The sequence below is a fragment of the Phocoena phocoena genome, chromosome 16, assembly GCF_963924675.1.
Source record: "Phocoena phocoena chromosome 16, mPhoPho1.1, whole genome shotgun sequence".
Classification (NCBI taxonomy): domain Eukaryota; kingdom Metazoa; phylum Chordata; class Mammalia; order Artiodactyla; family Phocoenidae; genus Phocoena; species Phocoena phocoena.
The window spans coordinates 67,833,909-67,905,997 of record NC_089234.1 but is presented as its reverse complement, the minus strand read 5'-3'; positions in this window follow the sequence as shown (position 1 = coordinate 67,905,997).

The following is a 72,089-nucleotide window of genomic DNA, read 5'->3' as shown; positions in this document are numbered from 1 at the left end:
GCAGGCTCAGCGGCCATGGCTCACGGGCCGCCCAGCCGCTCCGCGGCATCCCAGACCGGGGCACGAACCCGTGTCCCCTACATCGGCAGGCGGACTCCCAACCACTGCGCCACCAGGGAAGCCCCAATTTTTTATTTCTTTGTTTTATTGTACTGTTACTTAAGTATGCATTGAAAATGTATGTTTACATTTCAGAAATATAGCACATTTAAAAAGCCCTCTGTAATCATAATCCCTTTTCAATATATTTTCCTGCTTTGTTTTGAATAAAATAGCTTAATAATAAATAAAAAATAAATAACTTAGTCTGAAAATCATAATGCAACTATTAACATTTGTTCTATTACATTGGGAGAGACAATTTAAGGCAATTATAATATGCTGCTTTCCACATCATGGCCTAAAACTAGATACAAAAGTTGCCCTATATTAAGGACTTGACAAAAAATTATTTTATGATTCTATAAATATCAATATAACATTTTTACTTTTTTATTATCAATAAATTGACATATTAACATCACAAATTAATATTTTTTCCCAACCTGTCAAGTATGGACTGTCCATAGTAGTTGATGAAATTGCTGTGTGTTTTAAAAAAAAATCACTTGGTCAAGACTAGATTTTGAAAGCAATAGCAGAGAAAACTGATCTTTAAAAATCATTAAGCCTTATTAAAGCTGCATCAATATATCTACACACCAAAAAAAGCTACTAAATAGTGAAAGCTTGTGTAATTAAGTTTTAAAAGTCTAAAATTCAAGAAAAAATGAAACCAAATTGAATCCATATTAGTATTATGAAAACCCTTGCATCAGGTCTATTAGAGAAACAGAATCAATACTATTCTAACTTTTCTGAAACTTAATTTGAACCTAGATAAAGCTTAATTTGAACTAGATAAAGCTTTTAGGGTGCAAATAACATCGCACAAAAATGATCTTAGAAAGGTATAGTTATAATTCTGGATATTGGGACATTTAACTATTTAGTCTTTATTTAATGACTGGAAGTCCTTGTTCCTTGAGAAAATATTAAGACATTTATAAATGAAAGACATCTCTTGTCTAATGATGTATTAGAGAACCACTTAATACATTCCTTAGATAAGGAATGTATTCATTCATTCATTCATTAGATAAGCACTCTAATTATTTTACTTCATTCAAATAGAAAAAAATCTGCATGTTGGTCATGTTTCATTGCACACATTATTCTCTTAAACCTTCAATTAAAGGGTATAAATTATAGAAAGCAAAGCATAACATTCTCAACTAGTATTCCAAATTTATTTAAACGATTCAAACTGTACGTAAGTAATTATTTTTAAAATCTAAGTTATCAAAAGTATATTTTTTTAAAACAAAACATAATCTGATTCACGTTAACTACCAGCTTATACTTAAGAAACAAGATTTTTTAGTTACAAAAGCAAATTACAATTTTTCCCCTGCTCTTAGAAAAAATTTGTGATGTACATAATGAATCTAAGTCAGCATTCACAAAGGCTATCTGAAATTCTATCATCTTTCAGCCCAATGTGAGATAAAACCATAATTATGCATAAACAATTAAAAATTAGAGCTTACAATGGAAATGTCAACAAGTTATAACTTAGATATCACTAATGCTGGGTTCTGCTAAGCTTCCCATCAGATACAACAGATGGCAAAATATGACAGAGTTTCCAGAAAACTAAAACTATCAGAGCTAGAAATAAGGAATGCATTATATACTGGAACATAGCAAGGCCAAAGCATTAATGCTGTTAAAAAGGGAATAGGATATGAAGTAAATGTCTCTAAAATATAAAACATAAGCAGACCACAAACCAAAACATATGTCACTTTACATTTATTTATAAATTTATGTTTTTAATAATGATTTTTTTTTTTTTTTTTTTTTTTGCGTTATGCGGGCCTCTCACTGTTGTGGCCTCTCCCATTGCGGAGCACAGGCTCCAGACGCGCAGGCTCATCGGCCCAGCCGCTCCACATGTGGGATCCTCCCGGACCGGGGCACGAACCCGCGTCCCCTGCATCGGCAGGCAGACTCTCAACCACTGCGCCACCAGGGAAGCCCTTTAATAATGATTTTTATATAGAAAACATTTATTTCTACGCTGTGGCAGGCAATGATTTTTCTTCTGCCCCCATGACTACCGTGCAATCTTTTAATCTTTTTCCTGGCTGGCATTATCTCATCAAGATTTCTCCCTGAAGTCAGTTTGTCATATTTTCAGCAGGTTTTTGTGTTTTGATGGTCTTACAGAGTTCCTTCGTCTTCTTCCCAACTCAGGGCTTCTGCTAGCCTGTCCCTATCCTCAGGGTCTTGTCCTCCAATGGATGAAGCAGGGCGAGGTCATGCCTGACTTTCTGCATTGCTGGTTTTCCACCAACCATGGGCAGGGCATGATGGGGCTCTTTCTGCAGATGCTAGACCACTGCTTCTAAGCCACACAAAGCTAATGGAGTTCCCCCTGTCTTACAGCTTCCCGCTGCCTATTCCCAGAGGAGGCAGCCACTAGCCCCACGGTTCTCAGCCTAGCCTGACTCTATCTGGATGTTTCTATCACCTCCCCACACAGATTCCACCACACAAGGGGTAAAGTGTGGGCACCAGCATCCAACTTCCTTTTCCTAATCTCTCCCCTCCCTAAACTGAAACTATCCCTGAATTTCCCTTCTTGGCTGGAAGGCTCTGTTCTTACATCATATCCTACTTCTGGGCAAGGTGACCTTTGCCCTTTCCCTTCCCTGGGGCCATAACGGTAGAAAGGCTGCAGAGGAACACAGTTTGTGTGAGGAATAAAAAAAATATATACATCAATGCAGTATTTTCTAGCTAATCCTCATTATGCTATGGTAAATGGTATCCAACGCTGCTAACTTTACAGTTTTCAAAGCACTTTCTTATCTGTTATCTCATTATCATCATGTTACAACAGGATGGTTGGATTCCCCTAAAACAGACTCTAAGAGAGAAATTTGCATGCAAGAAGTTTCTGGGGGGCGAGGAACAGCATCTGCAAGGGATTGAAGGAAACAAGACTGGGCAGATAGGGAGGCTGGACTGCAATATGTAGAACAACGGGCTCAGCCAATCTCATAAGGAGCTCTGGAGTTGGGATAGCACTTCATATTTTTACCACATTGAGGGAAGAGGGCCTGTCCTTTACAGCCCTGAAATGATAGTCATTGGATATGAGCTGCTTCCTGCGAAGAGGACGTGTCCTTGGCTAGGGCAGTTGCTTTCAGCTGCAAGCAATTTTCTAGAGGGCCTAAGATGCAAATTGTTAGCCAACAAGCCCCAGGCGGCTGGGGAATGAGTGCTGCAGTCACGAAGGGGGGCTTGGGGACATATCACAGCACCCACTGTATTTTACCAAAAGTGAACCTGCTTCCTGCCCCTTCTCCATATTTTATGCATGGGAACTTGGGACAGGGGGAGAGTAACTAGATCAAGTTCCCAGAGCCAATGAGTGACTTACATATTTTATTTCATTTGGCCATTCTATCAGGTGTATCTTGTTAACCCTCCTTTTATGTACAAGGCCACTGAGATTGGGAACGTTTAAATGATTCCTTCAAGTATTCAAGGGCAGCATATCTTAAAACAATGATCCAGATGATCTAACTCCATGTCTGTGCTTTCTGTAGCTCACATACGGACTTGGTCACAGCAAAGTTGCTTGGAATAAAAGAATTTTAGGACTGGAAGAGACTTCAGAAAGCAGTCCAACCCACTCATTTCTCAGAGAGGTAAAGTAATTTGGTAAATTGTTCAACTAAATGAGGCTGGTGAATAACCTCTCCGGGCCTGTTTTCTTATCTGTTAAATGGAATGAGCTGCCCACCTACAGAGTGGTTTTAAGATTCAAATAAGATAATGGGTGCAAAAGAAACTAGAAACTGATTAAAATGGTAGGGGAGTGTCAGCATTTAGCCACTTAAACACTATGTTGTGGGAAAGTACATCTAGCTGTTAACAGCAGAGCCAGGCCAGTACAGAAGAGTGTAACATTTTAAGTTTGGGGGATGTTTGGATGAGTTTAAGACTTAATAAATTCTATTAGCTCAGATTCCTGTTAAAGGTGGACAAGTTTCCAGAAAAACAAAAACAAAAACATTTACTTTCTGGCAGGTTTTAATTAGAAGGGACATCCTAGGAAGTATTTGTTGTGAATAATTCTGACCAATATTCAGAATTCAAAATCGCCAAACTTCCTATTCTCAGATAAATAAAATAGCACAGCTTGGTTTGCTTTGGTGTAAAGGAAACACCAGAGTTCCTTCCTCTGAACTTTGGAACTGTTTGTGACATAAAAACAAAAGATCCAAAATATTTTTGTGCCTTTTTTGTCATGCAGGCTGAGTTCCTAAAACACCACAATTTAACAAATTTAGGTTATTCTTTATCCACGAATAATCACAACTTCTGCTGTGTTGGTTCTTAGCATGGAGCTTGGAATTTAAGAGAGTCTGTGTGTTGATTGTTAGGCTTTTTCTTTTCTGGAAAAGTTACAGGTGAATTTATTTTCCATGTTTTTAACATCACAAAATAGCAAGTTCTAGTCATAATGTTGCTCATAACGACAGTGCTATCTTTTTAAAGGACGAATTGGATGTTATCTGTTGCTGCATAACAAGTCACCCCAAAACTTAACATAATAATTGTGTGTTATCTTTCACAGTTTCTCTATAGGTCAGGGATTCTGGAACAGTTTAGATAGGTGGTTCTGGCTTGGGGTAACTCTCAAGAGATTGTAGTGAGATGCTGAAGCTTTATGAAGGCTTGACAGAGGATGGAGGATCCAGTTCCAAGTGGCTGGTGAGGTGGTGCTTGCTGTTGGAGGGACACCTCAGTTCCTTTCCCTGTGAACTCTCCAGGGCCACTTGAGTGTTCTTAGAGTTTGGCAACTGGCTTCCCCCAGAGTGAACAACCCAAGAGAACACGGTGGAAGCTTCAGTGCCATTATGACCTAGCTTTAGAAGTCACTCATCTTCACCTATCGGTAACTCTGAGCGGCCCTCAGCCCTGATCCAGTGTGGGAGGAGACTACCCAAAGACATAGATACAAGGAGGTGAGGCTCACTGGGGATGATCTTGGAGAAGTTGTTGTCTGATGTGTGAATTCCAGTCATTTAAATTGTCATGAATCAAACATGTGCAGTGAGAGAGGCCTGACGGCTCTCCTCACCTTTCTCCAGAGGAAGAGAAATGCCGTGATAGCTGAAAGAGATTCAATATGGAAAATCCAAATCCTCCAAGGTCATTTAAACTCAGAGCCTCAATCAGAGAAACCTGAACCATCCATCTAGTTGCCTCCTCCACCCTCTGAAACGGGGCTGATCCACCCTCAGAATTCCAAGTCAAGTGTTAAAGTGGTTGTGTGATTTAAGGGCAAGTAGGCTCAGCCAGCAATAGGATATATCAACTGTGGTGTCTATACTTCAAGCACTCATGTGTGAGAAAGGGTTCTCTCCTGATATTTCAACTCTGCCAGATCCATCTTACCATGGGTACCTCTTGTGTCAAAGGCTTTGGGTGCTAAGAGGGCTACATGCTCAAAATATGTGACTCCCCAGACCCAAATTCCAACTCTAATCTCCAGTTGGAAGGCTAATAGGTATCTTAAATATGTCATGTGTAAAACAGAACTCTTTATTTCCACCCCTCTAATACTCAAAGCCTGTTCCTCCCATCTTAATAAATACTACTCACCACCACCATCCACCCAGCAGCTCAGGCAAATAACCTAAAGAAAGTCCTTGAACTCTCCTTTTCCTCAGCCCCTAAATCTAATTCATCAGTACATTTTATCAGTTCTCCTCCAAAAATCTATCTCAAGTTCTTCCACTTTTTTCCATCTCCACCATGACCACCATGATCACCACAACTCTCAACAAAGTCATCTCTACTTGAACAAACCAAGAGTCTTCTAACTGGGGACCTCATTCTCACTCTTGGAGTTCTCTCCTTTCCATTTTCCATTCAACAAGCTGTGCAGTATCCCAGGAAGCCAGCAGACAGCACCATGTCACTGAGCATCTGAGGTGTGAGTACCAGAGAGAGCCCACCTCCTTCCCAGTTTTAACCAAAGGGCCCTGAATAATGTGCCACCAATATCTACATCATCTTTTTCCTTGCACTCTCATTTAGATTTGGAAATGGGCGTAGACTCATTCTGTTTAGTTCAGATCACTATAAGGAAAACCTGTGATCTTAGAACATTGAAGTAGGTTTAATTACAGTTTACGCATTACAATATTCATCTTGGTTTTTTGTTGCCCTACGGTCAATGGTGATTGGTGAGAAGACATGTATGGATATGTTTTGCAGGGCATTAACCTTTTAAACAAGCCAAACCTTAATCGCCCAGGGGATAGAAACCATTGGTAGAACGATGGATGTGAGTCAGGGTAGGAATCAATCTGTAGCATTATAAGTAAAAAAAGAAAGACAAGTTCTGAGTGTGTACGATAAACAAAGAAACAACATGAAAATGATGGTAGATGTAGATCTTTCGTCAAACATGAACAGTGTGTTATTTTTAAAAAAGATTTAAGGGCATATGACTTTATGCTTATTGTTTTGGGGGCTGCAGGGCCAGAAGGTCATCTTGACCAAAAAGAAAGTTATATGAGTCATGAAGAGCTCAACAAGTATGTCCACATTACAGAGAAAATGACATGTATAGTAACTGAGAGAGGAACCTAAGAGCTTTTGGTAAAATATGAATTTCTCAGGCCTTTCTTATCTCACTCTTTATTTTGAGTGAGATAAGATGGTTGAATTGATGGTTGAGTTCTCTCTCCAGGGATTATATATACAATTAGGGGTTATAGTTTTCTTATAACTAAAAATATGAGGAATATGCTTTATAAACAGAAAAGGTCTGAAGCTAGGACCAGCTCTTTTGACCATATTAATAATGGAACTTCCCTTAGGTGGAATAAATGTAAACCAAATCTACACTAAATGAGTCATAGGTTTGCTCTTACATTTTTCCTTCCGAATTTTGAATTTCCTAATTTGAGTGTTAAGAAAGTTCATTAAAGTTGTTACCGAAGACCGATCCAAATCAGAGTATGATTCAGCGTTGCTGAAATTACTATTTTTCCCCCCTGTTTGTGGTCCTTATTTATCCACTGACCTAAGTAAAACGTGTAGTATAGTTTACTTTTTAATTGCCCTTAAAAATTTTTTTTTTTTTGGCTTAACAACGATTTATTATTTCTAACATTTATATGGGCAAGGCTTGCTCATGTGGCTTCATTCAGCACAGGCTGGCTGAGCAGGGAGGTCCAGGGTGGCCTTATTCACGCCCTTGGCAGCTGGTGCTGGCTGGCTGCTGGGGCACCTCTGTTCAGGCCTAGCCTTGGAAGTAGCACTTCGGCCACATTCTGTTGGCCAAAGCACCAGCAAAGGCAGCCCAGAGTTAAGGGGTGGAGAAACGGACCCCACCTCTTGATGAGAGGAGCTCAAAGAATTTGTGGTCATCTTTTTCAGTCTTCGACAGAAATCAGTCTCTCCTTCAGCTTAGAATAGAAAAATAGAAAACATCAAGACTTGGATCTTGGAATAAGAAGCATCCAGTGTTCACAATTTCTTTTTTTTTTTTTTTTTTTTTTCTGCGGTACGCGGGCCTCTCACTGTTGTGGCCTCTCCCGTTACGGAGCACAGGCTCCGGATGCGCAGGCTCAGCGGCCATGGCTCACGGGCCCAGCCGCTCTGCAGCATGTGGGATCTTCCTGGACCGGGGCACGAACCCACGTCCCCTGCATTGGCAGGCCGACTCTCAACCACTGCGCCACCAGGGAAGCCCAGTGTTCACAATTTGATGATGTCGGTACCATAACCAGGCTCCATATAATGCTAAAGACACAGTGGCTCATTTATTTACTCTTACCCTTTTGATTGAAGTCACTCTGAGTAATTAGTCTTTCTTGGATTATGCAGGTGGGAATGGATTCTGTACCGAGTTAGTCCCAGTAGGAATTTTCCTAGTTATCATTAAAAATAGCCACGCAATTCTGTTGCCCTTTGCTTGTATTACATCTTTCTAAATTCCATTTCTCTGAAATCTGAGGTGGTACAATTTCCCCCCCGCCTAATTTCCTACCTATTCATTCTCCCTGCTCTGAGACTTCCATCCTATGGTTATTCTTACCCCTCTCCTACTTCTTCAGCTAAATTGCCTTTTAAATTTAATGTATATTCTGCTATAACAAAATGAAGGGATGATTATTTACCATAAGCCAGTAGCAATGACATGCTTCAATGCCAATCCCCAAAGCTAAATCAACATCAGGGATTTTTCCATCCTAGTTTCAAAACACTGTGAATACTATCTCGAACTACTTCCCAATATATTATAAAATTCTAAAACAAAATATTAAAAAAAGAAGACTTCTCACTAATTTGATTTTAGTTCAATCTCGGAGTGCTTTAACACACTTTTGGAAGGAGGAAGAGTCTTTACTAAAATAAATAATAACATTATTTGAACTTGTCAAAACATTTGGGCATCACAGAGCCATGTTGTGAAAAGGGCAGAAATCCCATGTATTGCTCTTTGGCCTCGGTTGATACAGCTGGGAGATTTAAAAAAGGCCAAAAGACTGAAAAGACCAGGTTCCTGCCCGCCCTAGTTTTGCTACTTTCCCACCAGGTGCCCTATATATATTACAATACACTGACCACCTCTGAGTTTCATTTTGTCTTTTCAAAACGGAAACGATACCACCGACCTCCCACAGTTGCTTTAAGACTTAAGCAAGCTAATGAATGTGAAAGCACACTGTAATGTACAAATATAAGCCATCGTTAAACTCTTCATGTGAGGATGAGTATTTTGGGGTGGGTGCTGCCTGTTAAATAGAATATATCACTATATTTTTAAGAGCAAATACATACTCGAACATACCTTTTCAGCCTTTAAGTTTTAAGCTGAGTGTTTGGGTAGATGAAGTCTTTTTGAAGAATTATAAAAGGAAAACATAATCTAAAAATTCAAGGAAAAGAGCCATTTTAGGACAGATTAATTTATTAGCAAATATAATGAAACTTGAGTTTCAAAATGGAAATCTAAGAAGTGTCTGAGCATTCCATGAATTGGTACATCTTGAAATGTCTTATTAGATGAAAGGAAAACTGACTAGTACTTTATATTGACCTGATTTTTAGGAGCTTTGGGATTATCTTTATATTTTGATTAATACTTATGATATGGGTAGGACCGTCTGAAAATATCCTGAGTGCTTTCCTCACTAATACAGGCAACAGATCACCTTGACTTAATATATGTAAAGAGAGAGCTCCACTACAGACCTGGGTGGCCACTGCTTCCAGGTGTTTTTTGCTCTCTGCAGCTTTCGCTCTACCTCATCCAATACAATGACTTTGCTAGAAGTGAGCCATATTTTGCACACTGGTCCAAGCCAGGTTTTTATTTCTCCCCCTCAATGCACTTTCCTCTCATTCCAGCAATGTTTCACATGTGTTTGATGTGTTATTATAGGTGTGGTTTATGCTGACAGACAATATAAACTGATAAAGATCATCAAAGGATCTGTGTTCCCAGTCTTGCATTTACTTAGAAGATTGGTAAATGAATGCACATGCGTATGTTTTAAGTTAAAATAAAATGTTTAATGGGTGTATCTTTTGAAAACATGACCCTTTGCTTCAAATGATTTTTTATTGTTAACTTAGCCACTACCAGTCCCAATTGTGTCAAAAGAGAAGGCTGCTGTGTGTTTCTCTAAAGGACAGATCTAGGGCCAATGATCTCAATCATAGAGAAACAGATGCTGGCTACTATACATAAGGAATTTCCAACGGTCAAAACTGTCCCCTAAAAATGCTTCCTTTGTTGATAATCCTGAGATTGGAAGGTTTTCATCAGAGGCTGATAAATATTTCTTAGGGGTGTTCATCATCCACTCACCAGTTCATTGACCAAAAAATGTATCGAGCGTCCACTATGCCTTCAATATCTATTTGATACAATGGAGGATCCCTAGTGAGATCCACAAGGAGATACAAGCTCATGGAGCTTAACCTAAAGGACTCAGGGTTGGACAGTGGAGGGGATGTGACAAAGAGGGGCGGAACACAATAGCTTGATTTTGTACTCACAGTATAAATGTCCACTTGGGAGCTTGTTAGAAGTACAAAATTTCATGTCCCACTTTAATCACAATGTCCATTTTAACAAGAGCTCTGGGTGATTTTTGTTTGAAAAACACCACTCTAAGTTTCTTTCTAACCCTGAGGTAATATGTTTCTGTGACCCTACAGCCTTCCGTGCCAATAATGAAAGATCCTTGGAAGAGTGACTTCATCAGGTTTGGAGCCATGGAGTGGCTTTCCAATGTGGCACCAAGCTTTAATGGTGTCACCTCAGTCTAGATGTATGTTTCCAGGCCAGTCTGGAAAAGATCTAGGTCCAAGTGTCTTTTTCCTAGATTGTTCTAGTGGCAGCCTCTGTGCTACATCTCTGTTCTCCTTTGATAGCATAGCATCTGCCTGACTTTGGGATTCCACAAATAGTTAAGGATTAAATCAGGCAAGAAAGAAATCTTATTTACATTTGAGTCACACCAATTTTGATAACCCTCTGATATTTGACACTTATTGTAGGAAACCTGGATTTTTCTTAGTTAAAGATGAAATCAAGTATACACACACACACACACACACACACACTAAACACATCAGAAAGTATCATCTTCTGCTTAAACACCTCTGATGTCTGTCATTAGGAAAAAAATTCAAACGCCTTACCACCAAGGGCTCTAAATGTGACATACCTCTGCTATTCCTCAGTTTTCTTGCCACTGTCTTCCTTGCTCCTTCATGCTAGTCATCTGTCCTTCTGTCAGTTACTAAAGCTATTTTCTGCATTAGGATCTTGGCGTGTATAGTTCTTTCTGCATAAATAACTCTTTCCTTGGTTTTCTTTCTTTCTTTCTTTTTTTTTTTTTTATTACGGTACGCGGGCCTCTCACTGTGTGGCCTCTCCCGTTGTGGAGCACAGGCTCCGGACACGCAGGCTCAGCGGCCATGGCTCACGGGCCCAGCCGCTCCGTGGGATCTTCCTGGACCAGGGCACGAACCCGCGTCCCCTGCATTGGCAGGCGGACCCTCAACCACTGCACCACCAGGGAAGCCCTCTTTCCTTGGTTTTCAATGAGACTTGCTGCTCATCACTTAGGTTTCAGCTAAGGTGTCACATTTTCAAAAGGTACTTACCTGATGCGTCCATCTAGAGCAGGTCCCTCCATTATTCTCTCTCAAAGTCCATGTTTACTTTCTTCATTGTATTTCATTAATAATCTCTGTTTTTTATTGGGTTTTTGACTTTTTTTCTTTTTTTGGCCATGCTACGTGGCTTGTAGGATCCTAGTTCCCCGACCAGGGATGAACCTGCTCCTTCAGCAGTGAAAGCACAGAGTCCTAACCACTGGGCCACCAGGGCATTCTCCGATTTGTTTATTGTCCCTTTCTCCCACTTTTTTATTTGAAAGTTTCATCCGCCTCAAATGAAGTTGTAAGCAGTTATAACCATTTGCAGAAATTTTTCACAAACATGAAATAGAATAGCTTCAAACTTTGATCACAAAAGTAAGGTAATTAAGGGAAGAATAAGTCGATGAATTTTCTTTTTTTGGCTGGAATACTGTATCTGTTTTGTCATCTGTAACCTTGATATTACTCCAGGTATGTTATAGTGTAGTTTTTTTTCTGTAAGTAGATGACATCATTTTAGTACAATTCTTTTCTTTTTAAATCTCTGACAGTGTTATTAATCAAACACAAAGCCTATAAAAGGAGCCCAGTGTCATCTTGTCCTTTGCTGGTTTCCTGATTGTAATGTTCACTCTTGGCCCATGAGCACACTCATTTGTCAGAAAATCAGTTTATTTGTTGGGTAAGGGCATCAAAATATTTCTTTTCCTGGTTAAATTAATTGCCCTTCCTCAGAGATACAGTGTAAATGGAACTGATGTGTCAAATAAACCTATTGATGGTATTTCTACGAATTCTCCAAATGCTGCCTAGTTCATGTCTGAGCGATAGAGTAGGTAGCATGGAGGAGACTAGCATCAAATACCAGCTCAATGAGTTGATCAGCCTGATACTTCACTTGGCTGGCAGGGCTCATCTTCTTTCCCTTCCTCTTCACTAAGTTATACATTTTTTGAGGATAAAGATGTTGTCCTCTTCCTTGGCAATTTTGCACACATACATGCCGACTGCCTGATTGATTTATAATATTACTAATTATGCACACGATGTGGTTTGGACTCCATGGAAGCATGTTCCACATAATACAAACTATTTAGGATGCAAACACAATTTACATTCCCCTTAAAACAAAAAACTTCTGTCTGCTTCATTGAGCAACACTAAGTAATGCATAATCATTGCAACTAATGTGCTATTGTTGAGTGCATACCATATGCTAAGCATTGCTGTATATGATTCACATATATTACCTTATTTAATACCCTATTATAGCATGCCAGCCATTGAAATGTATGTGAAAGATCAAATGTAGAGAATGGGCCATTGTAAAGAACTTTATTGTTTGTTTTTTCCCTCAGCTTTATTGAGATATCATTGACATTATAACATTGCATAAGTTTAAAGTGTACAATGTGATGAGTTGATACACACATATATTGGGAAGTGTTTACCACAATAAGGTTATTTAACACATGCTTTACCTCACATACTTAACATTTTGTTGTTGTTATGGTGAGAACATTAAAGCTTCACTCTCAAAGCAATTTTCAAATATATGACACATATCATTAATTATAGTCATCATTCTATATATTAGATCCCTGGAAATTATTCACACTGAAAGTTTGTACCCTTTGACCAACATCTCCATATTTTTCCCATCCCTCAGCCCCTGGCAACCACCATTCTACTCTGTTTCTGAGTTTGATGCTTTTAGAATCCACATATAAGTGATATCATACAGTACTAGTCTTCCTCTGACTTGTTTTTGTTTCTTGTCTCTGCCCTCAAGGTCCATCCATGTTGTCGCAAATGGCAGGATTGTCTTCTTTTTTATGGCTGAATAATATTCCACTGTCTATATAGACCACATTTTCTTTATCCATTCATCCATCAGGTAAGTTGTTTTCATGTCTTGGCTGTTGTAAATAATGCTGCAATGATCACAGGAGTGCAGATACCTCTTTGAGATAATGACTTTATCTTATTTGGAGATATACCCAGAAGAGGGATTGTTGAATCACAAGGTAGTTCTATTTTTTTTTTTTTTTTTAATTTGGCTGCACCAGGTCTTAGTTGCGGCAGGCAGGATCTTCATTGCAGCATGCGGGATCTTTAGTTGCAGCATGTGGGATCTTTAGTTGCAGCTTGTGGGCTTTTAGTTGCAGCATGCAGGATCTAGTTCCCTGACGAGGGATGGGACCCGGGCCCCCTACGTTGGGATCACAGCGTCTTAACCACTGGACCACCAGGGAAGTCCTGGCAGTTCTATTTTTAGTATTTTGAGGAACCTCCATGCTGTCTTCCATAGTGGCTGCACCAATTTACATTCCCACCAACGATGCACCAGGGCTCACTTTTCTCCACATTCTCCTCAGCATTTGTTATCTTTTCGTCTTTTTGAAAATAGCCATTCTGACAGATGTGAGGTGATAACTCATTATGGCTTTGATTTGCATTTCCCTGATGATTAGTGATGCTGAGCACTTTTTCATGTACCTGTTGGCCATTTGCATGTCTTATTTGGAAAAATGTCCATTCAGGTCCTCTGCCCATTTTTTAACCGAATATTTTTTGGCAATTGAGTTGTATAATTTCCTTATATATTTTGGATACTAACCCCCTCATCAGATATGCATATGGTTTGACTTTATTGTTTTTTTGTTGTTTGTTTTTTATTTATTTTTGGCTGCGTTGGGTCTTCCTCGCTATGCGTGGGCTTTCTCTATTTGCAATGAGCAAGGGCTACTCTTCGTTGCGGTGTGCAGGCTCTAGGTATGCAGCTTCAGTAGTCGTGGCTCATGGGTCTAGTTGCTCCGTGGCATGTGGGATCTTCCTGGACCAGGGATCGAACCCATGTCCCCTGCATTGGCAGACAGATTCTCAGCCGCTGTGCCACCAGGGAAGTCCCTGACTTTATTTTTTTATTTTTATTTTTTTTGGCCGCGTTGGGTCTTCATTGCTGCACACGGGCTTTCTTTAGTTGCGGCGAGTGGAAGCTACCCTTCGTTACGGCGCGCAGGCTTCTCATCGCAGTGGCTTCTCTTGTTGCAGAGCACGGGCTCTAGGCGTGTGGGCTTCAGTAGTTGTGGCACACGGGCTTAGTTGCTCCAAGGATGTGGGATCTTCCTGGACCAGGGTTCAAACCCGTGTCCCCTAGCATTGGCAGTTGGATTCTTAACCACTGCGCCACCAGGGAAGTCCAGATATTGCTACTTCTTGATGTTTCTGTTTCAAGCACTAGTATTGACCTCCCATTGCTAGCCCTCTTTTCCAACCCCTCTTTCACCCCATCCCTACTTCCCATCCTCCTATCCTTCCAATATTATATCATAACTCTGGCCGGATCTGTGTTTCGTGTTTCCATGTTATGATTATGCAAATGCTCTTCACAGTTGAGCCATGTGGATTGTTAGAGGTGTTTTTCTTTTTCTCCTTTTTTTTTTTTTTTAATTAATTAATTAATTAATTAATTTTTGACTGTGTTGGGTCTTTGTTTCTGTGCGAGGGCTTTCTCTGGTTGCGGCAAGCAGGGGCCACTCTTCATCGCGGTGCGTGGGCCTCTCACTATCGCGGCCTCTCTTGTTGTGGAGCACAGGCTCCAGACGCGCAGGCTCAGTACCTGACTTTATTGTTTATTAATACATTTAACAGAGAGTCTGGTTTCACCCTCCTTTCCTTAAGTCTTGGGGTTGGAAAACAACTAATGCTATGTGAGCAGGAGAGAAACTTGCCTTTATCTGTTTTCTACCTCATGCTATTATATTATCATGTCCTTACTTTCCTGATGAGGAAGTTGAGGTTCAGAAGTGTTTAGGTCTCTCAGGTGGTAAATGTTAAAGTAAGGCTTAGGCTGTGGTTTATCTAAACTGCCTCTACTGTTTATTTACATTTCTGATAATTGATTGTGGTTTCTTTTATTATTCCCCAAAAGTAATGTTTACTTTCTAAAATATAAAATCAAGGAAATATCTGAAAGAACATTAGGGTGAGAATCTAGGGACATGCGTTCTAACCAGCACCTATCATAAATGAGATGAACCTTGAGAAGCCACCTAACTTTGATCCTTAATATGGTATTTGGATAGAAAATTCTATGATTCCATTCCAAGGCACTTACAAACAACTTCAATGAAAAATGAAAAGGTCAACTTGTGGTTCATCTATATCTCATCCATACATATACCTATATTTCTTACTTGTTGTAAATACTATGTAGATGATATTTTATGTTTGCTAAGTAATTGTAATTTTCTAAACCAATAAGTTCAGAGAATGGTGACTTAGAATAAATTATCATAAAGGAAATATTTTACAAATGTACCGGTCACTCTTTATTGCTTATATCAATTATAAACAATAGTTCAGTATCATAAACAGCTAGACAAGTAATCTAGATCAGGAGTTTTTAACCTGATTGCACATTAGAAATACCTGAATAGGGAATGAGGGGTGGGAGTAGTTTTGAAAATATATGATATTAGGAACCCCAATAGACCAAATATATCAGAATCTCTGGGGTGGGGCCTGGGTGTCAATATTTTTTAAATGCTCCCCTCTCCATGATTTTAATGTATAGCCGGAGTTTACAACTGCTGATCTAGAATAGATCATTGTTTATTGCACTACAGTTTCTGATCATTGCTCAACTGCTTTCTCAAGAGCCAACTAATTCAATAATACAAAGGTTTAATGGACCATCAATTGTTAATTCAAAAATAAGATTTCCTTATTCTAATAGCATCATTTGGGCTCACAGAATATTTTTTCATCAGCAATCTTAAGAGAGCCATTATAGTTTGTTTCATAGCTATATTCATCTTTGAATCCTTAATAATTATAGAAGTAGAACAGTTTCCTATCTAAGTACTTGCTATTTTTTAATGGGAAAGGAGGATGAGCGTCTGGTTGGAAAAAAAGTTGTGGGTTGGGGATTTGAGTTTTGAGGTTCCCTTTTGAATTCTAATAAGCTGGCTTATTTTGAAATCTCTATTTTAAAACTAAAACAATGATATAACTTTATATTTTTCTCCCAAATTCTGCAACAATTCTTAAATGTCAGCATTTATTTCCACAGTGAAATAAATGGGACTCAGAGATTTTCATTAACTTCTCTCCAGAAAATTCAGTAATAAAACTTAAATTTATATTCACTGATACTGAAAATCTCTTATCACCAAAGGACTCTGAAAGTCATGATGAAAGATAACTACTTCTAGGTCAGGACACAAAGGAGACTCAACTCTTTGGATGGCTGATTAAAGAAATTATCTCAAATTCTACAGTCATAACATTGGAACAGACTTGGTTGTAATTTATTTATTTACATAGCCATCTGGTCTCAGACACTAGAGGAAAGAAGGTTATTATATAATGCACAGATGAATCTGCAGTTCTTTGCACGAATATATTTGAAAGGCTTATTTAGGGCCCACCTTGCTGCCCAAGTTGACCCAGTCTCTGTGTGCAGAGCCACCGGCCCTGGGCCACTGGTAGAGGCCAATCTTAGAACTGTCCAGCGAGGTCTCTTTTCCTTAAGGAATGGGAAACAAGGAAAAGGCTTCCCTAACCCTCCTCCAAGTGTGCCAGAACACAGAGAGAACCCTCTCAGTGGGAGCCACAGCACTCAAGCATGGGACAGTATCCATTATATCCACCGTATGCAATTCAAGGCCAGGACTGAGTCTTAGGAAGGAAAGGAAAAGACAGGTGTAACCAGTGTTGCGTAAGTCTTTCTGCTTCTTTGTCATCCTTGACCTCTTATTTGTAACCTTACTGTAGATAATAGAATTAAATGTAAATTGAAACATTCCCTCCTTAGAGAAGGAGGTGATGCCATCCAATTCTGACTCCTCTTATGTTGATGCGGGTTTTTTTGTTTGTTTTTGGCTCTGTGGTGCCCATCATTTCATTCTTATTTACCTGTATCGAGACATGGTTCCTGGATTTCAAAGTGCTCCCGTGAGAGGCAGCAAAAGAAGGCTTCTTCCACAGCTCAGGATGCCAACGAGAGCGAGCACTCCTGTAAGCCAATGCTCAGTTTTATTTTATTTATTTATTTTTTTTGCGGTACGCGGGCCTCTCACTGCTGTGGCCTCTCCCGTTGCGGAGCACAGGGTCCGGACGCTCAGGCTCAGCAGCCACGGCTCACGGGCCCAGCCACTCCGCGGCATGTGGGATCTTCCTGGACCGGGGCACGAACCCGTGTCCCCTGCATCGGCAGGCGGACTCTCAACCACTGCGCCACCAGGGAAGCCCAGGGAAGCCCTCCAATGGTCAGTTTTATTCTCCACTTGAATCTGAAGTAAACTCTGATTAGAAAGCTGATCAAAAGCAGGATGGTGAAAAATCACTTCGAGAGCTATGAGGGTACTTTTGTTAAGTGAAAAGTCTTCATTGAGGGTCAATGGAAGGGGAAAAAGGAATGAGGAGGTGGCCTCCTCATTGAAAGTCGTAATGATGACAGCAACTGCTGACTTTGTTGAACTGCTGATAAGGAATTTGCTTATTATAATACTTCACAGACACTGTACTGAATCCATATACATGCATTAGCCTGCCTGTGGCAGGTGAGATAATGTGATTATCTTTTCTTTATTCAGAGGAACTGAACCTGACCTTTTAATGAATAGATACAAGAATCTTGTGTTGTATTGTTATTCAAAAGAAATCTATATTGACTCACAGAATTGTTTTTGTTTCATGCATCAGATTTATTTTATATTTCTTTTTTTAACAACATATATTTTTCTTGTTTTTTAGAATCATGCAAGTGGATTCTTTGCACAATTTTAAAGGGACAATAAAGCCCAACATGTTTTTTAAATGCCTTATTTAATCTGATTTCTTAGGGTTTCTGAAGAGCTTTCTTTTTAAACATGCATTTATAAATTTGCATACTTTCTCCTTGGCAGTTGTAGCCTTTATAGCATGAAGTATGTCATGAATATCTTTTTTACACTAGTAGTACTTTGGCAAAATGGCATACACATAATAAGCTCACAGTTAATATTTATTGGTTGGTTGATTTTATGTTACATATGAGACACATTTATAATAATGAGTTTTCATGCTGCCAGACCCTACCAAACTTTTTGAAAAGAGTAATTTTGTTTGTCTCTATTTTCCCACCTCTCATTCACTCTGCATCCACTAAAAGATAGCTCCTACCCTCACCAATCCAATGAAACTCCTTTGATGAAATACCTAGTGACTACCTAGTTGAAAATCCCATTGGCTACTTTTCAGTTGTTATTTTCCTGGGCGTCTCTGTGTATTCAGAAGCTCTCTCCTCCTTTGGCTTCCATGCTATTTCATACTTCTCTGTTCCTTCTCAGTATCCCTTGTAGATTCCTCTTCCTTTGCAGAACCTTTAAATATGGTGATAGAGCCATCTTAGTGCCCTTTCTCTTCTTATTCTACCCTCTTTCAGGACCTCATCCCACCTGCAGGACTTCAGTGTTATATGCTGGTGAATCTTAAACTGACCTGTCCAGACAGGCAAGGTTTTTCTGAGCTTTAGACCATATTTCCAGGTGTCTGCCAAACATTTCTATCTGGCTATCCCAAAGGCATCACAAACTCAACATACAAAAACTAAATTCTTCATCCCATCCCTACAGTTTCTATTCCATCACATGACTCCTTATCCTCTTATCCCCTTAGTGAATTTCATCAATTTCCTACCACTCTATCAGTTGTACCAGATTAAAAGCTTGGAACTATCTTAGAAACTTAGCAGGAGGCCTCTGCTAAGTTTCCATTAGTCATGGGAGGACCTGTTAGAATCAACTACCAATTTATAAACAGAATTGAAGAACATGTTAAATACCATAGGGTTACAATCAGCAAAATCCAATCTGTGTCTACAGGACAAATGACCTGATTTCTTCAACAAATGAATTATAAACCAAAGAGAAAAAAAAAGAGAGAGATAGAAGGAAAGCCTAGAAAAACATTTAAAACACCTAAGAAACATATAGGGGATCATAATGAGTGAAATCTATTTAGATCTTAATTCAAACTATTAAAAATTATTATATTTATGAGGCAGTTTTCATGTTGAACACTGTATATTTGATAGTATTAAATAATTATTATCAAATGTTTTAGGCATGATAATGGTATTGTGGTTATCATTTTTTTAAAGACATCTTTTAGAGATACATACTGAAGTATTTATGGATGAAATGGTATTATGTCTGGGATTTGCTTCAAAATTATATGGAAGGAAGGAATTCAGTGGGATGTAGTTGAAATAAGATAGGTTATGAGTTTAAGATTCTTGAAACTCAGTGATGGGTCAAAGGATTCATTGAAATGTTCCATTATGTAAAGTTGTTTTTTTTTTTTTTTTTTTTTTTTTTTTTTTGTAAAGAGTCTTAAGACTCTAACTCTAGTACAGAGCTCTTTCCACAATTCCATTACATTGGTCATGGAAAAATGAAGCAAAATTCCAGAATTTTCTACATTTTTTTTAATTCAAAAGAGGTTCCCAAAACAAGGACTAAAGACAGTGGTTAAAAATGTCAGCCCTTGGAGTTCATGAACCCTTTTTTCTCATCTGACTTTGCCAAGAAATTCCTATCTGGTCTTTGGCAATATTAGATTTTTCTGTCTTGATTTGGTCACCCTCCAAAAATGGCCAGAGGTCAAGGTCCACATTATGACTTGTCGGCAGCACTTCCAGCCTAGGAGGGCTCCATTACTGCATAAAGATGATGCATAAAGTGAGCCGATTTTAGGAGAAAAATCTGCTTTTAAATTACTATTAATGCAATAGGTTAGATGAAAATGTAAAATGAAAAACCATTACAGAGGGAAAAAAAGATACTTTATATGAAATATTGTTATTGACCAAAGCTTCATAATTAACAATATTATTAACTACAGACGGTAGGCCTGTTTTTCACTTTACTATAAGACGTTATGGACTGCCGTCATCATCTTGAATCACAGTGTCTGGTGTGATGAGCTGAGGTGTCCATGCAGTGGTTCTGCCCTGGGAACTCTAATCCGACGTGTTAGGTGGAAGTCCTCTGCACACAGCCCCCTACAGGAATGGACTTTGAGGAGGAAAAACATGCAGCAGACAGAGATTGGTTCAAGATGGCGGAATAGAAGGACATGTGCTCACTCCCTCTTGCGAGAGCACCGGAATCACAGCTAACTGCTGAACAGTCATCAACAGGAAGGCACTGGAACTCACCAAAAAAGATACCCCACATCCAAAGACAAAGGAAAAGCTGCAGTGAGACAGTAGGAGGGACACAATCACAATAAAATCAAATCCCATAACCGCTGGATGGGAGTCTCACAAATTGGAGAAAAATTATACCACAGAAGTCCACCCACTGGAGTGAAGGTTCTGAGCCCCATGTCAGGCTTCCCAACCTAGGGGTCTAGCAACGGGAGGAGGAATTCCCAGAGGATCAGACCTTGAAGGCTAGCGCGATTTGATTGCAGGACTTCCATAGGACTGGCGGAAACAGAGACTCCACTCTTGGAGGGCACACACAAAGTAGTGTGCACAAGAGGACCCAGAGGGAAGGAGCAGTGACCCCATGGGAGATTGAACCAGACCCACCTACTAGTGTTGGAGGGTCTCCTGCAGAGGCAGTGGGCGGCTGTTGCTCACCACGGGGACAAGGACACTGGCAGCAGAAGTTCTGGGAAGTACTCCTTGGTGTGAGCCCTTCCAGAGTCCACCATCAACCCCACCAAAGAGCCTGTAGGCTTGAGTGCTGCATCGCCTCAGGCCAAACAACCAACATGGAGGGAACTCAGCCCCACCCATCAACAGACAAGTGGATTAAAGTTTTACTGAGCTCTGCCCACCAGAGCAACACCCACCTCTACCCACCACCAGTCCCTCCCATCAGGAAGCTTGCACAAGCCACTTAGATAGCCTCATCCACCAGAGGTCAGACAGCAGAAGCAACTACAGTCCTGCAGCCTGTGGAACAAAAACCACATTCACAGAAAGATAGACAAAATGGAAAGGTAGAGGACTATGTATCAGATGAAGGAACAAGATAAAACCCCAGAGAAACAAGTAAATGAAGTGGAGATAGGCAACCTTCCAGAAAAAGAATTCAGAATAGTGATAGTGAAGATGATCCAGGACTTTGGAAAAAGAATGGAGGCAAAGATTGAGAAGATGCAAGAAACGTTTAACAAAGACCTAGAAGAATTAAAGAACAAACAAAAACAAACACAGATGAACAATACAATAACTGAAATGAAAACTACACTAGAAGGAATCAATAGCAGAATAACTGAGGCAGAAGAACAGATAAGTGACCTACCTGGAAGACAGAATGGTGGAAATCACTGCCACAGAACAGAATAAAGAAAAAAGAATGAAAAGAAATGAAGACAGTCTTGAAAAGAAACGAAGACAGCCTAAGAGACCTCTGGGACAACATTAAACGCAACAACATTCGCATTATAGGAGTCCCAGAAGGACAAGAGAGAGAGAAAGGACCCGAGAAAATATTTGAAGAGATTATAGTCGAAAACTTCCCTAACATGGAAAAGGAAATAGCCACCCAAGTCCAGGAAGTGCAGAGACTCCCAGGCAGGATAAACCCAAGGAGAGACACGCCTAGACACATAGTAATCAAATTGACAACAATTAAAGACAAAGAAAAATTATCAGAAGCAACAAGGGAAAAACAACAAATAACATACAAGGGAACTCCCATAAGGTTAACAGCTGATTTCTCAACAGAAACTCTACAAGCCAGAATGGAGTGGCATGGTATATTTAAAGTGATGAAAGGGAAGAACCTACAGCCAAGATTACTCTAGCCGGCAAGGATCTCATTCAGATTCGATGGAGAAATCAAAAGCTTTACAGACAAGCAAAAGCTAAGAGAATTCAGCACCACCAAACCAGCTCTACAACAAATGCTAAAGGAACTTCTCTAAGTGGGAAACACAAGACAAGAAAAGGACCTACAAAAACAAACCCATAACAATTAAGAAAATGGTCATAGGAACACACATATCGATAATTACCTTAAACCTGAATGGATTAAATGCTCCAACCAAAAGACACAGGCTGGCTGAATGGATACAAAAACAAGACCCATATATATGCTGCCTACAAGAGAACCACTTCAGACCTAGGGACATATACAGCCTGAAAGTGATGGGATGGAAAAAGATATTCCACGCAAATGGAAATCAAAAGAAAGCTGGAGTAGCAATACTCATATCAGATAAAATAGACTTTAAAATAAAGAATGTTACAAGAGACAGAGAAGGACACTACATAATGATCAAGGGATCAATCCAAGAAAAAGATATAACAATTGTAAATATTTATACACCCAACATAAGAGCACCTCAATACATAAGGCAAATGCTAACAGCCATAAAAGGGGAAATCGACAGTAACACAATCATAGTAGGGGACTTTAACACCCCACTTTCACCAATGGACAGATCATCCAAAACGAAAATAAATAAGGAAACACAAGCTTTAAATGATACATTAAACAAGATGGACTTAATTGATATTTATAGGACATTCCATCTCAAAAGAGCAGAATACACTTTCTTCTCAAGTGCTCATGGAACATTCTCCAGAATAGATCATATCTTGGGTCACAAATCAAGCCTTGGTAAATTTAAGAAAATTGAAATCGTGTGAAGTATCTTTTCCAACCACAACGCGATGAGACTAGATATCAATTACAGGAAAAAATCTGTAAAAAATACAAACATATGGAGGCTAAATAATATACTACCTAATAACCAAGAGATCACTGAAGAAATCAAACAAGAAATCAAAAAATACCTAGAAACAAATGACAATGAAAACACGATGACCAAAAATCTATGGGGTGCAGCAAAAGCAGTTCTATGAGGGAAGTTTATAGCAATACAATCCTAGCTCAAGAAACGAGAAAAATCGCAAATAAACAATCTAATCTTACACCTAAAGGAACTAGAGAAAGAAGAACAAACAAAACCCAAAGTTAGTAGAAGGAAAGAAATAATAAAGATCAGAGAAGAAATAAATGAAATAGAAACAAAGAAAACAATAGCAAAGATCAATAAGACTAAAAGATGGTTCTTTGAGAAGGTAAAATTGATAAACCTTTAGCCAGACTCATCAAGAAGAAGGGGGAGAGGACTCAAATCAATAAAATTAGAAATGAAAAAGGAGAAATTGCAATGGACACCGCAGAAATACAAGACATCCTAAGAGACTACTACAAGCAACTCTATGCCAATAAAATGGACAACCTGGAAGAAATAGAAAAATTTTTAGAAAGGTATAACCTTCCAAGACTGAACCAGGAAGAAACAGAAAATATGAACAGACCAATCACAAGTAATGAAATTGAAACTGCGCTTTAAAATCTTCCAACAAACAAAAGTCCAGGACCAGATGGCTTCACAGGTGAATTCTATCAAACATATAGAGAAGAGCTAACAACCACCCTTCTCAAACTCTTCCAAAAAATTGCAGCGGAAGGAACACTCTCAAACTCATTCTATGAGGCCAGCCACCATCACCCTGATACCAAAACCAGACAAAGATACTACAAAAAAAGAAAATTACAGACCAATATCACTGTTGAATATAGATGTAAAAGCCCTCAACAAAATACTAGCAAACAGAATCCAACAGCACATTAAAAAGATCATACACCATGATCAAGTGGGTCTATCCTGGGGATGCAAGGATTCTTCAATATACACAAATCAACCAATGTGATACACCATATTAACAAATTGAGGAATAAAAACCATATGATCATCTCAATCGATGCAGAAAAAGCTTTTGACAAAATTCAACACACATTTATGATAAAAACTCTCCAGAAGGTGGGCATAGAGGGAACCTACCTCAACATAATAAAGGCCATATATGACAAACCCACGGCAAACATCATTCTTTTTTTTGCGGCACGCGGACCTCTCACTGTTGTGGCCTCTCCCATGGCGGAGCACAGTCTCCGGACACACAGGCTCAGCGGCCATGGCTCACGGGCCCAGCCGCTCTGCGGCATGTGGGATCTTCCCAGACTGGGGCACGAACCCACGTCCCCTGCATCGGCAGGCAGACTCTCAACCACTGCGCCACCAGGGAAGCCCAAACATCATTCTTAATGGTGAAAAACTGAAAGCATTTCCTCTAAGATCAGGAACAAGGCAAGGATGTCCACTCTCACCACTCTTATTCAACATAATTCTGGAAGTCCTAGCAACGGCAATCAGAGAAGAAAAAGAAATACAATTTGGAAAACAAGTAAAACTGTCACTGTTTGCTGATGACATGATACTATACATAGATAATCCTAAAGATGCCACCAGAAAACTACTAGAGCTAATCAATGAATGTGGTAAAGTAGCAAAATTAATGCACAGAAATCTTTGGCATTCCTATACACCAACAACGAAAAATCAGAAAGAGAAATTAATGAAACAATCCCATTCACCACTGCAACAAAAAGAATAAAATACTCAGGAACAGACCACCTAAGGAGGTAAAGGACCTGTACTCAGGAAACTATAAGACACTGATGAAAGAAATCAAAGATGACACAAACAGATGGATAGATATACCATGTTCTTGGATTGGACGAATCAATATTGTGAAAATGACTATACTACCCAAAGCAATCTACAGATTCAATGCACTCCCTATCAAATTACCAATGGCATATTTTACAGAACCAGAACAAAAAATCTTAAAATTTGTATGGAGACACAAAAGACCCCAGATAGCCAAAGCAGTCTTGAGGGGAAAAAATGGAGCTAGAGGAATCAGACTTCCTGACTTCGGACTATACTACAAAGCTACAGTAATCAAGACAATATGGTACTGGCACAAAAATAGAAATATAGATCAGTGGAACAGGATAGAAAGCCTAGAAATAAACCCACACACCTATGATCAACTGATCTATGACAAAGGAGGCAAGGATATACAATGGAGAAAATGCAATCTCTTCAATAAGTGCTGGGAAAACTGGGAAGCTACATGTAAAAGAATGAAATTAGAACACTCCCTAACACCATACACAAAAATAAACTCCAAATGGGTTAAAGACCTAAATGTAAGACCAGACACTATAAAACTCTTAGAGGAAAACATAGGAAGAACACTCTTTGACATAAATCACAGCAAGATCTTTTTGGACCTAACTCCTAAAGTAATGGAAATAAAAACAAAAATAAACAAATGGAATCTAATGAAACCTAAAAGCTCTTGCACAGCAAAGGAAATATTAAACAAGGTGAAAAGACAACCCTCAGAATAGGAGAAAATATTTGTAAACAAATCAATGGATAAAGGATTAATCTCCAAAATATATAAAGAGCTTACACAGCTCAATATTACAAAAACAAAGAACCCAATCAAAAAATGGGCAGAAGACCTAAATAGACATTTCGCCAAAATAGACATACAGATGGCCAAGAGGCACATGAAAAGATGCTCAACATCACTAATTATTAGAGAAATGCAAATCAAACTACAATGAGGTATCACCTCACACCAGTTAGAATGGGCATCAGCAGAAAAATCTACAAACAACAAATGCTGGAGAGGGTGTGGAGAAAAGGGAATCCTCTTGCACTCTTGGTGGGAATGTAAATTGATACAGTCACTATGGAGAACAGTATGGAGGTTCCTTAAAAAACTAAAATTAGAATTACCATATGACCCAGCAATCCCACTACTGGGCATGTACCCAGAGAAAAACATAATTCAAGAAGACACATGCACTCCAATGTTCATTGCAGCACTGTTTACAATAGGCAGGTCATGGGAGCAACCTAAATGCCCATCGACAGGTGAATGGATAAAGAAGACGTGCTACATATATACAATGGAATATTACTCAGCCATGAAAAGGAACAAAATTGGGTCATTTGTAGAGACGTGGATGGACCTAGAGTCTGTCATACAGAGTGAAGTAAGTCAGAAAGAGAAAAACAAATATCATATATTAATGCATATATGTGGAACCTAGAAAAATGGTACAGATGAACCAGTTTGCAAGGCAGACATAGAGACACAGATGTAGAGAACAAACGTATGGACACCAAGCAGGGAAAGTGGGGTTGGGGTGGTGGTGGTGGTGGGCTGAATTGGGAGATTGGGATTGACATATATCCACTCATATGTATAAAATAGATAACTCTAGTAAGAACCTGTTGTATATAAATATATATATATATATATATATATATATATATATATATATATATATATATATATATATATATATATATATATATATATATATATATAAGACCTTATGGTTGGGGTCCTCCATAACCATTCTTTTTTCTTTTTGTAGTTGTTCTTTCTGCTTGTTATTTGAAATATGCCAATATGAATGCATTCTGTGATGGTTCTAATCTATGGTTTACATTAATTTTTTGTGTGTAAAGCCTGGTCTTACTTAGATTTTGATGTTTTCAATGCCAATGTCCACAGACAGCTTTGCAAAGAAATGAAAAACAATGATCATTTGAGGCTGATACATATGTTTTTTTGTCTCTCTTGCCTCATGCCCCAAATAAATGAGGTGGTAAGTAAATGAAATCAACTTTCTCTTGTATCCACCTGGCATCAATTGTTTCCAACTCCAGGCATCTCGTCAGGGATAACTTGTCAGCCAAGGAGGTTGAGTGTCACTCCAGAATTCTCAGTTGCTTATGTAAAAACTAGACAATACCCTTCTGTGCAGTCATCCTTTCTCCATACCAATCCTCTCCCATACATTTGGACAGACATGCTTTCTCAACCACAAACATAGACATCCTCTAATTTTCTTTCTCATATCTGTAAGTTATTTTGCCCAAGATATACTTATTCATCTGTTTCATATTTAGATAGCCTCTCTTAGTATAATCTTTAAAATGCTGTCATAACTATTGCAAATCTTTTTAAATAAAGAAAAAAGTACATGCTGGGTAATTATAAAATAGTTACTACGTAGTCTACAGGAGGGAGGAGAAGGAGGAAGGGAGAGAGTTGAAAGCAAAATGGATTGACCAGAAAGTTTTGAAATGTTCACAACTCACAAAAATTAATGGTGAATCAAAAAACAAATTAATGGTGAATCATAGGTCAAAATTTCTTGCTCTAGAATATTTAGAGGAAATGCTGATAGCTAAACAAAATGCAGATGAATCTTGGGTTGAAAAATAAGAATGTGAAGAAAAAGCACAGTGATGATATATATGTATGTGGAGGGGATACTTCAGAAATGTTCAAAACCAGCTGTTAACAGATTTTCTACTGGGTCCGCTATAAATGTGCAGGGAGATACAGTATTAGAATGGATCTGGGATTATAAATGTAGTGTTAGCAGTTCATAAATAAGATTTGTAATTTAAAGCCCAAACATTCTTCATATTTTTCTCTATCATATACCTTTTTCAAAAATTGACTCACACCAAGTCATATCATAAGAATGAGGGCTTAGCTGTCCTCCAAACTCCAGGGCCAAATGGCTAAACTTAACCAACCTGAACTTTGAATACTTATTTTCTAATTCACACACTACCAGAGAGCCCTGCATTTCTAAAATTTTATTGAGAATCTTAGCTATTCCAATAAAGACATTCAAATATTTACTGCAGTTTTATTTTTAAAAATTTTATAAAATGTTTATTTATTTAGGCTGAGCCAGCTTTTAATTGCAGCATGTGGGATCTAGCTCCCCAACCAGGGACCGAACCCAGGCCCCCTGCATTCTGAGCGTGGAGTCTTACCCACTGGACCACCGGGGGAGTCCCCCTGCAGTTTTAAATAAAATATCTTAGGAGCTACCCTGTAAAACATGCTTTAAAAAGTTTAGGAAGTTGTATGATTTTAATTAAGATAGAGGCAGATTATGGATTAGTAGTCAGTGAGTGGCAGAAATTGGCTAGATACTCACCGACCTCCTTTCTTCTTCCGGGATAAATAAGACTCACGTCCCAGTTTTGCTTGCAGTTCGGTTGGTGTTATTTGACTAGGTTCTGGCCAATGGAATGTGAAAGGAAGTAATATACCGTACTTTCAGATTTATCTTTAAAACATCTGGTTGACCCTCCTTGCTCTCTCTGTTTACTTAATGGTTGAGTGATGATCAAACAGAGGAGTCCATGGAAGCACTAAGAAATAGCAGAGCTGTAATATAGATGTACCCTACATTCCTGAGTCTCTGTCTGGAGGAGAGCCTAAGGAGAGCTGCCCAATCTGTATTGGGCAGGGATGTAAGAAAGAAAGAAAGAAGATTTTTAACCGATTGTGGGAATACTTTCACAATGTGTATGCATATCAAATCACCATGAAGTACACTTTAAATATCTTACAATTTTATTTGTCAATTATACCTCAATCAAACCAGAAAAAATATAAATTTTTATTGTTAAGCATCTGAGACTTGGGAGGGGCGCGTATTAACAGCTTCCGGTATTGATTACCTGGAGGAATGTCATTGTCTGTTGGCATTTGGTACACCGCTCTTTCATTTCACTTACCAAAAGCCACTGTGCCCGGTATCTCGTCTCTGCTTCTTCTTCTTTTTTTTTGGCCACACTGCGGGGCATGCAGGATCCTAGTTCCCTGACCAGGGATTGAACCCGTGCACCCTGCAGTGGAAGGGTGGAATCTTAACCACTGCACCACCAGGGAAGTCCTTGTTTCTGCTTGTTACATCATGGTCTGAACTTCTTACCCACTCCTAGACCCTAGGCCCCGTACCATGTAGGCCATGATGTTATACTTCCAGAGACAGCTCACTCCCTGATCATAGGTTTGAAGAGCTGGCAGAGAGCTTGTCCATTCTGCAGGTAATAAATACCTCCATTTAAGCAAAACGATTTCTTCTGAGACAGTAAAACAAATTTGTTATAAGATGCATAGCATTTTGGAGATACTCCCTCCATACACATTCTACATCAACTTTCTTTATTTTCATATCCTTATTTTTCATTCCAAGATCCATAGTTCCATTTTGTTTGGATACTAGAATTTCCTCTCAAAATTTCAGAGCAGGGAATTTTAACCCATGCTTTACCATAAATTTTAGGTTGTGGAAGTTTCAAAGCTTTCTGGTGTGTTCATTTTGCTTGCACTCATCCCTCCCATAACGCATGTAAGTAGCTCTATTTTATAATTACCCAGTGTGTATTTTTCTCTTTATTTTAGGGAAAGTTTCTGTGTTAGGCAAAACCCAGTCCTTATGTGCTTCTCCTTTACTCTCACGCTACTAACCATATTCGCACCACTTCTGACATCAGTTGTGTGGGGGTTTTCCCCCACACCAAACAATTCTACACCAAATCAGCTGCGTGTCCCATGATTTGACTCAATTCTAACACCATCTACCCGTTGATAGAGTCAGATCCTACTGGCTAAGGGCTCAGTCCTTAACTGCCCTCACCTCCCACCCCTCCACCCCGCCTGCACACTGCAGATGCCAATTTGTTTTGGTTGTCACCTGTGCTTCTGACCAATTGGCTGTAAGTTGGAGATTCCCGTGACCTCCTCCTTGGGTTCGACAGATTTGCTGCAGTGGCTCACAGAATTCAGGAAAACAATTTGTTTGCCAGTTTATTATAAAAGGGTTTGATTAAGGATACAGATGACACCCAGAAGTAAGAAATGCATAGGGCAAGGTATATGGGAAGGGTCTTGGAGCTTCCATGCTCTCTCTAGGCATACCACTCTCCTGACACCTCCCCGTGTTCACCAACCTATAAGCTATCCAAACCCTGTACTTTGGGGATTTTTATGGAGGCTTCACTGTGTAGGCATGATAGATCATTAACTCCATTTCCAGCCCCTCTCCCCTTTCTTGTGAACAGGGGTTGGGTCAAAAATTCAAAGCTTCTAATCATGGCTTGGTCTGTGGGGTGACTGGTCCCTATCCAGGAGCCTACCAAGAGTCGCCTTCTTAGAACAAAAGACAAGGTTGTCAACTAGGAAATTTCAAGGGCTATAGGAACTTTGTGTCAGGAACCAGGGTCACAGACCAAATATTTGAACAAAAGATACTCCTAGTGCTTTTATGACTTAGGAAATTACAAGGGTTTTAGGTTCCTGTGTCAATAACCAGGAGCAGAGACCAATATATACATATATTTTTTTCCTATTATCTCACAGTTTCTAATAACTATGACAGCATTTTGCACCCACTCCCACATTCTCAGCAAAGAGGGTTCAGGATTCACCTCCTCTCCCCTGCCTGCCCAGCACAGCCTGATTAAGAAACAACACGTGTAGCATGTGCTTGGAAATCCCAAGGCCCTCATCTGACATTCCTCAGTGTTCCACCTGACATTCCAAAACCTCAACAACAGAATCTCTGGGCTCTTCACCATCCTCACCATTGTCAATCCGTTGGCAAACCTACCTACAAATTCTTTCCTCCTTGAAACTCCTCTGCGTTGAACCAGTCTTTCTCAAACCAAATTCAGCAGCAACTCAGAATCAACTTATTTTCCATGCTCCTGAATTTTCCTCACCCAGGAAAGTTTCCGTGTAGCCTAAAGGCACAGTCTTGACCTTACCAAAAGCTTTCTGGTACTAGGGCAGACTCCATCCTACTGGAGTAACTAGAGAAACTACGACAAGTGGAGACTTTCTCCCAGGGCTCAAACCCAACCCAGATCTCAGACCTGCTCTGGATCCTGGCAGAAGTCTAAAACAGAGATTCCCAAAGTTTAGAATGCATTCGAATTACCTAGTGGATCCTTGTTTAAAAGCAGATTGCTGGACCTAAAATCGTCAGGAATTTTAATGTGTAAGGTTTTGGGTAAGTCCTAGGAATCTGTATTTCTGTGAAGCTCCTCAGATTTATCTGTTCCTGATGATGCAAGGACCATACTTTGAGAAATGTAGATGGGGTGATGTCAGATATCAAGTGACATATTTAAGATGCCCTGAGAAAAATGTTACTTTGTGTCAAAACAAAATCAACTAAAATAGATTTATGACAGTTTGGCTTTTGCCACTTGAATACATTCTCAGGATTTTGATGTTTGCTCCCTCCTTTGCTTAGAGCTCTGAATCTCCTTCCTTGCTGACCCTTGAACTTGGCTTAAGACCTCTGAGCCATGACTCATGCTTTTTGTTACATGTCCTTAGCTTTGCCTTTCAACGTCTGTTTCTATCCTTATATTGCACAAGGTAATCACCCTAAGTTCCAGATCGTTGAGGGGTCGGGTAGAAATTACTCCAATATCCAGTTCTATTTCCCTTCCAGGCACAACTGACATAGCATTTCTCAAGTTCCTTGTGGTTGGACGGAGCCATGGGATTAACTCTGGCTAATGAAATATGAGCAGAAGTAACATATGTGGGATTCTCCAGTGTCTCCCTCTCCTTCTACCACTTCTTTCTGGCCACGTGTTTCAGATGGTGTAGCTATAAGCTGGTGGAGTCTTCATCTCCTCAAGCCCTTCAGTGGCTAGGTGGAGTAGAGTCTTTGATTCACATGGAGAGTGTGTTGAAATAAACTTGTGATGGGTTCATCCACTGAGATTTGGGGGTGGTTTGTAATCACAGAAAAAAACAAGTCTGTTCTGACTAATCCGAAGTTACGTTGTGCTGGAACAGAGTTTGCCCAAGGCCACCCATATCCTTACTTAGTTGATGGCTGCTGACTGCCTTAGAGAATTAAGTACATATTGAGGCTGGCAATGTAATAAGTTGTCTTTATTTTGTGATAGTGGTTGGATGAGCACCTAATAAACATATTTAAGTAGATAATTCTTTAGTTTAAGATAAAATGTTCAGGGGAATCTCCTCAGCTCTTTGAATCTGACTGGTACAGAGCTGATGGATTGTTGAGCGTGTATCTTTTTTTTTTTTTTTTGGCTGTGCTATGCAGCTGACAGAATCTCAGTTCCCTGACCAGGGATCAAACCTGGGCCCACAGCAGTGAAAGTGCTGAGTTCTAACTCCTGGACCGCCAGGGAATTCCTGAGCATTTATCTTTTGATATATTCCAAGCATTCAGATTTGAGCTCATTTGCACTGCCATCGTTTGCACTGACTTTAATCTGAACAGAATTTTCTATATTTCTTCTGGGTCTTTGCTATTATGTAGATGCATAGCCTTAATGTATCATGTAGATTCAGAAAAACGTTACAATCTGTCCCGATAAAACACATTAAAATGACTGAGTCACACATTTTTAAAATTTAACTCTGCTGGGGGTAGCATGAAATACTGGGGCAGTCACAGTTCTGAAGAGGCATTTAAATTTGACTGTTGTGGATTTGTATTCTATGTGTCCTCTTTAAAAACTTTCGTTGTCCATACAAGGCAAGTTAGGTTGTCTAGACTGTCCTTGTTTTACCTTTGCAAAGGCTTAAATTGTGCAGCTGGAAGAACGGCCTCTACGGAGATTCTGCTGGAGAGATTTTGTCTGATTCCTGTCCCCAGAGCAGGATGAAAAACTGGCCATTTTCTTTTGTTTTACGTACCCCCTCCCAGCCCTTTCCTCCCCATTCGAAATGATTAGTTTGCTTTTTATTTGGTTTGGGTTTTTGTGGGGTTTTTTTTTTTTTTTTTTGGCCTACTTGTATGCACTCCTAGTCTGGCTGACTTTCTGGGCTCTGATCCAGTTTAGTTTAACATTGTTTACTGTCAGAGTCTTCTTGGGAGATTGGTATTTTAATTAACAACATATTGATTTTAGATACTACAAAATGTCATTTGACCCAAAATGTTTCTCCGTTCTAAAACTCAGCAGACTTCTCACTGAATCCTAGTCTCTCCCTAAAAATGATGCCAATATATTTTGAGCATATTTACATTGTTGAATGTAGTTTTGCTTATAGCACTCAACACATTTAGTACACCTTGGCTAAAATATTCTCCTTACCATAGTTTGCTAGTTTTTTCCTTTTACCTTCATTTTAGTTCACTTATATCACTAAGAAAATCTTTAGCTCCATATAAAGAGAGGATAATTACTTTGAATATAATAGTTATTATTAATAACTTGCAATACTTTAAATCTTAACGTGTTTATTAAGACAATTTGGTGGTAACTTTAATTATTTATTAAGCTCCTGGTTGGTGATCTCTCAAACCACGGTTGCCTTTTGTAAATATCCCTTCCTTCTTAATATTTAAAGTAGATAATTCTGACTCCAATATCAAAATGGGGAAAATGCATGAATGATCAGATCATTGACTAAATCAGAGGAGGAAAGGCTCACATTGTCTAGGTTGGGTTCCCAGCCCAGAAGAAGAAGACCCCGAGATACGGATTCAAGTAGTTAATTCAAGAGATGATCCTAGAAAACACTGATAGGAAGTGGAGAAGTGAGACAGGGAAGGGAAGGAAGCCAATAAAGGATGAGTTATCAAGCCATTTCCTCTTTGGGCAACTGGGGCTCAGTCCTGTTGGGGAACTCTGGGAGAGAGTGTGGAACATTCTCCAGAGTTATCCCACCTAAGGGGTGCAACTGAGGTATTTATCCCTCAACTTGGTTGAGGCTGCTCCTGGGAGTATTAATTCTCTGACACTTCCCACTTGCCTGGCCCAGCTTTCCACTGTTAGGTAACCAAAGAAACACTCTTAGCAGTGGAATAAGCAACCAGAGGCTGTAGAAGTGGATACAGAGAGATATGGGAGGGCTGCACAGTGTTTGCTACTCATATGAAAAGTTGATCAATTTCACTAACAATCAAATAAGTGCAAATTAAAATAACAATGAAACTATTTTGACTTTTTATTTTATTTTATCTTTGGCTGCATTGGGTCTTTGTTGCTGCATGAGGGCTTTCTGCTAGTTGCGGCGAGTGAGGGCTGCTCTTCTTTGCAGTGTGCGGGCTTCTCACTGTGGTGGCTTCTCTTGTTGCAGAGCATGGGCTCTAGGCGCGCAGCCTTCAGTAACTGTGGCACGTGGGTCAGTAGTTGTGGCTCACGGGCTCTAGAGCACAGACTCAGTAGTTGTGGCGCATGGGCCTAGTTGCTCCATGGCATGTGGGATCTTCCTGGGCCAGGGCTCGAACCCGTGTCCCCTGCATTGGCAGGTGGACTCTTAACCACTGCACCACCAGGGAAGCACTATTTTGACATATTTTGACATACTTTTGATACATTAGAATAAAAATTTTTTTTCAAAGGGGAGGATGTTGGAAAACTGGCAGTCATATGCTACTGGTGAGGGTAAAAGTTAGTATAATCTTTCTATAAGGGCCATTTGGGATATGAATCAAAAGCCTTAAAAATGTGCTTCTCCTTAATCCAGGAACTCTGCTTCTAAAAATATATTCTGAGAGGATAATTACATCAGTGTTCAGTGTTCACTGAATCATTGTTTATAAAAATGAAATAACCAGAAAAATCTGAACGTCTAATGATAAGTGATTGGTTAATGCATTATTCATCCATCCAATCCTTCCATCCAGTGAAATACAATGCAGTCATTTGAACTGATGAAGTAGAAATGATTACCTGGAAATATTTTCACAATATACTTACAAGTGTTCAAATCAAATGCTCCTGTTTGTTAAAATATGTATGAGTGTGTTGTGTGCATGTAAAAAATTCTGGAAAGATGAAAACAAAAACGTTAAAAGCACCTATTGCTGATTAGTAGGAATATAAGTTTTTAAATTGTTTCCTTTTTTTATCAATATATATGTTTGTAATATCAGAGTTACTTATAATGGCATTATAATACCATATAACAAAACTAAAATTATTTTTAAAAAGTGAACACATACATAGTTTATGAGATTATTATATAAAGGACCCTTGGGATGCAATAAGTAATACATCAAAAATGCCAGTTTTATAAAATAAAGGTAGAATGGTAATTTACAAGTGAAAGCTACTTCTGTGACCTAAAAAGCATAAGATATGCATCAATCTAATCTTAGAGAAGTTTTTTTTTGTAAAATTGAAATCACTTGATTCTTTTCTAGAAAATTTCCACAGTACTATCTCTTTTCTCTATACAAAAATGTGGGTCATAGTAATTTCTGTCTTGAGTGGAGTGGTAGCTCATATAATTTTATAACTTGGAGGAAAAACACATCATGAAACCAAAATTAGAAGTAGATCATGTTTAAAAGTTCATGTATATCCTGTAGCTAGAAATGTGGAATAGCAACAGAGAATACATTTCCTCATAGATCAAAAGGCTATAGAAAATAATGATGAGCAAATGTCATGACTATTTACTGCCTAAAATTAGGGTTACATACATTATCTAATTTATTTCTCACCAAAACCTCTTTGAGGTTAGTACATTATTAGTATTACCCATGTGTCACAGATGAAGTCCCTGAAGCCTAAGAAGTTTTAACCAATTTTTTTCTACCTCAGCTAAAAAAGCATCCGTTTTGGGAATCAGAGATTTTCGGGTTCTTAAACTGAGTTTTTTCTTCTAACACTGCACACAGCATTCAGAGTCACAAGGCTGTTGTCCCAGGCTCCATTAGCTGGGTTATGTAGGAGTCCACGTTCCCTCATTGGTTAAATAAACATAGTAATATGTATAGATTTGGGCAGTTGTTCCCAAACTGTGGTGCATCAGAATCACTTGGAGGACTCACTTTTTTTTTGTTTAATTGAGATATAACTGAAACATAACATTGTGTAAATTTCAGGTGTACAATGTGTTGGTTTGATAATTGGAGGGCTTGTTAAAGCACAGATGGTTGGGCTCCAGCCCACAAATATCTGAATCAGTAGGTGTGGGGTGGGGTCTGAGAATCTGCATTTGTAACAGGGTCTCAGGTAATGGTGCTGCTACTGGTCCAGTGACCACTCTTTCAGAACCACTGGCTTAGGTTCTATCAGCTATTGCTACTACTAGAGTTGGTTTTATTTACCTGTCTATGGCATTCTCATCACAATTTAAATTATGAATTTATTTTTTTATATGTGTGTACGTAAATATATATATGTATTTCTGTGTGTGTACACATAATATATATTTGAGCTATTTTCTGAACATGTAGGTCTGGTTTTTTTGTTATTTTAAACTGTCTCAGGTTTTCCCCAAATTATTTAAGTCTTTGCTATGTTGTACCCTTGGGTTGGAATCATGAATAATATCTCTAATATGAAAATTATTTTAGGTAATTATTTTGGGTAAGAGTGGTGTTTATAGTTAGCATTGTTGGTTAAATAACATAAGCTAAAGACCAACTTTCATTGTCTTCAGAAATTAAGAAAATAATGTCTGAGATGCCCATTCAAAATTGTACTTGCCTCCTCTAAGGACTGCTATTTACTAGATTCTCTATATCATAAAGAGTGAGGGAGAGGGCTTCCCTGAGGGCGCAGTGGTTGAGAGTCCGCCTGCCGATGCAGGGGACACGGGTTTGTGCCCCGGTCTGGGAAGATCCCGCATGCCGCGGAGCGGCTGGGCCCGTGAGCCATGGCCGCTGAGCCTGCGCGTCCGGAGCCTGTGCTCCGCAACGGCAGAGGCCACAACAATGAGAGGCCCGCGTACCGAAAAAAAAAAAAAAAAAAAACAACGAGTGAGAGATGAAGTATTATTGTTATGGAAATAGAAAAGAAATACAGCAGAAGTCACTGAAGTAGGTGCTGCTTATTTGTTCCTCTCCTTTCCTCCAGCTACCCTTGGAACTTGAAAGTAATTGCGCAATCTTCCAATGCTAGAAGAAATCTTAGTATCTGGGTCACAGACTACAGACTCTTCAAGAGAGAAGTGGGCTTAGTAAGGGCTATTTAAGATTTATTAGGCACCTTCCACGTGTCTGGCACTGTGCCACGTTGCTAGGGAAACAACAGTGATTAAGACTGAGCCCTAAAAAAAAAAAAAGACTGAGCCCTCAAGAAACTGATAATTTAGACAAACAGTCAGAAAATTCTGTTTGTGTGATATGCAGTATATCTTCTGCCTACGAATCCCACTGTTCAAAGTAGAACTTCCTTCTGTTTGTCCTAAGTGCCCCTTGCTCCAGTTTCAACAGAGCCTCTCTTGTCCTATCAAGTTAAGGACAAAGTCATTTTTTAATCCATACCACTCATTAACTTTTGTATCATTTTAGCATTTACCTCTTTCAGACTAAAGGTACTGAATCTTCTAATATTTTTAAATATGAAAATAAACAATAGCTACTGTTGATAACCCTAAAATGTGCTAAGTGTGTTTTCACCAACTAGGTATGAAAGCTGAAGATTGATGTTGGTGCCTTTCGAGGTGGGCTTCCTCAGTGATAGAAGGTGAAGCTGCTGTTGAGAGTCTGTGGCTAAGCTTCAGGCTGAGTATCTGCAGGACCAGGCCCCACGGGATTTCAGGTTCAGATCAAGGACCAGAAACTTCTGATGCTTAGCCTTTAACGCTGAAAAAGAATAAGGGGAGAGCATCCTTACCCTTGGGGAGATTTATATACTCTTTCTTGACAATGGGTTCCTCTTACTAACTAATACGCCTTTTTTATTTGTAATCATGGAGATCATTTAGCTACTTGAGCTTTCTGTTACTTCATTTTTCTAATGACATGTGTTCTTTGTTTAGCTTCATCCTCTCTCACAGGGCTTTGGCTTGAAATAGCTCAGGAGGGGGATTTCATGTCTTGTAGCTAACTGATTTAGAATCGCCCTTTCATTTCTCACAGTAATTTTTAGCATAATACGTTAATCGAAGTTGTCTCATTTGTTTCCTCTTCTTATTTCTCTGTTTTCACATGGCTTTTTTCTTTTTTGCCTATCTCTTGCACAGAGCCAAGTAAAAGTCCCACAGAGACCATAACATTTGGACTAATTAAAATAATAAAAATGTTAGGACAATATGGTATTTATTTCTAGCCTTTCTTTCCTAAAATATTAATGCCTCATGTCTATGTTGCAACCCAAGGCACTGTTGCAGACATTTATCTTCCTGTTATTCTTAAGAGGGAGAAACACTTATTACAATTCCAGTTTTGTACATGGAGAATGAATAATTTGTCCAGAGTTGCAAAGTTAGTGAGTGACAGAAGTGAGACAAAGGCTCTGGGTTTTCTTGGTTCTCATCCTAGTATCCTTTGTAGTGGATGTTGTTGCTCTTACTGTAAGAACATGCTTTTGTAACATAAAAATCGATAGTTAAAAGAAGCACTGGTTATAACATTGGTTATAGATTATGTTTCCTTCTTGGCAAAAGTTTATATAGGTTTTCTCTAACAATTTCACATGAATTTTGGCTTTATTTTTAGAAAATTGTAGATGACATGAAATCCTATGCATTGTTAGGTTATGGCATAATGACTGGCCCACCTTGGCAGATGTATAAAGTACCTCTGGAGGTTTGTCCTTCACACTTCTTTTTAGGTTACTAAAATTTCACATGGAGTAAACCAAAGTATGTATCTTCCCTGGGGTTGATTATTGATTTTTAAAAACAAGGGGTTATGTGGAAAGTTTGAACCTGGCATATCATGGGGCAACCACGTGTTATTTGAAACATGGAAAAAAGGTGTCTCAAATCAATAACTTTCCTATCCATCGCCTTGTTCTACCACAGGGCCTGTTGAATTTCAATCTACTCCTTTGAGATAAGAGATCTATTACTACCATTAAAAACAAAACAAAACAAAAACAAATGTTATCCAGTAAGGATGACAGATAAAAATAATAGACCATAAGATTTTTGAATTAATATATCACATTAAATTTTATCTTCTGGGTGGGCTTTGTGGTTAAGGGGGTTGGATAAAAATGAGGTCTACAGGGCTTCCCTGGTGGCGCAGTGGTGGAGAGTCCACCTGCCGATGCAGGGGACACGGGTTCGTGACCCGGACCGGGAAGATCCCACATGCCGTGGAGCGGCTGGGCCCGTGAGCCATGGCCGCTGAGCCTGCGCGTCCGGAGCCTGTGCTCCGCAACGGGAGGGGCCACAACAGTGAGAGGCCCACGTACCGCAAAAAAAAAAAAAAAAAAAAAATGAGGTCTACAGTCAAGAGGCTAGAAGCAGTCTGAACTCACTGAACATCTGGGAGTTGAGAAGGCTAAGGAAAACTAGTAAGCCAGAGACAAATACTCCCACTTTAGGCCATCCTGCATTATTCACAGAAGGTCAAACAATTTGTGAAATGAGAAATGAGTCCAATAGAAGCTGGCATGAAAAGTTACAGTAGAATATTTTTACCTAACAGAAGCTTATCCAAGGAATATGAAAACACTGAATTCAAAAAGATACATGTGCCCCTATGTTCATCACAGCATTATTCACAATAGCCAAGATATGAAACCAACCTAACTGTCCATTGATGGATGAATGGATAAAGGTGTGGTATACTGTGACAACATGGATGGACCTTGAGGGTATTATGCTAAGTGAAATAAGTCAAATGGAGAAAGACAAATACTGTTTGATGTCACTTATATGTGAAATATTTTAAGAAACAAACAAAGGAAAGTGAAACAAACGCATAGATAACAGAGATTAGTGGTTACCAGAGGGGAAGGGGGGTGGAGGGAGGGCAAAATGGGTAAAAGGGGTCAACTGTATGGTGATGGATGGAAACTAAACTTTTGGTGATGAGCATGCCATAGTGTATACAGAAGTCTAATTATAATGTTGTACACATGAAACTTATATAATGTGGTAAACCAGTGTTACCTTAATAAAAAACAAAACAAAACATATGCTGATCGATTGTAACTGAGTTTATTTTGAAGCAAATATAGTCTATTAGTCTGTGTTGTCATTGTGTGTAAGGATATTAAATAGTTAATGATGAAATGGGGGACAATGTAATGCATAGAAGATGATACTTTTATCAGAATGGATAATTGTAAACAAACCTTGGTAAAATAGAACCCCATCCTTCCTACAACCAATGCAGTTTCCTCTGCTCCATCTAAAGTTTGAGCACAGTTACTTCAATACAGTTCATTTCAATTCAAACATTTTGAGGATTGCTGGAGCATCAGGGCTTCAGAGACAGGAAGCTGCCCAAACCTAGAAGAAAAGCCCTGTGTCTCATAAAGCAGATCACAACTGGAAAAATCATTTGCAACCTCAGAGAGAGATACAAAGTATAGGGGTAACATTCCTTCGGTTTTCTTTAATTTGTAAAGAAAATATTACTGGTGTTTGCTACCTTTGCAGAATACTTTAAAAAGAAGAAACGAAAAAAAAAGAACAGTTATGTGTTTGGCCAATAAGAACAAGAAAAGATGCTCAGTGCTATTATTATTATTAGTCATCAGGAAAATGTAAATTTCAACAAGATATCACTACTCACCCAGTAGAATGGCTAAAATTATAAAGATATAATGCCAAGTGTTGGTAAGGATGTGGAGCAACTGGAACACTCATACATTTATCATATGATCCAGGAAATCCCAGTCCAAGTCTTACACATGAATGTCCCTACCAACTTTATTCATGATGGCCCAAATATAAACATCCAGATGTTTATCAGCAGGTAAATGGATGGAAAATTTTTGTATATCTTCATTCAGTGGAATACTATTCATCAATAGAAAGGAATTAACTACTGATAAATACATACAAAAAAAAAAAAAAAGGATGGATCTCAAAAACATGCCAAACTAATAGACACAAAAGAGTACATACTGTGTGATTCCATTTATCTGAAATAACAACTTCCGTCAAAACTAATCTATAATGGTAAAAAGCAGATCAGTGGTTTCCTGAGGCTGACTGGGGGTTACAGGGGGATTGACTGCAAAAGAGTACACGGGAATTTCTTGAGATGATGGAAATATTGTACAGCTTGTCTGGGTGAGTGTACACGGGTACATACATTTGTCAAAAATCACCAGCCAATACACAGAACATGGTACATATTGTTGCATAAAAACTATACCTCAGTCAAGTTGATTTAAAAAGAAAATTCCTCAAAATAAAGAAAAATACTCATATCTTTATGATTTATAGACTAAAGTTACTTTTCACAAGATAATTTTTTCACAGAGGATCCAAATTAGTCTCGACATGGTGCCCAGCAGTAAAATAGTGAACACCTTTATAGTTTAATGAAAAGTAGGCCATTGATACTGGGGGAAGCTGTTCTAGCAATTGCTATGAGGTGATTGTTTCTCTGTCAAGCATGGGATAAGTGTGATGACTCAGGAGTTAAGCTGTCAGGATTTGACTCTAGTTCACCATCTGCTGACTGAGTGACCTTGGGAAGAGTTACTTAATTTCTCAAAGCATCGATTTTTTTTCGTGGATAAAATAAGGATAACAGCGGTCTCCATGTGGTAGTGTTTGCAAAGATTAAATGAGACAGCATATATAAAGAGCCTAGGATATAGAAAATGCATCATAATGATTAGCTATTATTTCTGGTTTAACCCCTTACAGGAATATGGGGGTCTAGAAGAGTAAAAACACAGGCAGGAGCAAGTCTGTGTAGGTACACATCTGTTTGTCCCCTGGTTTTTGTTTTTCTTCACAATGTACATAAAGCCCTCATGAAAGGAATATTGTTCTCCATTCCCAGGAGCAAGATGGAGATTGGGGAGATTGGGCTGAACCTGAGAGACTTTGAACTAAGAGAGAGCACGAGGCTGTTCTGAAGCACTCTCAGCTGTTCCTAATGATTTTGAGAAGCAGATAAATTTAACGGCAGGCAGCTGCTCTCCGACCATTTACCCTCCTGTCTTCACTGGCGCAGGACCGTTCTGGACCAGGCACAGGTAAAAATAAAACCCCACCAAATATTCTCTCATGCTCATATTTAAAATCACAAATCAAGGATCTGTGAATCATTTTGCATTCCGGTCTCAGACTCGCGCGTTATATTTAACTTCAAATTGCCTAATATTTAAGATCCATTAACACAATCAATAGAGAATGGTGTGTGTTGGCGGACAGTGTTGCTGCTGCTGTTTTAAAATGCTCGCCCTATTTCCTTTTTACTTAAGCATGTACAAATTCTGCTTAAATTCTTGAAGTGAATGTGAGTAAGTGGATTTTAAAAACTTTCTGTGGAAAAAAAGGATAATAAGAGAAAATAATCTGGAAGATTCATTTATTCAGAAATACTTTCCCAGTAGCTCAGTTTTTTAGAATGTGTATGAGGCATTCTCATAGAGTTAACTGGCAGAACTTTAAAACTTTGGGACATGAAAACTGATTATTTTCTTTGATTTGAAAAACCTGATGAGTCCTCAGTTCTTGAAGTGTTAAAATGGATGTGTCATTACCTTATAAGCTATTGTGCACATTAGTTTGCAAAGGAGAAAAGACAGGGAAGCAACATTGCTTAAATGGGATGAACTTTCACAATTGAATCCATTTTTGGGTGTATGCTTCCTGAATCCCTAAGATGGTGTGTTCCCAAGGTGATGTGGAAAAGCAGAGGAGATGTTGTAAAGTATCACCCGTGAGAATGGAAGTCTGAGTATAAAATTGAAGACATCTATAGGAACAATGAAAGCGTGTGACTTAACACCAATACCCCAAACCAGGTGAAATACTCAGGTCTTTCTTGGCAAACTGTATCTGAGAGATGTATATTATTAGTTAAGTGATTGCGTGAAAGAGAAGGCCTGAGTTAGTTTGGATTAACCAACCATGAGAAACTGATTAAGATTTTCCCATTTTGTCCCTTGCTTAAGAACAGATTTTTTTTTCTTTACATAAAAATATCTGGTTGATTGATTGTTTTAAGCAATGTGTGTAAATTTAGATCCTCTTGATTATGATGTAATTGGTGGAAGCTGTAAGAAATTGGAATGATTTGAATGTTACCAGCAGGAAAAACAGTAAACGGAAAAACTGAATATTGGGGGAAATAGTTTAGTCTACTATAAAAAAAAAAACACAAAATAAAACCCCACTAGACTGAGTTCTCTGGATGCTTAGCAAAGGAACTTTGACCCATCATCAGGAGATTTTACAGATAATTCTAGGTCTGTTACTAACATTTAGGAACAAATCACATCAACTCCCTGGATAGTTTGCCCTTCTTGAAAATAAGGGGGAAAGGGCTGGATTTTATGGTTTCAAGCTCTATAATTCTACCTTCTCTTAACTTAGATGAAATTTTAAAAATATCTATGTACAGAGAGGCAGAATGATGTCTATTCTCTAAACTTCATGCCTCTGATGTACTTTCTCAAACTTTTCATTAATTAATTATGTGATACTTGAGATAAATAAAAGACATAAGGAATTAAACAGTCATTATATTATGATATAAACTGCCAAGTAAAAATGGTGGCTTGAATATACACGTAAAATTTCAATCCCTCCTGAGCTACACATAAAGGAATTTCTAATTAAGGGCATAAACCTACAATGACAAGGAGAATATGATTGTCTCTCCCAAGTGAACAGTAGAACCTACCTACAAATCAAACATAACAGAAAATTCCTAGTTGAGCTCTTCTTTTTAGGTCCAGGTTTGGTTAGTATTTTGTTTCACATGCCAAGGGGAATCCCTGCAGTGGCATTTTTTTGTTTTTTAGAAGCTGAAAAGCAGATGCATGAGTGGGAATTGACTTAGTAAACCTGGAAAAGCCAAATCCTAAACTGATGCTGGAAAAGATGAGAACCAATTAGATTTACACCACATAATTCTGAGAAACCTCAAAACTGGTGGCATTAGGGATGTGTGAAATGGTGTGGAGTAGGGGTAGGGTAGGGTGAGGGGAAGCAGGGGCTAAACTAAAGCAGACTGATTAAAAGCTAAAGAGGATTGTTAAGAAGCATTCAGATCCTGAGGTTTCCCATTACCACCACAACAGCAGTGTGAATTCTTGTTCTCTGGAGATAAGTTTCTGAACTGGAGAAAACCAGATATAGTTGGTTAACAGTACAGATACCATACCTGAAAGAAGAGGATTGATTAAATAAATGTATGTTTCCAATGGAATATTACTCAGCCATAAAAAGAAACAAAATTGAGTTATTTGTAATGAGGTGGATGGACCTAGAGTCTGTCACACAGAGTGAAGTAAGTCAGAAAGAGAAAAACAAATACCGGATGCTAATGCACATATATGGAATCTAAAAAAACAGTACTGATGAACCTAGTGGCAGGGCAGGAATAAAGATGCAGATGTAGAGAATGGACTTGAGGACACAGAGGGGGAAGGGGAAGGGGAAGTTGGGACAAAGTGAGAGAGTAACACTGATGTATATACACTACCAAAGGTAAAATGGATGGCTAGTGGGAAGCTGCTGCATAGCACAGGGAGATCAGCTCGATACTTGTGATGACCTAGAGGGGTGGGATAGGGAAGGTGGGAGGGAGGCTCAAGAGGGAAGGGGTATGGGGATATATGTTTATGTATATCTGATTCACTTTGTTGTACAGCAGAAACTAACACAACGTTTTAAAGTAATTATACTCCAATAAAGATATTTTTAAAAATGTATGTTTTGATTGCTGAACCCCACTAGCTCTCTTCTCCCACTCAGCTACCCAAATACTGGCAGACACGCCTTCCCCTGCAGGCAAAAGAATGAAACCATCATCTCTGAGAAATCTGATGTGTGAAGGAGGAAAAACATAAAGATACTGCATCAGAAATTTCCCCATAGAAGGTCCAACCATATCACCCTACATGGAAGCTCCCTCCCTACTTATAAGGAAGCTACACCCAAATGCTCAGAGCTTCCAATCCGCTTTTACCTCCCACCTTTAAACATGAGCAGACAACCAAGGATTACTAGACATCCAAAAAAAGTGTCTAACATAAAAACTAGAAACTAAAACACATGGGGAAAAAAGCATCTTGGAAGAAATGACAGCTATGCAGAGTAAAGATAATTTCAAGAAAACTAGCATTATCCTGTGAGAGTTAGGAGAACATATTGTGTCTGTGAAATAAGAATAGAAATATATAAAAAGGCAAAATTAAGAGAAAAAATAGCTCATGGGAATTTAAAACATGATAATAGAAATAAAAACTTCAGAAGTGTAAGATAAAGTTAGGAATTATCCCAGAAAGTAGACCAAAAAACAAACAAACAAAAAAGAGAGAATGAATACATGAGAAAAATAACCAGGAGTCGAGTTCCAAAATCTGAAAAAAAGAAGTAGAAGTAAGAGAGGAAATGGAGGGGAGGAAATTATCAACAAGGTGATTCAAGCACAATTCTCAGAACTGAAACATAAGAGTTTTCCAAATTAAAAAGGCATAATGAAGCCTCAGCACAATGAATTGAAAGAGATTTACACTAAGCAACACCACTGGAAACTAGGAGATGGTGGAGAAATGCCTTCAAAATTCTGAAAGAAATGATTTCTAAACTCGAATTTTATACCCAGCCAAACTATGTATTAATGAAGTATCAGGGCAAGTTATTTTCAGACTCAAAATGTTTATCTCCCAAAAAGAATTTCTTAGGAGGTTGTGGGATGATATGTAGCACCAAAAGAAGTAAGTGAATGAAGCAAGAGGAAGATACAGGATACAAGAAACAGGATATGCAACTCAGGGGACCAGTGAAGGGACTCCCCAGGTTGGTGGTGAAGGGAGTTTCCAGGATGACAACTGTACATCAAGCTTAAAGTCCAGACTGGATCAGCATGACTCAGAGGCATATCTGTCATTGCCTTTTTGACCTAAAAACGGCTGGGTGAGCATGGCCCTGTGCTTATCTGTACTTGGCTTTCTTGGGTCACATACAGATGAAATTCCACCTCTTCTCTTCCGTCTTGGGTCAGTTGAGGATACTCGTTTACCCCATATATAGGTTCTGCTTGGACCTGTTCCTGTGAGCTGGAGTTTAGCCAAAGTGAGATTAGAAGCAGGAAATACAGACCATATTCCTGCCTGAGGTCCAGACCTGGCCCATACTACACCCTGCCAAATGTCCCAATTGTGGTGAGCCCAGTGTTTCTCAGGATTCAAGATGTGATCTCCCCAAAAGGCTTTGGTAACATCTCAGTGAAGATAAGGGGAGGAAATCATACTGTAAGCGTCCTTCTGCAAATTCCCCTTCTCCATTTAACATTATTTTTGTGAAATTTATTCATGTTGATACATTTAGCTCTAGTTCATTTATTTTTCACAGCCATACAGTATTCTATTGCTTGAGTGTACTGTAACTTATTTATCTGGTCTTTTGTTGTTTGGACTTTTCATTTGTTTACTTTTTTGTTGTTATAAACAATGCTTCTGTGAGTGTCTTTGGTACATGTCTCCCTGTGAATGTATAAAAGAGTTTCTCTTTGGTATTTACTTAGAGAGGGATTGCTGGATTATGGTGTTTGTGCATAATTTAATGGATATTTCAAAAATTTCCTAAGTAATTTTCACCAATTTTTACTCCCACCAGCAATATATAAAACTTTCTAGTGCTCTACATTCTCACCAATACTTGGTCCTAGTAGACTTATTAAAGTTTGTTAATTAAATGTAAGTAAAATGTTTTCTCATTATGATCTTCATTTTCATTTGCTTGTAACCAGTTAGATTGAACATCTTTTCATGTTTACTGTCCATTCAGGATTCCTATTCTATGACTTGACTGTTCATACCTTTTTCATATTTTTCTATTTGAGTATTCATCTTTTCCCCTAGATTTATATATTCTGAATAATAATCTTTTGTTGACTATAGATGTTGTAAATATCTTTACCTAGAGTGTGGCCTGCCTCTTCACTTTTATTATAGTGTCCTATTTTTGGTAAACGTAAAAAAAAACTAAAGTATAATAGACACAGAGTGCACAAATCTTAAAGAATAGTCCAATAAGTTTTCACAAATATTTATATAAATATTATGGATTTTGATACATTTTAAAATGTGGTTGAACTATTAAATCTTTTCCTTTATTGGTTGTGATTTGTTTAAGAAATCCTTCCCTATCCCAATGTCACAAACCCATTCTCTTATTTTTCTTCTAAACATTTTAAAGTTTTATTTTTGTTTACATTTCATGGGCCTGGAATTGTTTTGTATATGTGTCTGTGTGTGCATAGTTTGAAGTAGTTTGTAAATCGACTATACTTCAATTTTTAAAAATTGCTCATTTCTAAATAAATAAAAAAATATTTTTTAAAAAGAAGCAGTGATCCAGTTTTTTTCCATATGGATAACCATTTGTTCAAGCACTATTAATTGGCCAATGTTACCCTCTAATCTACAAATCCACCACTTTCATGCATCAAGATTCCGTATATGTGTGGGTCTAATTCCTAGGCACCCCAATGTGTCCCACAGGTCTCTGTCTAGCTTTGCGCCAATACCTACTCTCTTAATTATTGTAACTTTATCATAAAATTTAACACTGGTTAGAGCAAACATTGCTTCATGCTTTGTACCATAAGCTCCTAGTTGGGCACTGAAGTATTAAAGCACTCAAGGGATTCTGCAGTCTCAGGTTAGTGGGGGTGAAACTGTACAAGCTTTGTGGTCACAGGGTCTGGCCTCAGTTTTGCCTTATCTGGGTATGTGGCTTTGGGCAGGTCACACTCTGTCTGGGCCTCAAGTTTTTTTATCTTAAAACATGTAAATTTGAGTGGCTCCATAACGTCCCTTCCAATTGAGGAAATCCTGACTTCGTCATACCTGTTTTGCCATATTTCCAACAACCTGCCCCCTGTGCCCCATAAACAGAAGTGTGTTTTGGAATTTACAACTGGAAAGGAATGTTTCCAACCCCTTATTTTTTGTGTCCTTGCATTTGAGGACTAAGCTAGGTTATCATTTTTTCCCCTTTAAAGTCTTTCAGAGCTTGTCAGCTAACTAAGCTCAGAAGAGAAACAACTATCATTGATTTCTCATAAATGTCAGATCTATTTTGTTCATACTTTCTAAAACAACTTGGTTTACATGGAGATTTTAGTTGGTCTCACTGAGACTGTAAAAATGCCTCTTCCTCTTTCAGAATGGGTTATTTCAAGTAGTGATATAAATGAAGATCAGCATGTAGTTTTATCTTGGTCAGTTTGAACTAGAGCCAACAGAAGAAATGTTCCTGCCCTTATAAAGCAAATTAGTCCTATAGTGACATGCTATAACTAGTGAGCTTGATTTTAAGAACTTCATTCATTCATTTACATTTACAAAATAAATACCTAGTGGGAGGGTGGATGTGATTATTCACAGTACTGAAGACTTACAATCTTAAAAATGAGGATTCACTTTGGACTTCCTTTAAAATATTATTTATTGGAAAATATTATTGAAAGTATAGTAAGACAGGCATGAAGTCAGGATTTTCTAGGTTGGAAGGGGTTTTTGGAGCCCATTAAATCTGCATGTTTTAAGACAAGAAAGCCAAGTCCAGACAGAAGAACAGTAACTTGCCCAAAGATTCAACTCAGGGAATCCCTTCTGCTCCAGAAAACTCTTTTACGTGAATTGAGATTTATCTGCCTGCTTTTCTCATATTCTTAAATTACCATGTTACACATACATTCAAGGGCAAATCCAGGTTTTGTGGAGTCTAAAGTAATTCATTTGTGAATGAACACTTTTAGAAAAGGACACAGAATTATAAATATAAAATTAAGTATATGGGGGAAAGGGTGGGGGACAGGGATAGTTAGGAAGTTTGGGATTGACATGTACACACTGCTATATTTAAAATGGATAATCAACAAGGACCTACTGTATAGCACAAGGAACTCTGCTCAATATGTAACAAGCTAAATGGGAAATGAATTTGAAAAAGAATATATACATGTATATGTATAACTGAATCACTCTGCTGTACACCTGAAACTATCACAACATTGTTAATCAACTCTACACTAATATAAAATAAAAAGTTAAAAAAATAAAGTATAAAATTAATTATAAATATAAAATTAAGTATTCAGAATAGAACAAAATATCACAATAAGTTAGTGAAGATTTAGAGATTCCAGTCCCTTTCTCCTAAGATCTCTTCAGGCAATTTACCAGAAGCACATGTAGAAATGTTTCCAAGCAGAGTCTGCCTTCCCTTCCCCACTTGGACACTCCACAACTTCCATCATTCGTGGCTTTTTCCACCTTCATGGTAAAGCCTCTTCTGCACATATCATACACATTACTACACGAATTTTAAGAGTGACCAGCAAGGTAAGAAGCAGTATAACCCAGAAAATAAAGGCTTCTATATTTCACTTTTATGTCATAACAGAAGACTGAAAGCACATTTGTTATTATGTGTAGTGGAATGCATGGAATTTCGCTAAAAATAGGATAAAGAAAAACGATACGTTTTTTTCATTGTCTGTTACATACCAGACTCTCCCTTGTTTTTAGATGAGGAAACAGAGGCTTATAGGGAGATGTAGCTATTTGCATTCTATCACCCCAGCCTCCCACCAATGATTCCAAAAATGACTGTTCACATGTTCTGTAGGGGGGCTAGTGTGTAAGATGCAAAATGACAAATGAGACCATTCCCAGGTGGTGGAGCTCAGAAGCACAGAACATTTCCACCAAAGATACCAGACTCACATCCCTTTGGAAGTATTCTTAACGAAAATAACAAACCACACAGCTGGTCAGAGGTAGAGTTTGGGTTATTTCTCAAAATTACAGTTCGAAATAAATTACATGGCTGTAGCCTGCGACGTACCACTGTGCACCAATGCCTATATATTTCTTCTTAGCTTGTGATTTTATTCTTTTTATCAGTTAGTAGAATATAGTAACATATTCACAACTTAATGATTTTTAGGATATAGCATTATGTGTTTAACAACAAGCCACATCAACACCCATTTTCAATAGCTGTGTGATGAAAGATATTTAATTTTTAAAGAGTGTATCTTATACACCCGGTAAGTATAGTCATCATCCTCTTTTTGCAGCTTTGCTTTCCATGGTTTCAATCAGCCCTATCAACCATAGTCAGAAAATATTAAATGGAAAATTCCAAAAATAAACAATGCATAAGTTTTAAGTTATGTGCTGGGTTTTTTTATTATTGTTATTCATTTATTTATTTTTGGCTGTATTGGGTCTTTGTTGCTGCACTCGGGCTTTCTGTAGTTGCAGACAGCGGGGGCTACCCTCTGCTGTGGTGCGCGGGCTTCTCATTGCGCTGGCTTCCCTCATTGCAGAGCGTGGACTCTAGTCGCATGGGCTCCAGTAGTTATGGTGCTCTGGCTTTGTTGCTCTGCGGCATGTGGGATCTTCCCGGACCAGGGCTCGAACCTGTGTCCCCTGCATTGGCAGGTGGATTCTTAACCACTGCACCGCCAGGGAAGTCCCTTGTGTGCTGTTTTGAGTAGCATGATGAAATCTGCTGTCTTGCTTTGTCCAGCCTGGGATCTTCATTGTTTGCTCCTGACATCCAGCTGTTGACATCATCGTGGCTCGATGATCCAGGATCACCAGAAGCAGATGATCCTTCTGATGTAGCGTCAGAAGGTCAGTAGTAGCTTAATGCTACGTCACAATGCCTACGTCATTCACTTCACTTCATCTCATCACAGAGACACTTTATCACCTCACATGATCACAAGAAGGGTGAGTACAGTACAATAAGATATTTTATGAGAGAGACCACATTCACGGAACTTGTATTATAGTATGTTGTTATAATTGTTCTATTTTATTATTCGTTATTGTTAATATCTTACTGTACTTAATTTTTAAATTAAACTTTGTCATACATATGTATGTATAGGAAAAAAGCATGGTATATCTAGGGTTCCATGCTCTCTGCAGTTTTAGGCATTTACTGGGGGTCTTGGAATGCACCCTCCTAGGATTTGGGGGATTGCTGTATGTTAAGCGTGCCAGAGCAGGCTGTCTGAGAGCTGAACTTGTCTTCATCCTGCCCTTGCGACCAACTGCTTTTCTGTAACTTGAATTCTCTTCTTTGGATGCAGGCTACAACATTCTTAGCCTCTTTCAGTGTAGTGTCCTTGGCTATGAAATCAAAGTGTTGGAACTCTGAAACAGTCTGTGTTTTTTTTTTTAAACTGAGGACTGATGTATGAGAACGTTGATTCCAGCATTATTCATAATAGTGGGTGGAGCTGGAAGTAACCTAGGGAACCATAACAAGAGAATGAATAAGTCATTTGTATTGCATGATTACCATGGGTTGTTACTATTATAAGCACCAAACTAGATGTATATACTGCAATGCAGATAGAACTGAATATACAGTATATAGTGAAAAAATATAGGAATGATCAGTTCTGTAGAATAATACCATTTACGTAATTAAAATTTTATGTAAATTAAAAACATGTATTTTTAACACAGAATATCAGTAAGCTTTTAACAAAGATAAGTGGATATTCAAATACATATATTAAATACATCAGGTGTTACAGTTGGGGCAGGTATTGGGCATGGAGATCACGGAAGAAAAGATGTGGTGGTGGAAAGAAGGGTCTTGCATGGACCCTTCTAAGGTGCCATGAAATAAAAGATATAATTAACTCAATCCTGTGCACTTGAGGTTAAAATTTCAAAGTTCTGCAGTAGTCACTTGTTTAAGAAAAACTATGGGCTTATGAAAGTCAACACCAAAAATATTGACTGAGAATAGTAGGAAATATAAATTTAACAGAACAAATAGAGAAAGTATAAACCTTCTCAGGTAAATTAAAAATAACTGCTAAAGTAAGGAGAGGTGAATTTAAGGAAACAATCAGAACTTTTATATTATAATCAGGTCCTCAATTTACGTGTGTGTGTGAATGTAGGTCGAATTTGAGTCTTGAAGAATTTACAGGAAATCCACACGTGATAATTATGAAAGGTTAAATGTTCTCAGCGTTGGACACTCATCAGCTTCATTGTTTCTGTTGTCTTTCCTTCTTTCAGCCAGATTATTTTTGGCTCTACTTTCTCTGGCTTGCTTCTATAGACAGTACTGGGCTTCCTCTTCCTTTGGCTGCCGTCTTGGCATGCACATTATTGATACTTCTTTAAAAGAAGTAAATAGTTCTTGCTTTGACCACACACATTGTAAACTTCCTCTCTCTATCTCTGTCTGTCTGTCTGTCTCTGTCTCTGTCTCTCTCTCTCTCTCTCTCTCTCACACACACACACACACACACACACACACACACACACACACAGTGCTACTCCTAAAATATTGAATAAATCCAACCCTACAATTAGTGGCTTAAGAGTGAAATTTAATACAAGGGTAAAAGAGGTGGTAAATATGACGAGGTGAACAAAAATGTTCCAGAGAATTCCAAGAAGTTATTTGTTCCATAAAGAAAGAGATGACTAGGACCAAAACTTTTTTCTTATTCTGTATCGTATCTCCATTCTCATAGCCTAACTCTAAGTATTGAAATTAATTACTGTATATGATAGGTTTAATATTTTATCTGGGAAAAAACTTCTGATGATCATAAATCCCATTACCAGGTAGGGACTGAATTTTAAACCCCCAGCAGCTTTTTCTGTGACTGCAACTTAATTTCTTTCTTTTGGCTGTAGGTTTTTGCCTTTGTGTTTAGAGGCTTTGTAGGGAAAGCAAATTTCATTATAGAGGTTCAAGATAATGTTTGTTGCTTAAATGTAAAGAATTTGGACTACAACGTTGCAATTTTACTCACCTGTCATTAACAGGGAATGAGGAGGGTCAGGGTAATGGACTTCCCAGATACCTCAAGTTTTTATTTTTAAAGGCCAAATATTATTATTACAATCATATGATTGGTCATATTGGTATATTACTTTGGAATAAAATATTTTACACTGAATTTTTCACTTTTTGGCTTTATTTCACAGAATATGTTGGTTATCTATTCTACATTTATTGATGGCGGTCGTCGTGAATACTGAATAGTAATGAAGCTTGCTGTACGGTGGCAGCAGCTGTGGCAGTGTGGTGTGCTGGTTAGGTGAATGGGCCTGGGAGGGAAATTGCCTGGGTTGAATCCTGGTTCTGCCAGTAATGAATTGTGTGGCCTTGGGCAAGTTATTTAAGCTCTCAGTACTTTACAGGTTTGTTAAAATGATTACATGAGGTAATATTAGTAGAAGACTTAGAACACTGCCTGTCACATAGTAAGCAGTACTTCTGTGTTTGTTAAGTAAAAATAAATACGCTCCAGCGAGTGTTACTGAGGTGTATGTAAATCGCCTTGGCCTGCCGTGGTTCTCATTTTAAGTTATGTTGGCGTTTTATGGTTTTCTGCCTCCTCTCTTTCTGTTGGCTGCCAGGTGAATCCATTTCTACTACCTTACTCCCTTACTAAGTGACTGTCTCTACTTTGTGGTGGCCTGAGAAATGAGGATATCAACTCATTAGAATTACATCTAAAATTAAGTTGAATAGTTTGAAGATCTTTCTTATGAATCAAGCATGTGATCTTTAGTTCTTGGATGAAGAAACATCTATCTAACTTGCTCAGAAATGGTCCTTTCCTCTCCTCTTCCAATTGATTATGTTCTGAGTAGTTCCCAAGTGTTCTCTAGCTAACAGGATTTATCATACTATCTTTCATTCTGTAAATATATTTTGCATTTCTTTACTTTTTCCTCCCCATTTATACAAATGCTTATATGAGGTAGCAATCATTCAGGGATAGCATAGAATTTGTTCTGCAAGGGAGACGAAGAATGGATATAGTGGCAGATGATGGCTAGACAATTTCCTCCGTGCTTCCCTATCTATTGCTAACTACAGAGAACTTCCATAGCTTTCTGCTAGCTTCTGAACTGACAAGTTTCCTTAAAGGTGTTTTTAATCTAACCTGTGTCTTTCCTACATGAAAGTAGGTACACAATTCAAATTATGATGTATAAAATGAGGCAAAGCTGTTGAAAAATCATGTAAGTCATCACTAGATTGACTCTGTTCTATTCCCTTCCAGTCTCTGCCTTAAAAATGCCCAATAGCCAAAAAACAAATAAACCATTTTTGGGGAATTATTCTTCCTGGCTTTGTAGTGAATGGAAAACTGAACTTAAAAGCAGTCTTGAAGGTAGCAAAGAAGACCTTAATTTAAGGCATGGTCATAAAATTTTAGAGTTGGAAGGTTAAAGATTATTTGGTTTAATTTCTGGATTTTCAGATGAGAAAACAGACCAGGAAAAGTTAAGCGACCTGGTAAAAATAACAAAGCCGGAACTTGATATTTTAAATTCTGATGAGACTATAATTTTTTTTTTCCATGATACCTACTTTGGACCCTGAGATATATTGTAAGTTGTATCAATTTGGTTTAACCTCTGTTGCAAATGATTAACAACGAAAAAAGCACCTAATTTAAGAAAATGGGGGAAATTATTGGCTCATGTAAATAAGAAGTATGGGGGAGTTTTGATTTCAGGCATCCCATGATCTAGCAGGTCAAATAATGTCAATGGGACCCATTTTCTCTATTATGGATCTGCTTCACTGTTATTCTCAGATAGATTCTTGCTTCAAATTTGAACGATGGTGGCAGCAGTTCCAGACTCTATATCCTCTCAGATTCAAGCTCGGTAGGAAAGAACCAGGAATCCCAGAAGTAGACTCATAACCTATTGGTCCTCATACCCTATGCAGACGATATGCCATGTAGCAATCACAGAGGCCAGGAGGAATATGATGCTTTGATTGGCTTACGCTTGGGTCACATACAGTGAGAATCAGTACAAAAATGATCTGAAAAAAGTTGTTACCTACATGTCATTTATTATTTTCTAACAATTACACAGCTTTTGCTCTTCCAGGTTGTTCCAAGAACATTACAAACATTAACCCATTTAATCATCTTAACAACCCAGCGAGATAGTTAATTACTATCCTAATTTTAGAAATGAGAACACCAAGTCACAGAGAGGTTAAGTCATGTGTCCTAGGTCACACGGCTTGTAGCCTGTAGAGTAGCCACAACTCCAACCAAAGCAGTCTCACTCCTGAATACCTGCTTCTCTGTTGTGTGCACTGAATAATTTCATTCTTTCTCTTTTTTTTTTTTTTTTTTTTTTTGCGGTACGCGGGCCTCTCACCACTGCGGCCTCTCCCGTTGCGGAGCACAGGCTCCGGACGCGCAGGCTTAGCGGCCATGGCTCACGGTCCCAGCCGCTCTGCGGGATGTGGGATCTTCCCAGACCGGGGCACGAACCCGTGTCCCCTGCATCGGCAGGCGGACTCTCAACCACTGTGCCACCAGAGAAGCCCTAATTCTTTCTCTTTATCTAGTTCAGCCATCTTCTTTTTTTTTTTTTTTTTTTTTTTGCGGTACGCGGGCCTCTCACTGTTGTGGTCTCTCCCGTTGCGGAGCACAGGCTCCGGACGTGCAGGCCCAGCATCCATGGCTCACAGGCCCAGACGCTCCACGGCATGTGGGGTCCTCCCGGACCGGGGCTCGAACCCACGTCCGCTGCATCGGCAGGCTGACTCTCAACCACTGCGCCACCAGGGAAGCCCCTCAGCCATCTTCTTAACTACAATAGTTTACCAAGCTAAGACTGTGATTTTTCTTCCTTCTGGTCATGAGGAGGCTGACTAAGAGAAATCAGTGGTTCACAGAAGGTGGGCTGGCAGGCCCTGAGGTTAGGGGCAGATCCAGCCCAGTGTAGGTAATAGCTAGTTCTCAGTGTCCTGGGCTTCCTTTTTCAAGAGTCTTTTGGGCTATTGTAGAATGTGTTCACATGCACGCTACATTTGCTAATTCTGGGAACTGAGAAGATTTGCCAATAAGCTTCTTGGAGATGGATGACTTCCTAAATGTCAAATGAAACATTGAGCCATTAAATTGTGCTGTTTAAAATGTCAAGAAAAACCATTATTTTTTTAGACGAAGCTTCAGTGCGGTCTGATTTCAAGTCTGTGAAATGACTCCTGTCTTTGAGAAGAATCCCTCTTTTCTTATTTTGAAATGTTGCTGTTGTTTTGTCCAGAGAAAAGTGGTCTAAAAGGCAGCTCTGGCCTCTGACCCCAACCTAACAACACGGGGAAATAGTTTAATTCCTCCAAGGCGCTTCTATCCGATAAAAGCCTAGTATTTCTAGATACTCCATGGACAGCTAGCCACCGTCCTGCCCTCTTCCCACCTTCTTTCAGTAGCAGGGCTCTGGGTGATGTTTTCTCCAGAATCCATTCCGGCTACACTGTTTTAAACCATTTTTCTGCAGAGCATAGTGGGGACTAGTAGAGTAGCATTTATTCCTCGGGAGAATACTATAGCTGAGTGATTTAGGGAGGAGCATCCTGCAGGTAAGTTCCAAATGCCGACCAGTCCAGTGGAGAGTTCGAACCTTGACGGTTTGGATCTCTTTCTCCAAAGCTGTCATTTTCATCTAGGTATTGCCACACGATTAGGAGCCTGAATTAAATCACCAAAAAGTAACCTGAAGTTTGAGTGATATATGTGGAAGTGGGCAAGAGAGAGGTCTACCAACTGCCCTTGTTGAAGGTGGAATGGGAGAGGAAGGATTAGAGCTTTCCCTGTGGTCTGTGAAACTCCAGCCTCGTAAAGCACTATTTTCGTACAGTCAGTCCCTCCTCTGCTCGCTGCCTCCCTCATCATGACTCAGCTTTATCATCTCAAAATTGTTAGGTTGTAGGAGATGACTCCCAATCCGTCTTTGTATATGAAATTATATGGTAAGGCCTACCACGTAATTTATAAGATAAACAAATAGCTTGGGGGAGGGGGAGAAAGTCTGTTTTGACAGTGTAGGAGATTGCCATCCTGTGTCCTACCAAGCCCCTATATGAGTATATTATTTCACATGTTCTATATCTTCATATTTATAAAGCACTTTGAATAGGGTGAGCTGTATGGCATAGAGCCCAAAGCACTGAATCGCATATCAAAAGGCTGAGTTTTTAGCCTAAACTCTAGAACCATCTAGCTGAGTGATGTAGAACAAATCAAAATCCTCTGGTCCCTTTTTTCTCTTTTGAAATGGGGAAATAAACTAAAATAAAATTTTAAGATCTGATTCCTGCTTGAACAGTCAAATATAGATCTATGAAAACAAATTTAAAAAAAATATTGACAATTATTTTTTATCTTCACAGTCTCGGAAATTTAAATGAATATTTGCCTCTATGTCACAGATAAGAAAACTAAGATTCAGAGAGATTTATAGCCCACCTAACATCAAACAGGATCTTCAGAGAGATCCTGTTCCCTTGTGTGATGCTTTGTCAGTGAGTCACTGACCTACATCACACAGGCCATGCTGGCTCTTCCACTCTGGGAGTAACACAGTGAAGTCAGTGGGTATGAATAGCTTGGTTCCCAGATCTCTCAGCTGGGAGATGATATTTAGAATGATGGCTTAAAAACAGTTCTGACCAACCAAAGCATTAGTTAGCTTGGGAAAAACTTTGACTAGGGAGGAACTTCTCAGGGACGGAGAGGTAACAACAGTATATTCATCCCAGGAGGACCATTTGCCATAAGTCAGTCAGGGAAGAATTTGTTTTGGACCCACACAGAGAAAAGGGAAGCAGTGAGGGAAGGCAGACCAGAGTGTAAGTTAAAAGACTTCACGTCTAGTCTAACTCTGCCAAATACTTAATATGGGGCAAGGGATATACCCTTTCTGCCCTTAACTTCTATGTCTATAAAACGGGAGGATAGGAATAGATGGTCTCCAAATTTCTCTAAGCTCTGACATCTACTCCTCCTGTGTCACAGCAGTGATTGGGAGGCTTCTCCTTAATTGTTGAAAAAAATCCTAAATGATCAATGATCTCTCTCTCCATGGTTTCCCTCTCCCTGGTTCTGTGTTCTCTTTAGTTTATGAACACCTTCCTATAAGTAACCTAATCCAGGCCTGATTTGTATTATTGAAAGTGATTTATGTTCTCCTGTCTCCTGCGGTGGACTCTTGGCAAACAGGTTCCAAGTCATTCATTTTAGGGTGTCCTATAGCATATAGTGAATGCTGCCTTGTCTTTTGTTTGGTAGAATTACATATCCAGGAAACTTCAAGTCTATTATTGCTCAATATTTCAAGTATTATTATTTCTCAAAATCTGAAGGCTAATTATGTAATAATTTCTTGTGTAACTTTCATGATAAGCTACTGATAAGCAAGTACAGAACTCCTTCACTTAAGTGTACAATTGTTGGTTAACTATTCCATATTCTGTTTTTTTCTTTCATTAAGGAACAGCGACATACATGTGTATATCATCTTATATATACATATATGTTTTCTCCTGTGCCAGTATATGTTTTATTGGATTAAAGAAGTGAACAATTTTTATATTTATTTAAAAATTTTATGCTGGAGCTCTGGTGGCAACTATCTCTTAGTTCTTACTATTTGCTTATTACAAAGCCCTTATCAGAACAGTAAAGCTAAAAAGATCCTTTAAGGTCATCTGTGATCCAACCCCTTATTGTACAGTTGTGAAAACTGAGGCCCAGAGAGGTTAAGGTGTCACTGCTGGTCATAGCCAAGAGAGAGCTAGAACTGATGGGTCTTGCTTCCCAACCCGAGGCTTGTTTCCCTGCTACAGCAGAGTAATATTTATAGACAAATAACGTAACACACATATATGTTTATATAAACAGAAATATTTATGTTTTGCTTACATTCTGTTACAGAAAGGTAGAGAAATTCAAGTATAAATTTCCCTCCTGAATGTCTCCGAAATGTGCATCTTTATGAATATTATTCATTGGTTGAAGAAAGTATTGCTAGGGAAGCACAAGATGTGTATCCTGTTTCTTTAGAAGCCTCATTCACATTGTGCCAAGGGGATAGAGTACAGGTGCTGGTTAATAATTTATACTATGCATTCATCTCCATTCCTCTTTGACTAAAATATTAATTCCCCGTTGATCCTCATTATTTGCTTTTTGCCCAGGCAATAGGCAATGTGCAGAGAGTTTGATGAAAGGGTTATTTCCTAGACTCATCATGGCCCCCTGTGCTCTGCCAGTAATTTACTGACTTTATTTACTTGTGGTGATGAGCACGCCATGTAGGGGATGCCAGCTGCTCAGATTGTCTTGGGTGCCTTTCATCTAGGGCAGGACAATGTAAAAAGCACAGCTGTTTTTTCTAATTTAGTATGTGCAGCATGTGCCTGCATTTTTATTACATTTTTACTGGAACAATGCAGGTGAATATGGAGTATAAAGAATCTCAGCCTGATTTCTATTAATAAATTGAATTTATTTAAAACTATCTTGAAGTGTTTGGAGGGTTTATGTGTGTGTTCTAAAAAACAACAGGCTCTGGAAGATGAGACATAGAAGATTTGGTTTGATGACTTAGAAATTGTATAGTTGTATAATTTATATAAGTTTTGTATATATAGATACATTTACATGCAAAAGAGTGTGTATACATAATTTGTATAATTTTTCATAAATTATAATCTAAGAGATATTATAATTATATCTAAGAGATAGAAGAAATTTAGTATGTAAACTGTCCTTTGTATGTTAAAGGAGAGAAACTTTTTATATTTTGATTTATAAAAAGGACATCGTCAATCTGTGAATCATTCTTTACTGTGAAATGCAGTTTTGCATTTTTATTTGTCTGAGAATATCTGTTTTTCCAAAATGTGGGCATTTTGACTACACTGTGAAGCCAGGAGGGTGACCTAATTACGGAGGAACAATCACTTTTCCAGCTTCCTCATTTGGCCACTTGTTCATTCCCTTTATGTCCCTTGTTCCATGAAGGGGATTGAGTGCATTGATGTTCAGACCACAAGATCCCACGGGCTAGCTCCTTTCACCCCTTCTCTTTCTGACTTTCATCTATGTCTTCCTCTTTTTTTTAAAAAACAGAAACATTTCTGCTTTTATCTTCTCTCACTACCTCTTTAAATCTTCTGTTAATTTAAATAAACTCAAGAATTGCAAGAGCTCTTGGCACACCCAAGTTTGTGGGCTAAACTGCATGCCCATTACATACCCTTGGTTTCTCATGGATGATGAGCCAGTGATAGGAGAACTGTGGAGTACTTGGTGCTCATAATATACTGTAAGGGCGATGGATTCATATTACAACTGCTCCTACTCAGCTGGTGGCCCAGTTTTTCCTGAAGCTCAGTGAGATAGATCTTCTCTTTGAACAGTCACTTATGCAATTCCTGCCTATTGGGGAGGGGGCAGGGAAGTCTTAGGAATTGTGTTCTACTCTTGAATATTGTAACTGCACTACTTGGCAAGTTACCGCCTTACTGTATCAATCCTTTACATATATATGTATCAGTCAGGATCTGGCAAGGAAATCAGAAACCACTTTAAGTATTTATAAGAGAAGAAATTCAATACAGAAATTGTTTACACAGGAGAAGCTGGGAGCAAAACAGGTTTATCACCAGAGACAGAAGTGAAGGAGGCAGAGTTACAGGTAAAGCCTCGGGAGCCAGGGTCACCTAGCAGTGGCTGGAACCATGACAGCCCTGTCCCACAGGAGCTAAAGCCAGAGAGGAGACCCATCAGTCACCTGAGAAGCTGTCCAAGGTGGAGGGAGCTGCAGCCTCAGGTTTCCGCCATTCCCCATCTCCTCCATGGTCTCATGCCAGTGCCTCCCACTGGCTAGTCACTAAGGGCAGCCAGTGACACGGGAGCTCCGTGAAAGCAAACTGTGGAGAACAACCCACCTTTTCCTGCAATACAGATCAGAGTAGGATAGGGGCTGGGTAACACAAAGGGAAGGGAGAGGAGAAAGGATCATATAGTGTATAAGCTCAGGATGTCCTCCTGAAGGTCACCATCTGACCCTAGCTGAGCTCTCTCAAGCCCCAATAGTGGCAAAAATCTTCGTGTAGGTTTCTGAATCCAAGCGGGCAGGGACTACGGAATCTGGAAGTTATCTACAGCCTGATTCTTAGAGTACCTGCTTAATTTAAGCTCCCTTCTCTTTGGGACTTTGTATTTACCTTTCTCTTCCCTCCCACGCCTGCCACTACTTCCTTGCTTAAACTTTCCCTGTGGTCACTAATCAGAATTAAGCAGGTTTTCTGGGGAAAACCTCAACTTGTCTTCAGCTGGCTCACAGCCTTGGGTTAGGGTTAGAACAATTAAGTCAAGGGTAATGTCTGCAGGAGAGTTGCTCAAGTTTCAGAGGTGGGATCAGGCCTTCTGCGAACATCTGCACAGGAAGTGATCTCTGACTGCTATGGTGGGTTTTTGCTCCATGTGTCACCACATGTTGCCAAATATTTGAATTATTTAATTAATGTTAATGTCTTTACAATCCTAATAGAATGTAGATTTCTTTCTTTTTTTTTTAACCTTTTTTGGGGGAGGGCCGTGCCACATGGCTTGCGGGATCTTAGTTCCCCAACCAGGGATCAGACCCGGGCCCTGGCAGTGAGAGCACAGAGTCCTAACCACTGGACCACCATGGAAGTCCCTAGATTTCTTGAGGATAAAGACTTTGCCCTATAGAATTTTATATCTCATAATATAGTGCTACTCAAATATTAGGTATTGCAATGTTTTTGATTGAAAGGTGAAGGTCCCTAGATGCAGAAAGATAAGCTCTAGTGTCTGCAGTTTTGGTTAAGTTATATATAGTCTCTAAGCCTCATTTTAAGGCTTTTAAAGATAGAAGTTTAAATAAAGAACATGCTTCTATCACCTGTCCAATTACATCACAAGCAATTTGAGGGCAAGGCCAGCATCTTATACTTTTATTTGTAGTATCTAGCACTTTGTCTTGCAGAAATAAGATGCTCAATACGTGTTTAATAAAGAAAGATCTGATTGAAAAATCAAAACTAAGCTTGGCCAATCTGCAATGTGAATAAGTTTTTAATGTTTACACTCTTTTAAAATGTTCTATTTCTTTGTATTATATTTAGTAGTAAGAAAAAGATGTTAGAAATCTAGTTATCAGGGGTTCCAAACTCAAATGCCTACCAGGGATTAAGTAAGTAATGAAAAATGAACCTGTTTAAGAAAAAGGGAATAGTGGGGACTGTGGAGAAGTGGTGATTATTGGAGAGAACTTTGTGTCCGCTCTAAACGGGGCAGCTGATGTTCTGTCCTAGCCAATTGTCAAACGGAAGAGTGGCAGCAGTGTTGTCAGAACTTCTGAATGTGTATGTGAAATTTCTGTATGTTTGTGGCTATATTAGCCAGTTAGAGGATTCTGCTAAAAACAATGCATACATCAAAAAAGAATTCATTGTAGACTTCCAGGTATTCATAAGGTGCTTATTTAAGATACTTTGGGAACTGTCTCGTGATTTAGGAGCTCTAATTTTCCCTATTTTCCTTTCCAATTTTAACTGGAATACTTTATCAATGCAACTTTCTGTTGTATTCAGTTTAGTTGCAGAGGTAAATACAAGGCAGAAAAGAGTGCTGTTAGCTAGTGCTGGACTTTGACTTTCTACTGACAAAATAGTTGCTTTTTCAGATTATTTTCTACAACATTAAAAAAAAAAAAACACATGAATGATAACAGATTTTCAATCCACCAATAGATTATCCAAAAAATGTCCTTACCGTATAGAGACTACAAAGATTATGTTTAAAAAAAAAAAAAAAAGATTAAGTTTAGATGTGGTCAGCTCAGATAAGTGTAGCACCCTGTTGATGAGGCTAGGCTTATGAGTTCCTGCAGCCAAACAGGAAGTTAGTTTCATACAAAACCCCTCTGTGTACCAGCAGAGAGCAATGGCTCAAACAGGGCCACTTGAGTTTCATAAGATCAACTCCAATTTGCAGTTGATTTGATGTTGAGGGGAGCTAATAAAGGTAATATATGAGTCATTTTCCAACATGATATAACTAGAATTGGTTCTTGGCCCAGAAAGATATGAGTCAGTTTAGTCCTGACTCAGTTCCCAGCCTGATGCACAGTGACTCACTTCCCTATGTGATGTCATGTTTGTTCCTTGTAAGGTTTGACCTCCTTGTTGTTTTGTTGTATTAGGGTTAGCTTTTTAAAAAAAAAAAAAAAGAAGAAAAAAAGAGAATATTGTAAAATAAGATGAAATATTCCAAGGAATACAGAATCAGACAAATTAAAAAAGCCTTGATTTTCTCACAATGAGCCTGAAGGAGTAATTAAGCTTTAAATGTCTATACTGTTGTTCTCATCTATTAGGATTGTTAATTTCCAAACAGCCTAGCTATTAGCCAACATTCGATTAAAAACATTTTGCATGTAAAAGAAGAAAAATTGGTATAACAACAATTCAATCATTTGGTAGATATATTTATGAAAGGCAGCTGCAACTGAAAAAGTTAACAATAGATGGTCAGATGAAAGAGGACAATGGATTAATCCTTCTGGAAAGATACATTCATTTATATACAGAAAATAAACCAAAAATTGGACATTTGTTATGGAACCCATGAGCATTTTCAGAATATGTAGAATTTTTTAAAAATACTGTAAAAATGGCTTTTTATGCTTATGTCAATTGTGAATGAAATTCAGTGTTCATAGCTTGTGTTAGGAGTCAAGTTTGGAAGCTAAAGAGAAAAGCAACTTATGCATCTCAGACGCTATATGGCTATATGGTGAAATGAATTGACTTTGCCCTTTCCCTCAAGGCAGAACAAAAACTCTCATCCTTGGTACATAACTATACTGATAAAGTCAAAGCTATATAAGTTAAAGTTGTTTCAATGAGAAGCAAGAGAAACCCCTTTTAGCTAACTTAAGCTAAAAAGAGGATATTTTAGGCAATGGATGAATCAAAGGAGTTGCCAAATAACCAAGCCTCAGAGCATTTTGTGGGTCCCCAGATGAGTTACTTCTGGACGTGCTAGGGCTCTGTCAACCTGCAACTCTGCTCCAACAGCCTTCTATATCCTGTTCTCACCGTTCATGTTTGAAATGCCCAGAAGAATGATCCATTAATTGGCCCACCTTGGCAGGTGTATCTCCCCTTAGATGAATCATCTCTAAAAGAGGAGCTAGCTGTATAATTCTCACAGGGAGAGTTGTCATGAGCTGGCAGTCATCCCAACTTGTGTCTGCTACAGAGACCATTTCGTTTGTTCTCCAACTTCGTTCCCCTACAGCCCCAATCATAACAATGTTTTTATCTGTCCTGTAGATGAGTGCTTCTCAGAGTTTTATGTTTATATGATCACCTGGGGACCTTGTTAAAGTCCAGATTCTGATCCAGCAGAACTGGGGTACTACCTGAGATTCTGCATTTACAGTAAGCTCCCAGGTGATACCAGTAATGCCAGTCCACGGACCACACTTTCAGTAGCAAGAGGTTTTTGGCTGCCTAAGTAATATCCATTCTCTCCTACCCCTTTCCTAATAGCACAGAGGTCTTTATCCAAGCATTCACTTCCACCCCTATACTGTCCATGTGCTTTGGGGGAAACAGACACACTCTTAGCTCTAGTGGTAGGTACCAACTGGCTTAAGTCAATCACTCATTCAGTGTTATTTCCATGTCCTGGAATCTAGAAGAGTGGCTGGCAAGTAGTAGATACTCAACAAATATTTGTTAAATGAATACATGAATTGATGTGAGCATAAATATGTGACATGAGTTTATCTAGTCAAGATGAATTTCGGGGCTTCCCTGGTGGCGCAGTGGTTGAGAGTCCGCCTGCCGATGCAGGGGACACGGGTTTGTGCCCCGATCCGGGAAGATCCCACATGCCGCGGAGCGGCTGGGCCCGTAAGCCATGGCCACTGAGCCTGCGCGTCCGGAGCCTGTGCTCCGCAACGGGAGAGGCCACAACAGTGAGAGGCCCGCGTACCGCAAAAAAAAAAAAAAAAAAAAAAAGATGAATTTCGGGACACTGGCTTGGAATGCTGATCCACAAGGCCCTCTCACCATGGGATGTGAATGTTCGAGACTTGATTGTGACTGTCAGCCTTCCTACAACTGTTAGGGAGTCAGCCTTAGAATGAGGTTGACACTAGAGAAGGCAGAGCAGAGACAGAAAGAAATAGGCCACTGATAACACATTGAGACCCTGGATTAGCTTCTCTATATCCACCCCCAACAGTTATGTGAATCAAAAATCCCCTTCAATTTTAAAGCCAGTTTCAGTTGGATTTTCTGTTACAACTTGAAGACTCTTAACTGACAATGGGGAAATGCCTTATTCCATTCCTAAGAGGTCCCATCTTGGTGCAATGTGGGTGCCTTTATGGCTCACCATGGTCAGAAATCACCAAGGTCAGAAAGCATTTCATAACACCCTATGGTGTGGATTTAGAAACAGGCTTTCTTGAGGAAATTTACTGAGCAAGTGTCCACAGGAAGAGCAGAAGTCTGTGATCTCAGCCTCTCCTCCATCTACTAAGGTTTATGTTCCAGGCAAAGGACCATACTTCCTTGTTGCTTTCCAGACAGAGAAAGTGAGAGAACAACTTATCTCACTGTGGGGATACAAACAGATTCTGGGGCACCAAGCAATCTGAGGTAGATGTTAGATATTTTCAGCTGTCCAGGAAAGCCAGTTTTGCAGCTCTGGAGATTGGAGGCCTGCAGGGAGGCCTGTGGCTTACCTGACTGGGGGTGGAGAAGAAGCCACCAGTCCAATGAGTTTGGGGCAGCCCATACCATGGGGAGAAGCGGGAGGCCCCTGCTCTAGTTGGTCTGGCCAGGCTACCTAAAGTGACCTCCCAGAGTCATTTCTAGACCATTTTGCTTGTGACACACACTAACCTTAACTCCTGACCTAGGCAGTCCTTCAAAATCCTTCACATGCTTCACCAGTCCCTTCAGGATAAAGTCCAAGGAGTTTGTTTTTCAAGACAGTCACCATCTGGCCTAACCTAACTCTTCAGTCTTTGTGTCACCCCTACATTCTATCATAAACTCCAACTGTACCAGACGACCTTCTTCGCTCCAAACATTTCCTATATCAACACTTCTCGGTGCTGGGAGGACTTCTGCACCATGCCTTTTCCTGGAATGCATCTTGCTGTGCACTCTGCCCACTAAATTTCCTCCTCATCAAAGTTTGTTCATCCTTTAATTTTCAGCTCAACTGCTACTCTCTCTGGGAAACATTCCCAGGTCTTTGATCCCCATACGCAGTATAATTAATCATCGCTGCCTTTGTGTTCCCATAGCACTCAGTTCACACTGTAGCTTATCAAGCAACATAGCAGTGGTCACCCTTAGATGATGAGTTTCCCGAGCACTGAGAGCTTGTCTTATTTGTCTTTATAGCTTAAGCCCTATTGGGCCGCTCTCCATGGGACTGATCCTGCTGGCCCCACTGTGGGATGCTGCCCTTTATTCTCATTAGGAAGCTGCCTGAAGGCCAAAATTTACGGAGAAGCTGTACAGGCTTTTCCCTGGTGATAAGAGAATCTAAAGATGGACTAGGTACAGCTGGTTAAAATGCTGGAATTTGTAACCAAGCTGGAGAGGGCTAAATAAGTTTGGGAGGGAACAAAATTAGGAAGAGATGAAGCTTAATCTTTCAGAAAAAGTTCCCAGGTGGTCAGTGGGACCCGTTGACTTGGAGAATAGCTATTGATACAGAAGATGATCTAGTATAGAAAAGGAAGAGTATAATATTTTTTTAAATAAAGATTCCCTTTTTTGGACCTTTTCTTGATACGATTGTATTGATGATAACTTTATTAACCGAAGCTTTATGCCCAAGGTATCAGGAAGCTGTGAATGTGGCCATTCATTGGTTTGCCCCCAACGTTTGGACATAGGGGGCGGGATTTCTATTTCCACTGTCATGGAGCCTGGGTTGCTCTAGTTAGCGAGTGCTAATGACAGGCACTTAAATTAGACCACACAGAGTTAAGGAAAATCGTTGGCACTTTCATTTTCTTCAGGCCAACAAACTTCAGAGGTTTGTACCTATATACCTTGACCTCTATAGATTTTTAGAACAACAATGTAATGTCCAGAGCCATAAGAACTAGCAGGTGATGTGGCTTTTCTAAATGTTTATTCAGTCACCTCAGGACACACCTAAAGGTAGGCTGATGCCAAAGTACACAGGCCATTGGGTGTGAGCCTGCCGGGAGCAGAGACTGGGAGGCCTAATGGAGCTGTTGGCACAGCGACAGTCTACAGGCCCAATCTGGCCTGCACGGCAGCTGCACATGTTCCTGGGACCAGAGCCAGCTGGTGGCTCATGGCAATGGTTTCTGGGTCCTGGCTCCATCCCAAGACTGGTCCAAGCTCCTTAGCCCTGACCTGGCTGTGGCTTTGTTCTGGCTCTAAGCTGAAGTTCCGCCCCCTGAGCCAGAAGGTGAAGGCAGACCTGTGTACCTAGATCCATATGCCCTCCTCCCAGGCTGACACACAGTCGGCCTCGGGCGGTCCTAGGGGCCAGAGGGAAGCGCAGGCCTCCGGGGTTAACCTTGGTCAGCTCTGGGACTCAGGGGTACACTTCAGTGTTGCTGCCTGTGCATTGGGCCCCAAGTGAGTGTAGACATCACAAGGGATGGAGCAAAAACCCGGCAGGAGATTCACCTGATGCTGACCAATCCAGCAACACTCAGAAGGCAACTCAAAAACTGTATTTCATAACTGACCTTGGTTTCACAGGAAGTGTCACTTCAGGTCAGGGTCTCCTAAAGAGAGAATCGGGGAATACCACAACATTTTCAAAATAAGATGGATTTTAATCTCTATTAGAACGTTTCACAAACACTCCAGATAAAAACATCCATGCTCTCAGTCTTCTGCCAAGTGCGTCTAAAGCTTCTCTACAACATTTTGGTATCTTTAGTGATTAGAATGGGCAGTCTAGGTAAAAGCAGAGTGCTTGCTATGCAAATAAGCTGCTTTCTCCCCCTCAGCCCAGTGCCATCCCTAGCTCCTTCCCTCCCGTGTGGAACTCTGAAATCTGCTTTTAAAACAGAGCCTTTATTATTATGTTCTCCACCCTGTTACAGTCTAATTCTCCCAGATTGTGAGAAACACAATAAAGCGAAAAAAATTTTGTTTTCAGTGCTTCCCTTTTACAAACTCTTCTTTTGGAAACCACAACCTTGCATCCCAGCAGAGGTTCCTGGGGGCTTGAAGAACATCAATCAGTTTCGCAGCTGGAGGCCGAGACTTTCCTCAGGGAAGACTTTTTACATAAAACAGATTGTACTTTGTCCTTGCCAGGGCAGACTAAGGTTTAAATTAAATATGCAGCAAGCTGCAGTTGGCTGATTGCCACAGCCTGGGGGAGGGGGAAAGGAGATCTTGTCCCTACTCTCCTTCCTCTGTACAGTAGTTGTTTCTTTTTCCTGCTTCTTTTCTTCCCCTCCCCTCCCCTCCCCTCCCCTCTCCTCCCCTCCCCTCTCCTTTCTTTTCCCAGTGGAAGAAGCCTGGAGTTAAGAGATCTGGGCTCTGGGCTGGGCTTTTCTGCAAGCTCACTGTATGACACAGTAGAAGTCACTTAGCCTTCTGGGATCTCAGTTTCCTCTTCTGTACAATGAAGAGTTGGAGATGATCTGGAAAGATCTTTTTCATATTTAACCTTTTAAGTTATTTCCAAATTCCGCTGCATGGATTTCCAACAAAGGTCCCAAGCCTTAACTATAAGTAATGCATCCTCACTGGTCCTTGGGTGACTGAGGTGACCAGGCTCCTTTTCCCTCAGACCCAGGGACCAGAAAGGCCATGTTATAAGAGAAGGAGACCCAGCAGAACTTGATAAATGGCAACCGACCCTGTATTCTCAGTTTTGGGGAGTAATAGAGAGTGGTGGGGATTGTCATGAATTGGAGAGAAAGAGTCCTCAAAAAAGGGACTCACCTCAAACCAATTATTGCCACTTGGGAATGTGAGCCACTGGGGCAGCCCGTTCTTTATTTTAATGTGAAAGTTCTAAACTTTTAAATATTGGTAACTAATTAAAAAAAAAATCTTGTGGGTCTCACAAAATAGACAAATAGGACTGTGGAGTAAATTCAACTTGAAGAGGATCAGTTTGCCAGGTTCATGGACCTTAAGATAAGAATTTCTGTGCTCTCTATCTCACAGAACTGTTCAGAGAGGCTGTGTGTTTAAAAATGTGTTGTAAGCTGCAGAAAAGTACTATAGATCTGAATGGTAGAACCTTAATAGGTTGTTCAATCATATTTTTCAATCTAGTAAAGTTCCACTGGAGGGTAAGTTTCAGGAAGACAACTTTATCCATATTCAGGCTCCCAAGTAATTCTTGGCCTGGGAGCTAATTATTCCGGTTTTTTAGGGGTTAAAAATAATCTCTACTATCTACCTCCATGTTAAAAAAAAATTGATTTCATGTTATTAGGCTTTGGGGAAATCATGCTGTGATGGAGTATATATTTAAACTTCAGAATTGTATTTTGCATTCTGTAATAATGGCAGACTTTTTTTTTTTAATGGCAGACTTTTATGTTATTAGCATACTAAATGAACATATTTTAATATATAATTCAATATGTTAAGATTTGTATAATATAAGGTAATATGCATTTTAGTCAATTTTTCTGTCATTTGGATACATATGTGTTCTATAAAACTATAATAATTGCAATAAGTCTGCAAAGACAAGTAAATGAGAGAAGTTTAGTTCTCTTAATACTAAATAAACTATTATGCATAGTCTTTTTATCTTCAGAGAGAGAGAATCAAATGAAAATGGGATTTAATCCTTTAGAACATTCACTTAAGTGGCTAGATTACATCTTTTGCTATTTTAACTGTATAAGAAATGCAAATTTTAATTTCAGGAATGTATATGAAATACATTCAATTGCTCTAAATTTCTTCAACTGATATGCAAGTATCATTCAGACAGGTAATTTATTGGGAAACAAGATAAAATGGTTTCTTTTCTTGAAATGCCACAACTTTACCAAGTAAAATAACTGCAGTGGTACCTAAATATAAAGATATTTCCTTTTTCATAGATAGATAATAATTCTCTTTTCAGTTTTTTCCCCTTGGTCTTAGTAACCTATAACTTAAAGACTTCATTTTTTTCTCATTTCTTTTAGAGTTTGTCTCATTTTCTTCCCTTGTATTTAAGCTTTTTTATCTTTTTGTCTAATGTATATAATAGGTCTTTTGGATTTGATCCATTAATTTATAACTTCTGACATAATTTACAAATACATTTGACACTTTTAAGCTTTCACTTTTAGTATAAATTGAAGGACACAAGTAAATAGGATTTCTCTATAAGCAGGGCAATATGTGAAATATTTACCAAATGAGATGGCCTGGGTATGATCAGAATGGATCATACCCATGGTATGGTATGGTCAGGACATGGTCATAGTCAGGACAAACACCAGCTGTAAACAACTGTTCCAGACTTACTGGTTCTTTTTAACAACAAGTTGCGACTGTGTAATTATTGTCACTGCAGTAATTATAGTATGGGAAGCACTGTAACATTTGGTTGCTGTGCTAGTCTGGATAACTAACCACTAGCTGCCACAATAGACCAACTCTCAAGTCTCGGGGGCTTTACACAACAGAAATGTCTTTCCTGTACACACAAAGTGATGTAGTCAGCAGGGATTTCCTTCCACTCGGAGGCCCCAGGCCCATCATCCGGTGGTGCTGCCATATTAACATGTGGCTTCCGAAGTCATTGTACAAGGGATGGAAAAGCTGGAGGGACCCCTCCTGGGTCTCACCATTCGTTCTTGACCTAGAAGTGATTCCGGACACTTCTGCTCACCTTTCACTGTCCAGAACTAGACACATGGCTCCAACCTAACTGCAAGAAAGGGTAGAAAATGTAGGGGAGCACATCAATTGTTTTGTGAGTCTGCAGCCCAAGTACTGATGGTGATTTCTATTTCACATCACACATCTATTTAACTGATGGTGCCTTAAGACCTTTGCTGCTGGCTCATAGCCTGATTCTGTCTTTGCTTCTCTAAATAGCTCTATCATACTCTCTCCAATCTATTTCTGGGTTGGATGCCCAAAAGGGACAAACTGACTGGCTTGCTTATCATCATTGTCTCTGTGGGCAGAGCCTTTGTTTAAAGCCATCTGAAATGCACTGGCCAGACTACTTTTGATTACGTGCCCACACCTGTTTTAGCCAGCTGTGGAAAGGAGTTTAGGAATAAAACGTGTAGAAATTTGGAGATAAAATGAATAAATAAATTTGGTAGAATTATTTTGAATAGTGAAGATTTAAAAACATATAACAATGTTTTGATTGCTATTGTTACTATATCACAATAATTGCAAAATCAAACTTTGTCAAGGTTTTATAAAGAACTATAGCTTTATGTTTTCCAGGCATATTCAAGTAATATGAATTAAGAGTAGCTGTTATGTCAGTCCACAGATTAAAGTGTATAAAAATGTAACTTTCTTCATTTTTTTTCAATAGCTGAATTTAATTTCTATTTTATGTCTCCATTTCAGTGAGCAGGAGAAACTTAATTTTATTAAATTTCAGGCCTCCCTGACCTGCCCAGGGTTGCATCTAAGATTCAAGGGGATTATGTAGCATCAAGGCATTGGAAAGTGCATAAACTTGCCCTCTGAATATATCCGCCCTCCCCCCGAACCCCCCACCAACTTTCAAGAGCTACTAAGCATGACAGAGATCACCACTTATTCACAGATACCCATTTTCTGTTTCTTTAGTCAAAGAACCACCTTGTTTTTATCTGGGTATGGCTACCCATGCAGTGACTGCATTTCCCAGGCTCTCCTAAAGCTAGGTATGGTCATGCCCTTAAATGGCATCTCCTGGCCCTCAGCTTTCCACATCCTTTTACTCTTTCTCCCAGGATGGAATGAAGATATGATGATAGCAAGCCAGCTTTGTTTCTGTGATGGCAGAAGGGCAATATTCTGGTGGGTTGCAGAGCAGCAAGATAGAAGGAACCTGGGTTCTTTGATGACCTGGTAGCACAGACCAGCTCTAGCCCCCTAGACTACTACTACCTTGAACTTCTATGTGACAGAAATGAGTGTTCCGTCTTGTTTAAGGCTCTGTTATTTTACTCTGTGAAAACAGCTGAACCAATATCTTAATACACCCACTTTCCAGAATATATACCCATTTTCCAAGGTAGTTCCTGCTGTGTCCTCCCTTGTTTCTGATGGCCAAGGCTCTTTCAGTCTACTGCTTCTCAATGACTGGCTCTTGTAGCTCTCTGTGTGTTGCTAATTCTAATGCTTCCTTACCAGC